The 71,343-nt window shown below is 34.5% G+C and overlaps 6 protein-coding genes, 1 long non-coding RNA gene and 1 pseudogene across 14 annotated transcripts; all 8 read right to left on the bottom strand.

Annotated features, from left to right (window-relative positions):
• Positions 1 to 1,897: 1,897 nt before the first annotated feature.
• On the bottom strand, positions 1,898 to 12,080 carry LOC147386190 (uncharacterized). 5 transcript variants are annotated; one of them, XM_086422463.1, is made up of 5 exons: positions 9,205 to 12,075; positions 7,806 to 8,570; positions 7,623 to 7,675; positions 7,206 to 7,295; positions 2,851 to 4,755 (listed from the first exon to the last, which is right to left on the bottom strand). In XM_086422463.1, the coding sequence occupies exons 1-2, from the start codon at positions 11,891 to 11,893 to the stop codon at positions 8,182 to 8,184; spliced, it is 3,078 nt and encodes a 1,025-aa protein (XP_086278589.1). In that variant the 5' UTR covers positions 11,894 to 12,075; the 3' UTR covers positions 2,851 to 4,755; positions 7,206 to 7,295; positions 7,623 to 7,675; positions 7,806 to 8,181. The 5 variants fall into 5 exon arrangements, with proteins under 5 accessions (XP_086278590.1, XP_086278592.1, XP_086278589.1 ...); XM_086422464.1 differs by lacking the exons at positions 7,206 to 7,295; positions 7,623 to 7,675; positions 7,806 to 8,570 and adding exons at positions 1,898 to 2,029; positions 2,133 to 2,390 and having other exon boundaries at positions 4,621 to 4,755; positions 9,205 to 12,080; XM_086422462.1 differs by lacking the exon at positions 7,206 to 7,295.
• Positions 12,081 to 29,605: 17,525 nt separating this feature from the next.
• LOC147386189 (F-box protein At1g30790-like) lies at positions 29,606 to 30,697 on the bottom strand. The gene has a single exon (XM_086424517.1). The coding sequence runs from the start codon at positions 30,695 to 30,697 to the stop codon at positions 29,606 to 29,608; it is 1,092 nt and encodes a 363-aa protein (XP_086280643.1).
• A 5,930-nt stretch (positions 30,698 to 36,627) lies between these two features.
• LOC147386188 (DExH-box ATP-dependent RNA helicase DExH11-like) lies at positions 36,628 to 39,281 on the bottom strand. The gene is made up of 4 exons (XM_086424516.1): positions 39,047 to 39,281; positions 37,719 to 37,809; positions 36,961 to 36,982; positions 36,628 to 36,793 (listed from the first exon to the last, which is right to left on the bottom strand). Exons 1-4 carry the CDS (start codon positions 39,230 to 39,232, stop codon positions 36,628 to 36,630), a joined length of 465 nt encoding a protein of 154 aa, XP_086280642.1. The 5' UTR covers positions 39,233 to 39,281.
• Positions 39,282 to 40,230: 949 nt separating this feature from the next.
• On the bottom strand, positions 40,231 to 41,668 carry LOC147386187 (peter Pan-like protein). 2 transcript variants are annotated; one of them, XM_086423810.1, is made up of 4 exons: positions 41,529 to 41,668; positions 41,241 to 41,368; positions 40,943 to 41,136; positions 40,231 to 40,739 (listed from the first exon to the last, which is right to left on the bottom strand). In XM_086423810.1, the coding sequence occupies exons 2-4, from the start codon at positions 41,315 to 41,317 to the stop codon at positions 40,675 to 40,677; spliced, it is 336 nt and encodes a 111-aa protein (XP_086279936.1). In that variant the 5' UTR covers positions 41,318 to 41,368; positions 41,529 to 41,668; the 3' UTR covers positions 40,231 to 40,674. The 2 variants fall into 2 exon arrangements, 1 of the variants encoding a protein (XP_086279936.1); XR_015172112.1 differs by lacking the exon at positions 40,231 to 40,739 and having other exon boundaries at positions 40,769 to 41,136; positions 41,241 to 41,296.
• Positions 41,669 to 42,978: 1,310 nt separating this feature from the next.
• Positions 42,979 to 45,938, bottom strand: LOC147386186 (uncharacterized; annotated as a pseudogene). The gene is made up of 4 exons (XR_015172332.1): positions 45,062 to 45,938; positions 44,541 to 44,605; positions 43,518 to 43,562; positions 42,979 to 43,327 (listed from the first exon to the last, which is right to left on the bottom strand). The product of XR_015172332.1 is annotated as an uncharacterized LOC147386186 (transcript).
• A 180-nt stretch (positions 45,939 to 46,118) lies between these two features.
• On the bottom strand, positions 46,119 to 48,983 carry LOC147386185 (uncharacterized). Its single transcript, XR_015172111.1, has 3 exons — positions 48,486 to 48,983; positions 47,250 to 47,321; positions 46,119 to 47,159 (listed from the first exon to the last, which is right to left on the bottom strand). It is a non-coding gene; the product is annotated as an uncharacterized LOC147386185 (long non-coding RNA).
• A 4,419-nt stretch (positions 48,984 to 53,402) lies between these two features.
• LOC147386184 (Reticulon family protein) lies at positions 53,403 to 59,660 on the bottom strand. Of its 2 annotated transcripts, none has more exons than XM_086423370.1 (4): positions 59,341 to 59,660; positions 58,946 to 59,120; positions 54,722 to 54,933; positions 53,403 to 53,816 (listed from the first exon to the last, which is right to left on the bottom strand). In XM_086423370.1, exons 1-4 carry the CDS (start codon positions 59,408 to 59,410, stop codon positions 53,647 to 53,649), a joined length of 627 nt encoding a protein of 208 aa, XP_086279496.1. In that variant the 5' UTR covers positions 59,411 to 59,660; the 3' UTR covers positions 53,403 to 53,646. The 2 variants fall into 2 exon arrangements, with proteins under 2 accessions (XP_086279496.1, XP_086279495.1); XM_086423369.1 differs by having other exon boundaries at positions 58,946 to 59,126; positions 59,341 to 59,651.
• A 2,745-nt stretch (positions 59,661 to 62,405) lies between these two features.
• On the bottom strand, positions 62,406 to 67,573 carry LOC147386183 (Cysteine proteinases superfamily protein). The gene is made up of 8 exons (XM_086424361.1): positions 67,420 to 67,573; positions 67,172 to 67,325; positions 66,566 to 66,656; positions 66,356 to 66,419; positions 64,630 to 64,735; positions 64,467 to 64,521; positions 63,767 to 63,820; positions 62,406 to 63,105 (listed from the first exon to the last, which is right to left on the bottom strand). Exons 1-8 carry the CDS (start codon positions 67,439 to 67,441, stop codon positions 62,962 to 62,964), a joined length of 690 nt encoding a protein of 229 aa, XP_086280487.1. The 5' UTR covers positions 67,442 to 67,573; the 3' UTR covers positions 62,406 to 62,961.
• Between the last annotated feature and the right edge of the window lie 3,770 nt (positions 67,574 to 71,343).

Genomic DNA, 71,343 nt, shown 5'->3' with positions numbered 1-71,343 from the left:
ACTTTTGTAGAAATAGAAAACTGAAATTTTGGACAAAAAAATCAAAGGTTTTCTGAAAATGTTAAGGTGAGGTATAAAATGGTGGATTGAAAATGAGCTTAAGTAGATAAAAAATAATTTACCATATAAGCTGTGTGTTTTCACATGCCAACTTGATAAACCCTTTTGATACAATTTATTGGAGGAGGATTGGATGGTCAAACATGAAAAAATAATTTACCATTTTTACCAGATTGTCTTCAATTTATGTACAATTCATTGGAGGGGGATTGGATGGTCAAACATGAAACTGATGGGGAATTTCTAGACATGGCATGGGATTTGATTAATTTTTCATCATGCATTGTTGTGAGGAAAATTTATTGGCTACAAATCACTCATTAGTCTATACTGAAATTTCTTAGTGAAGTAAATTGGCTGAATATCTTTAGGAAGATAAGGCACCACCTTTTTCCTCTTCTCATCACATTCTTCGTACTTTGCCTATACTTCTCTAACCATAACGAATTAGTTACTGCTTGATTGACCCGAATTGGATTGGAATCAAGAAACACAAATATAAAAAGAGTGATGCTAAATGCACGTTGTTTTTGGGCAACACCTCTGACGCCCTTTTCTCTTTGCCGTAGTGAAAAAAAAAAAAAGCAATCTTTTTTATTTGATCACCTTGTGACATTCAAAACATGATCCGATGCAATGGAATTGTTGTAGAGGATAAATTTATATGAACTTTAAAAAAAATAATTATTTTTCACCGTTGAATTTTTTTTATCATAATTTAAGTGCTCGGTAGTCATCCACTTTCAACACATTGGATCATGTTCAAAAAATAATATTTTTTTAATTTCTTTCTTTGAATATGAATATTTTTGTGAAACTAAAAGACTCGAAAAACACAAATATATGAGCAATGGGCAAGGGAGAGAAACAGCGTCCATTTAACATTTCTCATATAAGAACATTAGAGAAGGTTGTATTGCTCGTGTAGCCGCAGGGATCATTTACAACAAAGCATTAGAAAGGTTTTCTATTTCAAATTAGTAATAATAGTTAGAGAAGTATGGGGATTTGGGATATGTGAAGTCGGTTCCCCTGTTCTCTCTCCCCCTTCTCTAAAACTCTTACTCCGATTTAAGTAAGACAAAAACTGATTCTAAACATTGGATTTTCGGAAAATATGATTTTCAGACATCTATTGATTCAAATCAATTTGTAGAAAAATTGAAAATTTTCGAAATCGGTAATTTGTACATAATCAATTTATTTACATCTGACATCTTTGGTTTTCAAAAACATTCTTATACCTATATCACCCGAGAGGCACAACAGCAACAGCGCACACTACAAAATTTTAGGTTTTTAGTGGGGGTCAAAAATCGCCGCTATTAGTAATAGTGATGGCCACGTGTAACGCAACTATAGGTGGTGTCGCTAAAGGCCATATGAGCCCTATAGTGGCGGTCAAAAACCGCCGCTAATAGATTTTATTACTGTTGCTATAGTTATGATAGTTATGAGTGGAACTTACAGTGACGATCAAAAACCGCCGCTAATATATTGTATTACCGTCGCTAAGTGAGTCCTATAGTGACAGTCAGAAACCGCCGCTAATAGTGTATTACTGTCGCTATAAATATGAGTGAGATCTATGGTAATGGTTAAAAACCTCCACTAATTAGTTTTTTACCATATTTATAAATACAATTTTGAATGCTTATAGTGGCGGTAATGGCCACCGCTAATAAGATTTATTTATTTATATTTTTTTAATTTCTTTTATTTTAAAATTATTTGTAATTAAATACCTATTTTTATACAACCTGTCAATCAAACTCAATTACTTAGTAAATCAAATTAGTTAAGAGACAAGTACAACAAAATAATAAGTCGATTGAATTAAGAGCCAATGCTTATAAATCCATTGTGATGCTTATAAATCCATGTTTATCATTCAAAAAACAAAAGCTATCTATCATGGTTTTTATTGTGGACACTGATCATTATCGACTTGATTGTGCTGCTCATCAACCTACAATTCATATACATTAATCAAATTAGTCATATAAATAAATATTTATTTATTAATAAAATATTTTAAAACACAACATATTCTATTATCGGTGAGAATTTACCTTTCTCATTAGAGTAATGATCAATTCCTTGAGTCTCTCCACGTCAGCATCTCTCACAATTTGTTGTTGCTCTAAAGCCAATATATCCAAGTATCTTTGGAGTTTAGCCACATGCTTCCCCACAGGTTGTCCATGGCTATCTTGCATTATTTCAAACCTTTCTCCTGACTTTAGATTCTGTAATGAGAGGCATCGAGTGCGGCCTCTTTTTCTTTTCGACTTTGTCCTCTCACCAGATGAACTTTGTCCAGGTTCCATCTGCAAATGTAAAGTGCAACAGAAAAATGAATTATTTATTCAGATAATTATGTTTTATGCACTAATTGTGGAAAAGCATATACAACAAGTTATGCTTTATTTACTACGAACGTACTTCAATCGACAGAAGCCATGGCTCTGTTGAAGGATCATCAATAGACAAGTTTCTATTCATAAGAAAAAGATATAGCAGTCAGAGTTGCATTCTATGAATCAGCTTCATAGAAAAGCTCTGAACTGAATTTAGATCCTTGCATAAATATACACCACTTCCTGCCTTATCATTCATGGGGAGACCCACAAATCTAGTGTTTGGCAGCATGAATCATATTTACCACTCAACTCTATCTTAAATCTTCAATCATGGCATGTCCTATTATCTTACTACATCTCTATTTAACCACCCACCTTGCCTTCCTCTTGCTTTGGTTCTGTTTTTGATATTTGTAAACCTGCACATATATTCCAACGTTCCAATTTTACAATGTCCTCGTACAAGCCAATGGTTTGCAGCTCTATGCATCATGATTTGTGTAAGCTAGTCAAATATCAATCCTTGCACCTCAGTGTTACATCCAATTCTGCCACAAATCTGGTGTGATCAAGCCTGCCTTCTGTGAACACAAAGGTCCAGGGGCGACCAATTGTCAGGTTAGGCTGCTACAGAATGGGATGTCTACATCTGATATTACTTTGGTGCTGGAAAATCAGTTAGTGAGAAGAAACTCCTAAGGCAAGAAAATAAAATTATATAAGTTGACCAAAAAGACGACTCTTTAGTTTGCATGATGTCAACAATGCTATATACACTCTTTAAGGCCACAAATACCTCCTGCACACTGTCGCTCCATGGTATGGATCAAGTAAACTAGAAGCATTGTGCTACTAAAAACATTTAGTGTTGCAAAAACTTTTGGCAAGATCAATATAAAGACCTCTACAACAACTGAAGATCTTGTAGATTTTCTTTGGACTCTTCCCTTTCTCTTCAGCATAGATGCTTCATCACTAAATTCACATTTCATTTGGTTGTTGCCTATGATTATTTTTGAGAATCTAGACTAAAGTTTATAATTAGCTCAAGAAAACCAACTGAAGTTTACTACATATTGCTGAAATTTTCAAGTTTTTTCCTGATCCATTATTGATGATCCCCCTTACTATTGACGTGTGTATTTTACTGCAGTCGACGCTCCACTTCTTTCACAATGGGAAAAAGGCCACTGAAGCCTTTTATCAATTTCTAAATAAAGCCTAAATATAGATTGGAATACTAGTAACTTAAATTGATTCCAAAGAGAACATGAGAGCATGAACATAGAACAAGCCATGGGAAGATGCATAAACCCCTAAATCATAAGATTACCATAATGAAATCTAGATTTTAAAAAAATATATTTTATTTTTAATGTTAAGAGTGCAACCATCAACTAATGGTGTGCAACTATTCAATCCCTAAATAAAAGAGAATAATCTAACGCATTCATTCAAGTCTCATGGCCTAGACTTGAATGCTGCATTAAAATTTTACAATTATATAGCAGAGAAGATGTTGTAACAAAGACTACGTAATGTGCAGCAAAGACTAGTACTAGAAGGAATGTGTAAGTCAAAGGGTCTAATAGAGCAAGAACAAGAAGAATGTAGATTGATGTAATAAGAAAAATACGAACGTACTTCAACCAACAGAAGCCATGGCTCTGTTGAAGGATCATCAATAGACAAGTTTCTATTCATAAGAAAAAGATATAGCAGTCAGAGTTGCATTCTATGAATCAGCTTCATAGAAAAGCTCTGAACTGAATTTAGATCCTTGCATAAATATACACCACTTCCTGCCTTAACATTCATGGGGAGACCCACAAACATGACACGTCAATTTATCTCTACCCTTAGCATTTATATTAATTCCGCCTGTGTATTGTCCCCTTTGCACTACATTGCCAGTCCCAAGCCCAGATTAAAGGGCAGTTGCAAACAGGGACACTTTCATTTTCATATTAATGGTAAGGACACAGGTAAGCTTTCCTGACCGGTACCATCTAGTATTTGAAAATGCTCCCATTAGCAGCAAATATAAATCCATAAGAAAGTATGTGTGACACATCTAGATGTCCAGATGCATTAGCATTTGTACATTTTGCATACAGTTAGTGTGGTAAATGCTAGAATAATATTCATAGATGGTAGAATTTTCAGTTAATAGACTTTCAATGATTGAGAGATATACCCTTCAAGACCAAGGTTAGAGGGGTAGTATACATTCTTCAAGCCATATCTTTTTGTAGTCAAAGCAGTTGTCTCACCAATGCAGGCTACAGCATTGTCCCACCGTTCTGATTCTGAAACAAGATTGACCCAAGCCCTGTTGCAATAGGGTAAATTGAATAAAAAACAAAAGAAATACCTTGTTAGAAAGGGAAGAAACCATATGATAGTATTTAGGAAAAAGAGAAGGTGAGATCCATGAAACAAGATTGACCCAAGCCCAACTTCAATTGCATAAAAAATATTCAACCATCATCTATTTAAATAGTAATTAGTACCTGGTATGGCATGAGCAAACACACATGCATTAACAAAACTTTGATTAATACAAGATTCTGTATACCCTCATCTTTGTCTTTAAGATCCTTCAACCTTCAAAGCTCAATGAACGCCTCGAGACAATGTCAGTACAACAGCTGCACTGTAGCACCCATAGGGCCTCAAGGCTCGATCAATATCATCTGTATACCCCTGCTTATAGTCCATACGTGGGTCATATGCATGGTATCGTTGGGGACTCCCTATGGGGGACATTGGCTATCATGTACCCACGTGAGACAAGTGTGTCTTGAGACCCTTGGCCCAAATTGAGTATAAGTGTGAAATAATAGTTTTCTAGTGTGCAATACATCCCTCATAATCAATCACTAATTAAATTTAAAACATTCATCACTAGAAGATAAGGTGTGGGTCTTGATGGACCCGTGAAATCGCCCCTGATGTACAGTCCATTCTGCCTATAGGACACCACCAACAGAATACAAGGCACAACAAACATTTCTTGATTCTCCTTGTGTACCTCTTTTAGACCTCTAGCTTTCATGTTTAATTTCACTCTTCCCTAACCCCCAAATTGAATATAAGTGTGTAATAATAGTTATCTAGTGTGCAATACATCCCTCATAATCAATCACTTTGTGTGGTGGAGAGAACTTAAAAATCTGCAAAGTTAATTCTGTTTTTTTAGTGAAGATGCTCTGAGACAAATGGAAGGAAAGCAGCTTTGGATTATACTTTTGGTTCTAAAGCACAAACCACAATAACAGAATCTCTAATTAAAGATGATGGACTTTTTGACCATTGTTTTGTTCTAAGCAATGTATGGGTCTTGATTGGAAAAAAGGTAAAAAAAAATAATGAAAAAAAGACTAACTTAGGCACTCTAAAATAAAGCACTACTTATTGATCAGAAACATGTATATATTATACATGATATTATGTAATATGTTATATATATTATACATTAGATCAGAAACATTTTTTGAGCGTCAAAAGTGCTCCCCAAACACTACTTATTGATCATGTTGTGATTTTAGGTTTATTGATATTAGAACTTAATTGTTTCTTGTAAAACTACAGGCAGGTTGCATTCAGGACCAAAGTCTTCCATCCAAATATAAACAATAGTGGGAATATCTGTTTGGACATATTGAAGGAGCAATGGAGTCTTGCACTCACCATTTCCAAGGCCCCCATATCTCAAATTCCTTTTAGAGAGTGTTTGGGTGCAATCATAATATACAAAAGCAGCCAAACTTGATGGTTTAACTGTATTCTCCGAAAAGATCGACATGGTTCACACTTGACAAACTCTATCAGAATGGAGTTATGATTGCAGCCAAACACACCTACTTACAGTCTTACACTCTTACCATGGACATTTCAATCTCATTTTAAATGTCACATTGGTTATATAATGCAGGTTTTGTTGTCCATATGTTCTCTGCTGACTGACCCAAACCCAGATGATCCCTTGGTACCTGAGATTGCACATATGTACAAGACCGATAAAGCCAAGTACGAATGGACGGCTCGCAGCTGGACCCAGAAATATGCTATGGGCTGAGCCCTTATCATCCAATGATGCACCACTCTTGTCTACTTAAAACTTGTGTTTAATTTCTACATGAACTATAGAGAAAGATTGTACTTATTTTTGCTATTTAATAACATCATAGCTTCCAAGTTGTATGTTGTCTCATATCTAAAGCTACGCGCATTTTGTCAATGATGTCATGATCACCATCGAAGAGTTATCACAAATATTTGGGGTCGGCCATTTTTTATAATAATGTCCAAAACAATAATATAATATTTCGGTTTCTTTTTTCTGTAGTTAAAGAATCTTTTTTCGGATGACTACAATGGGGGATTTAATTTATTCCGTTGTTGGGCTGTCCTTGAGACATTAGTGATCCAAGTTGTAGTTGAATGGTGTGAAAATACATCCATCAACGTATAATAGAACAGATCATAAGAAAAGATATGAAGATTGACTAAGTATATAACTATAGTTGGAGAATTATGTTGCTGTTGTGGCTGACCATGTCACTCAAGATCTAGAATGTTAGACGATTCTTGAGATAGACAACACATGACACGTGAGAACCATCTAATGGTCTAGACCTTGACACGAAGATCTGGCTTTTGGGGTTGAAGATAAACTACAGCAACCAACAACCATTCTATATAAAGAAATGTTTCATAAATAATGTGAAACTGAACTTAAAAGGATTCAGCAATGAAAGAAATGTTTCATAAACTCACCAAAGTGGAATAACTACAAGAAAGTGAACAACTCTGTACTTGAAATTTTTTTTTCACTATGTGAGGCTCTATTTGGGAACAGAGAATCATCTGTAAATTGATACCAAAATGTCTCAACAAAAACATTCTAAAATGGAATGAAACTTCAAACCATGGGCTACGACCAACCCAAAATAAGAACAATTTAGATCTACGAAGGTGGGATAAGTGTAAGGTATAACTTGATCTCAAATCTAAAACCGATTTAAGCATTTCGATCTTTAAATCAATCAGTAAAATGGAATAATTGAGATCGATTTGATCTCCAACCAAACCAAAGTGGAAATCGCCATTTGATCTCAAATCTATCTAAAGTCTTAACCATTTGATTAAATCAAAAGAGAAGATGCATAAAGAAAGAGACGAAGAAGAAGATACCTGTTAGAAAGAGCAGATTTCCACCATTAATTCCGAAAATCCTAGAATCGTAGCTGGAAAGGAGAGGAGAAGATACAGAGAGCAGAGAGAGTGAGATAATTTCGGCCATTTTGTTTAAACCATTTGATTAAGTCGAATGAGAAGATACAGAGAGAGAGAGAGAGAGAGAGAGAGAGATAATACCTCTTCTATCAAATTTCCGCCATTAGCAATGGAGAAGAGGAGATACAGAGAGAGCAGCGAGAGAGAGATGTTTCGATTTGGTAAATTCGCGCGAAGAAGAATTTTGTGAATAGTTGTATGGAGAAGTGATTTGGTAGATGGGGAGCAGCGGTGGTAAGTATAAGACAAGCTCTATAGCGACAGGAATTTTTTGGCCGCCACAATGATAGTGTTGCTAAAAACTAATAATTTTGTAGTGGCAGAGTGATTAATAAGTTGTTAAAGTAAACATTATTTTAGCCCAAATTCCAAAGTACATATTTATGCTTACTTGGATTGATTTATTTATCTAAGACAACAAACATAGTTCACCAATACATCTTGCTTATCTCAAAGACTAATTCTTGAATTCAATGGTAGGCTTGAGGAGATTCTCTCTTACTCCCTTGAGTTTGTGGAGAACGTCTCTCATGCTAATGCGGTCATCAGGTGAATCAACGGTACAAGATAGCCCAATGGAGATGATCGAGATCAAGCATTCTTGTTCAATTCTTGGGGAAATGGACCAATCTATGTGGAGAACACCACCACCCATCAATAGCACAAGTTCAGGATCCAAAACTTGAATAATTTTGTTGGGAAAGGCTGATTCCACCCATTTCACTAAGTTCAATCCTCCTACAAAAGACTCATGGGTTGGTCTCCTCCCCGTAAAGAGCTCTAGCAACATTACTCCGTAGCTGTACACATCCCCTCTAGTTGACAGTTTCCCGCCTAATCCATATTCTACATTCAAATCCAATACATAAGTTAACATTTTAGTCGAACAAACTTTTATTTTTTAAAAAGTACTTTTCCCAAAGTTACTTTGTATCCAAACACCTTAGTCTTTTGGGATAAACAAGATATATGGAGGAATTGTGTTAGTTGTCAAGTCTCGAATAACAAAAAGTAGATAAATGAGTTTTTTCTTTTCAAAAATTACTTTTTCCAAAATTACTTTGTACTTCATATCTAAATGCCTTAGTCTTTAGGGATAAACAAGATTTATGGAGGAATTGTGTTTGTTGTCATGTCTCAAATAACAAAAAGTATATAAACAAAGTCAACCAAGTAAATATTTTAACAACTTATTTATTAAATACTTTAATAATGTGCTCTTGCTTATAGGGTATTCATTTGGAATAAGGGAAATGATATTATTACACCATAAATGATTTATTATATGTTGTGATTTTATAATAAAATCACTTATGATGTTTATTAATAATAACAAAATGGTGTGATAATAAAAAGGGCAAAAATAATGTATCTTAATAATAATAATACTAACTATTTAATGAAGAATCCATATTATAACTTTTTTTTAATGGATTGCAAAGAATTCAAATTTGAAACAAAATGAAATGAGTAAACTCACCTGGAGGAATGTATCCTATCGACCCCTTGAGGCCATATGTAGAGGTAGCTCTCTCATCCATCAACACCCTTGCTAGCCCGAAGTCTCCTACTTTTGCGATCATATCTTCATCTAATAGTATATTGCTGGGCTTAAGGTCACAATGCACGACTGGAGTTTCACAGTCATGGTGCAAGTAGTCCATGGCACATGCAACATCAATGGCCACGTTCAACCGTTCAACAAAACTCAACCCATCTACGTCCGCGTCAAACCTTCTTCCCCTTCCATGAACCCTATCTTCCAAGTTCCCATTACCCATGAAATCGTAAACAAGAGCCAGGAAATCCGTGTTTCCAAAATCAACACTAGAGCATGAGGTAATCAATTTAACCAGATTTCGATGCCTTATGTTCTTCAAGGCTTCGCATTCAGCCAAAAAACTTTTGGAAGCTCCAGTTTGGTTGAGGTCGAGGACTTTGACTGCAATGGATATTCCTTCTCTTAGAATTCCTTTGTAGACACACCCAAAGCTCCCGGTCCCAATCAAGTTTGCTCCATTGAAATTATTCGTCGCAACGCGAAGCTCTTCATAGGAAATCATTTGATGATGATTTCTAATCCCCACCTTTAACAATTCTTTTTCTTCTTCTTTTGCTTTCACATTAGTGGGTTTTCTTCCATACATGAATGCACCCACCAAGATACATAATAATAATAATGCAATCATCATCGCACCACCGGCTTTCATGATTATAGTTTTAGATGATCTTCTTCTACCATTATCATTCTCACAAGCTGAGGCAGGTGACCAACAAAGTAATTGTGAGTTCCCTTCAAGATGTACATTCGACGAATTTCTAAAGACCCCCTCTTTTGGTACTTCTCCTTGGAGGTTATTGAATGAGAGATTCAAGAACTGTAGGGCTTTAAGTTGTTGAAGATTGTCTGGAATGGGACCAGAAAGTTTGTTTGACGAAAGGTCTAGACTCTCCAATCCCTTCACTTCTCCTAATGCATCAGGAATACGGCCCGAAAATAAATTATGAGCCATGAATAGGACTTGCAAGCTTCTACAATTTCCAATTGTGTCTGGGATTCTTCCAGATAAGTTGTTATTGGAGAGATCAATTTGGACTACGCCTTTCAACATCTCTATTTCTTGAGGCAAAGGTCCATTTAGAGAGTTCTTTGACAAGTTTAAAAGAAGACTCAAACTAGACAACATGAAAACTTCTCTAGGTATGCTTCCATTGAGCCTATTATCAGATAGATCCAATGAAACCAACTGTTTGAATTTCCCAAAACTGGTTGGAATTCTTCCCACCAATTCATTCCCAAACAATTTAAGTTCCCTCAATTTGTTAAGATTTGCAATGGATTTCGGAATTTCACCAGATATTTTGTTGCCAGCCAAAACCAACGTATTCAATTCTTTCAGCTGTCCGATTTCAGATGGAATTTCACCAGTAATTGAATTATAGCTTAAATTCAGCAAAGCCAAGCTTTTAAGATTACCGATGGATGCAGGTATGTTCCCGTAAATACGATTCCCACCCATATATAGTTTGAAGAGAAGCGTCGAGAGATTGCCAATGGATTCTGGAATCACGCCTTCAAGAAGATTGCCATCAATCGCGAGGCTTTGAAGATGGGTGCTATTTGTCAAGGAAGTGATGATACTGAGTCCAGAATCATCGCCCGAGCTTATGATCTGATTGTACCCAATATTATACATTTGGAGGTCATGAAGATTGCCAAGTCCCGGTGGAACAGGACCGTCAAGAAAATTCCACGACATCCGAATCCTTTGAATTTTAGTGAGGTTGTGTAGCGATCCTGGAATTCCACCGGTGAAGCTATTCAAGCAATTATGGAAGTCTAGAAGATTGGGGAGCTTATCCCCAAGATCGCTGGGAATATCACCCCATAGTCGGTTTGAAGCCAAATCGAAGAAGACAAGTGAAGAAATGTTGTACATGGATGGAGGAACAATTCCAGTGAGATTGTTAACGGATAGTTTCAATATTTGTAACTTTTGAAGATGACGAGCAATGTCGATGGGAATCGTTCCACCGAGAGAATTTGTACTTAAGTCCAGAGTGGTCAGTGAGGACAAGTTTCCAATGGACGGCGGTATAGAACCCGAAAAATGGTTTTTGCTCAATTGTAAGACTTGGAGCTTGGAAAGGTGCCCGAGGTCTGAAGGAATTTTCCCCGAAATCTCATTTCCCATCAAGTCAAGTACCGTGAGCTCCGAGCATTTGCTTATGTTTGGTGGGATTTCACCTCCAATGTCGTTGGAGCTCACGTTCAATACTTGTAAGCGAGAAAGATCACCGATGGTATCGGGTAGAGTTCCAGTGATTTGATTGTCTTGTAGGTGAAGATAACGAAGGTAAGAGAGATTTCCAATATGTGGGGTTATAGTGCCTGATAATCCAAGGCCCCGAAGATCAAGGCCAATGATTCTTTTGGTGATGAATTCGTCGCAGATGACCCCAGTCCAATTGCAAATTGTGGTGGTGGTGGTGGTGGTATTCCAGGAGTTTAGGGGGTGATGGGAAGGATCCTTAACCAATATTAAGGACTTAAATGAGAGCAAGGCCTTCTTGTCTAAAAGGGCTGATGAGTCTGCAAAAAGAGATGGGATTTGAGAGGAAAGAAGAACAGCAATAACAGCTAAGGATAACTCTAAGTGGAAACCCATATTTGGTAGACAGACCTTCACCTTATTTAAAGAAATATATCTATAAATAATGAGAAAGAATTCAGAATACACTTAGATCATTCATCAAATTAAAGGAGAAAGGAGAAGGTGTTGTGATGAGTTGCAAAGCTAGATGAGGCTTCAAATGGTTTTTATAGATATTTTGGCAATGGAGGAGTACTTGTAAGTGGGACCTTGATTAATTTGTTGTTTGGTTTCAATTAATAATTTTCAAGTGTATTTGTAGAAATTTTTGTGGAGGGGGAGGTCCAAGTGCATTCCCTTGAATAATGTCGACTTAGGAACATAAGGCCTTGATTCATCCCATTTACTCCTCAAATGCCAAGAAATTAAACTTCGTTTTGTACTTATCTCATCTGTCTAGACTTTTCTCCTTTTCCGTTTTGTACTTATCTCATCTGTCTAGACTTTTCTCCTTCAACATTAAAGATTACTACCTAATTTTGAAGAAGTCAGATTCATGCATATCATTAGAGAGATTAATAGAACTGTTGATCATTTAGCCTCCTTGACCACTTCAAACGGTTATATAGTGTTTGATAGGAGTTCTCTCTCTAATGAATTGCATTTCATCTTAGGTTAACTGGTTTGGGTTTCCCTTATCCTGGATAATCTTGAGAAAACAAACCTTTTTCCTTCTATTGAAAAAGATTTCGTTAATGTGTGCCTAAGACCACATATTAAGTTGCATTTAAAGCACTTTGAAAGTAAGTATTTGAGGGTATTTTTGATAACAAACAATATTTTTTAGGATATTTTAAGAAGTAAAATAAATTTTGGCGGTGTATTTAATGCATGTTTACGCGTGCCCTTGAGTTGACTTCACCCTAAAAAAAAGAATTGAATACCAAGTACCATAAATTTCTCTCTCTCTACTTCTTTGTGTCCGAACCTATGTTATCAGGTTCGTTGGTTTGCTCCGTTTGAATTTGGGTTTGGGGGGTTTGCCACTCTTAAATGAACCCGGTTCATAATGATAGTTCGTGACATTTGTATATAAGTCATTTATGTTAATCTCATAAAAGACTCTAGTCAAGAGGGTGTATCATCAGCTTAAAAACAAAGGATTATCTTTAATATTGACTAAATCTTGAGATTTTTAATATAAAGATTATCTCTAATAAAAATATAAAAATATCTATAAAAATTATTTAAAATATTCAAATTTCTAACAGTTTTAAAAGAAATTGAGCACGAAAAAATAGATTAAAAAATGGTTTTACTTGGAAAATGAAATTTTTAGAAATTTAATCAAGTATTTTTCAAGAAAATCATTTTCCATCTTTCAAGGGAAAATGGATTTCATTCCATTTACTGGGACGGCTATATCTCACATTTAGCCTAACCTGGAAAAATAAATAAGTCATAGTTTTCAAACTTGACTCGATCTATTTTGAGTTGACTCAAATAAACCCTTGATTTTTTTTTTTTTCTCAAATTCAATTTACTACAATCTTCAAAAAAACATAAAAAGATATTATCCTCTTCAATTTAAAGAATTTATCAATTTTAATCTTCAAACCTCAAGAACAATATAGGATTTATGAGGCAAACTATGATATAAAAAACATTTTATAGAAATATTAAGAGCCTTCTATAACTTTTTGGTGTTTTTTCTTCTCTAACTTTGGGAAGAAAGAGATTGAGAGACGTAATTTTCAACTCAAAATTAGTCATTTTCAAGGGTAATTTTTTTTATCATACTCTTCAAGGGAATTCAACCTACTTCAACTTTCAAAAAATAATTTAAAAACATCTTAAGATTTTGTTATAAAAAACAAAAAAACAAAAAAACAAAAAAAAAAACAATCGAAGTTTTCTATAACTTATAAGTAGAGATGGGATGTAATTTTGCAATCTGAAGCGTCCTTCACAAAAACTCGTCCGAGATACAAGATGATTCATCCAGTAATTTTGATAAATTAATTGATTTTTTATCATTTAAAATTTTGTTCTCTAAATAAAATTTTGTTTCTGTGACTAAATATTTCAATTTAACTTATTTGAAAAAATGTTGCACAGATTGACGTGGTCACTCACCAATTTTTCAAGAATTATTATCGTTTTTTTTTTCTCCACTTTAAGAGAGCTTCTATTGCCACACCAACTTTTGCTAATGCCACCCAATGATGTGTGCTATGTCATTGGTGATTTACATATGAATTGGGGTGGCAATAGAATCTCTTTAAATAAATTACTCTTACTTAATTTTAATTTAATAATTAAATAGTCAAATTTCCATGAATAAGGAATTTTAATAGTTTTTATTTTTTATTTTTTATTATGATTTTTAGTACTATTTTATTTAAATTATGGCCATGCTTGGTCGTGTGCAAATTATTTGTAAATGCAAATAATTTTTTGAAATCCATTTTACTCGTGCTTGGTTACACAATGCAAATGATTTGTTGGATCACCTAAATTCTTAAGAAATTTCAACAAATGATTTGTAACACAATAAGTATAACAATCATTTGCAAAAAATCACAATGAAAATTTTTATTGCAAAGATTAGCCAATCATAAAAAATATTCGCAAGAGATTTCTCAATGGCTACCAAGCAATGGTAAATCGTTTGCAAACACAAATGATTTGCAGTATACCAAACACGGTCATTAAAATATAAAATTAGGTTGGATATAATCATGTTGGAACCTTATCTGTGATTTTAGAGTTAGATCTCACCAAGGGAACCATCTTTGCTTTTTCAAGTTTCTAATATACCGAAAAAATAATAATAATCATAAGAGTTGTGATAATTTGACGCCCCCCTCTGACATACACCCCACTACGCCCCCAACAAAGAACCGTAGATTAGTTGCCTCGAGATGGATAAGAAAAATATAATTGTAATGCATATCCCGAGGCAAATGAGACCTCTTACAATAGAAGATATATTTATACTTTAAAATAAGTAATATTTTAATAGTGTTGGTCCAACTGGGATTTGCACGTGCCCTGGGACTAGTCCTTGGACAAGACCATGGTCTATGGACTGGGCAAAGCCTAGATACGAGACCTGGATCGGTATTTACAAGGATACCCAGTTATCAAAAAAGAAAAACATCATTAGATGATTCAGTATCCTTCACAAAATTGTACCTGATCATTGTTGTAATTGAGGGTTAATCTAATCATTAAAAGTAAATGCTTTGTGGAGGGAGACATTATAACAAAGTTGATAAAACAAGATTTGAAAGAATTTGTTTCAACTTTAGGAAGTATTTGTAAATAATACTTGGGTTTGTGGTCTACTTGTTAGAAGATTTGTGACCCTACCATACAACTCTTACTATTGAATCAACCCAAAATTCAATCAAATCAAGTTGATTATAACTGATCAGAAGTTTTGTTATGAGATGATCAACCTATAAAAAAAAACCACGTTGAATTTGTTATTTTTTTTAGTAATTAAAATAACATAGATTTTGGGCCAACTGTTTGGTAGACCTGAGGGTGTATCAAGTGGGCATTTTATCCTTCAATAATCACTTTTCGGTCCTACTCTTTGGTACACTGTTTTGAAACTCATGAGACATACATCCATAGGTCTAATACAAGAGACTAATGTAAAATGACTTAAAGGCCCTACTCTTAAACCTCTATAGCCATAAACCCTTGAACTTTCTCCTCAAAAATTCATCATTTCCAAGCTCTTCAACCTTTACGGTTATCAATTTTCAACATAAAAAAATAATACTTCCAGAACCAACAGTTTATTAGTCGAATCAATTTTATTACAAAATCTATTGAACCTGGTCAGACCACTCATTGGATTTGATTTTAACACTTTCTTTGGATTAAGAGAAAAGAATCAATTTTCTCTCCATTTCTCTTATTTAGGAAGTGTGAAGAGAAGAGAAAGTAGGAGAGAAAATTGTTCAATTTTGTTCTCCCTCGAATCGGAGAGATTTGGTGAGAAAGTGAGAAAATAGAATAAATTACTTTTTCTTCTATTATTTTCTCTCCTATCTATCCAAACAGGATAGAGAGACAGATGCTTTTTGTTCTCTTCTCTTCTCTTCTCTCCCTTTCTCTCAATCCAAACAGATTGTATGACATTGCTTAAGTTCTACCTTCAAATTGTAGAAAAGAGGGGTGTGAAACAATAAAAAATTAAGAGAGAGCACAAAGCAAAGAATCAATGTTGTTCGATAAGATAGCCTATGTCCATGAATGATGATGAGATCCTTTCACTATTATATGTAAAAAATTCGGATTACAATGGCTCAATCTCCTTTACTTTTTTTTTTTTTTTTTCTTTAAAAAAAGATAAAAGACCCTTATATATAGTCACCCTAAAACGAGTTGGCCATTAATTTATAATTCATATAAAGGTGAAACTATCCCGAGGACAAATGTTATTAAATTGCGAAAAATGTTACCTCAGTGAAATCGCTTCTTGATGGACAACGCATTTTATGGATACTCAAAGAATATGTATATTTTTAATGGTTGCAGATTGTTCTATCTACTTTTCCTGGTCGCCCTAGATTTCCCAATTTAAATTGATACATTTAGATTCTTTACCATGTAGCCCTTTTGCCTAGTAGAGAATGTGGCAGTAAAGCCGCTTTTTGGTCAAAGCCCAAGTGTATTAGACAAGAAGCAAATTGCTTCTTGATTAAGCCTTTGAATTAGTCAGGGCAGTGGAAATATTTTACAGAGCATATATCAAGTTGTTTTACAGATTGAATCATATTGGCAGTTAGAGTCAAACTGTCACAGCCAACCGCCTTCCTCCTTTTATATATACATGCCTCAACTTCTTTAAAGATCATCCCATTTTGGATGTAAAAATGTAGAGAAAGAAAGAGAGTTTTAGAGAGAAAATTTTTTTTCTGATTTTTACCCGACAGAACTTATCAGTTATGAGCCAGGTTCCCATCCTAAGTAATATTTCTAAGCCAGATACGTTGGGTGGGGTGGGGTTCGTTATAGCCAATTATCCGTTATCTGGTACGTGGGGGTCTCTCCCCACATGGCCACATGGTGCACCCAAAGTGTTGGTCAGGTGGGAACATGACTAGCATAATTGGCTCAGAGTTTTTAATTATGTACCTATCAATCCCTCTGCGGATTTATTATTTTTAGTTGGGCATATACTTCCACGACCAAAACTTCTAGGTCATTTTCTGATGGCCAAGGCCATTAAATGGGTTTTAGGGCTTAAATAAAAATAAATATCCATGCATTGGAAGTGTTACTAGCCCTTCCATGCATTGAAGAAATGATTGATGAGTAAGTTAAAATACTTCATCTTAGAGGTTGAAGGGGAGTCTTTCTGAGTAGATCGGGATCGAGATGAAAGTAGTATTTATTGTTGTTTTGAAAATATAAGGGGTATCTTAAAATTCATCAAAACTATGAGGGTTATGTCAAAAATCTCTATACATTTAGTACAATTTTGATGCTGAATATGATCATATCTTTATTTGAACTTTAGAGTTCAGATTAGCAATTAAAAGTGAAAGCAGTAAAGCTCAATGACTTATAAAAATCCTAGATTTGATTGTAACCAACCCAAAATAAAAATAGTCAATTCCTACCAGTATTTGGGCAATAAAAATAACAACAATTCTATTTGGGTGGGGCCAAACCTATGTCACCTGGTTCATTAGTTCGCTCAGTTCGAATTTGGGTTCATAGTTCGTGACTCTAGAACAAACCTAGTTTGTAGAGATAATCTCATAAAGGGTATTTATGTCATATAAATTATTTAGAGACATGGTTTCAAAACTTGTCCGAGACACTACTCGGCATCAGGCATGGACAGAAGAGTTAATGTGTCAAATGAGATTTAAAATCCCACACATATTTTTCTCATTGTTAAACGAGATGTTTCAAACATATCAGAAAACTCATCCGAGACGACTCAGTATCTAGCATCGATGAGACAAAACATGAAACAATATTTTAGAACTATGTTTTGAGAAGATGACCAAGTTCAAAGGGATTTCTCTAAATTTGAGATATGGTGGAGGAAATTATTATTTCCCGAAAAGATAGCTCTATAATGACTAAAGAAGTTATAAAAGTGAGAAAACAAGGGAGGGGCATCTCTAATATCAACCAAAATAAAGGCGTTCCTTGGTTCGTTGCTTGCACGATCAATGAGTGAATTGAACCGCAAACCGGTTTGCTTTGTACCGGTTGGTTGTTTGGGATGTTTAGAGCGAACCTGGTAACATAGGGCCTAACAATTCCTACTATTTTTCACAGCAAAAATTATACTATATGAATCACTAATTATTATTATTATTATTTGTTATAAACCATAGTCATAAAGATAAGCATATATCGATTGTATTTAGGTAAAACAAACTTATAGCTCTGTGAGAGCCATTGATTCCAATTCTCGAGAATTGGAACAAACTGAATTTTAATAGTTTTTATTTTTATTTTTATGATTTTTAGTGCTATTTTATTTGAAGTATGGCCATGTTTGGTATTGTACAAATCATTTGTAAATGCAAATAAATTTTTGAAATCAATTTTATTAGTGCTTAGTTACACAATGCAAATGATTTTGTCTAGATCATCTCAACTCTTAAGAAATCTCAACAAATGATTTGCGGCACAAAAAGTGCACAATCATCGCAAGTAATGGTAAATCATTGGCAAATGCAAACAATTTGTAGTATACTAAACAAGGTCATTAAAATGTAAAATTAGGTTGAATATAATCATGTTGGAATCTTATCTGTGATTTTAGAGTTAGATCTCACCAAGGGAACCATCTTTGCTTTTTCAACATTATAATATACGGAAAAAATAATAATAATAAGAGTTGTGATAATTTGATGCCCCCTCTAACATACGCCTCCATCACAGAACCGTAGATCAATTGCCTCGGGATAGATAAGAAAAATATTATGCTTATGCTTATCCCGAGGCAAATGAGACCTCTTACAATAGAAGATATATTTATACTTTAAAATAAGTAATATTTTAATAGTGTTGGTCCAACCGGACGTTGCACGTGCTTTGAGACTAGTCCTTGGACAAGACCATGGTCTATGGATTGGGCAAAGCCTAGATACAGGACCTGGGTCGCTATTTATAGGGATACCCAGTTATTAAAAAAGAAAAACATCATTAGATGATTCAGTATCCTTCACAAAATTGTACCCGATCATTGTTATAATTGAGGGCAAATCTAATCAATAAAAATAAATGCTTTTGTGAAGGGAGAAATTATAACAAAGTTTATAAAACAAGATTTGAAAGAAGTTGTTTCCATTTTAGGAACTATTTGTAAATAATACTTGGGTTTGTGGTCTACTTGTTATAAGATTTGTGACCCTACCATACAACTCTTACTATTGAGTCAACCCAAAATTCAATCAAATCAAATTGATTAAAACTGATCAGAAGTTTTGTTATGGGATGATCAACCTATAATATAATTTTTTAAAAAGCCACGTGGAATATATATTTTTTTACTAATTAAAATAACATAGATGTTGGGCCAAATGTTTGGTGGGCCTGAGGGTGTATCAAGTGGGCTTTTTATATGTCAACAATCACTTTTCGGTCCTGCTCTTTGGTACACTTTGTTCAGACTCATGAGACATACATCCTTTAACATAGGTCTAATACAAAAGACTAACGTAAAATGACTTAAATGCCCTACTCTTAAACCTCTATAACCATAAACCCTTAACTTTCTCCCCAAAATTCATCATTTCTAAGCTCTTCAACCTTTACAGTTATCAATTTTCAACATAAAAAAAATAATACTTCCAAAACCAACAGTTCATTAGTCGAATCTATACAAAATCTATCGAACCTGGTCAGACCACTCGTTGGATTTGATTTTAAAACTTTGTTTGGATTAAGAGAAAAGAATCAATTTTCTCTCCATTTTTCTTGTTTAGGAAGTTTGAAGAAAAGAGAAAGTAGGAGAGAAAATTGTTCAATTTTATTCTCCCTCAAATCGGAGAGATTTGGAGAGAAACAAAATAGAATAAATTACTTTTTATTCGATTATTTTCTCTCAAATCTATCCAAGTAGGATGGACAGAAAGATGCCTTTTGTTCTCTTCTCTTCTCTCCGTTTCTCTCAATCCAAACAGATTGTAAGACATTGCTTAAGTTCTACCTTCAAATTGTAGAAAAGAGGTGCTTGAAACAATGATAACAAATCAAATTAAACCTTCGTATATAGACAAAGTATCAATTTAAACACATATACATACACACACACACAAATAAAAAATTAAGAGAGAGCACGCGACAAAGCATCAATGTTGTTCAATAAGAAAGCCTACATCCGCGGATGATGATGAGATCCTTTCACTATTATCTGTGAAAAAATTTGGGTTACAATGGCTCAATCTGCTTTCCTATTTTTATTTTTATTTTTATTTTTTTAAAAGAACATTATATGTAGACACCCTAAAACGAGTTGACCGTAAATTTATAATTCATATAAAGGTGAAACCATCCCGAAGACAAATGTTATTAAATTGCGAAAAATGTTACCTCGGTGAAATCAGTTCTTGATGGACAATGCATTTTATGGATACAAAGCTACTTCAAAGAATATGTGTATTTTTAATGGTTGCAGATTGCTCTATCTACTTTTCCTGGTGGCCCTAGATTTCCCAATTTAAATTGATACATTTATTCTTGGTGTGCTGTTTACCATGTAGCCCCTTTGCCTGATAGAGAATAGAGAATTTCTTGTTGTTAGTCTCTTCATGATGAAAATTAATGGCTAAAAATCACTGATCAGTCTGATTTCAGTGTTAAGGGAATTTTGGGCATTACTCAACAAAGTTATTTGTTACCAATTGGGTTAGAAGGAGAGAATAAGAAAATACAGACATTGGGTTTTTGAGTCCGAGGCTTAAAGCTAAGATTTCTTTATCTGAGGACTATCAACTCGATTGATGACTCACGAGTTTACTCGACCCAATCAACTTCTCAATAATATGAAATTTCAGATTTTAACTTATTGAATATATTGGCACATAAGAAGCAAGAGAATAAAAAACAAAATTCCTTTTCAATTTTCCCATGTTAAATCAACTTGAATCCAATAAGTGGTAAGAGTCTGTAGGTTGTGTTCGAAACCCAATATGAGCAATATTTACTAGGGGCCACCTGCAAGGGCATTCATTGCCTCACTTACATGGTTTGTGTGATGTGCAGGTGTTGCACATGCCCGGGTGAGGGTCCCATATGCCTAGGTTCCAGCCCTGGCTCATCTGATCCCCCTCTAGTCGGACGTTAGTCCAAACACCCCATTATCAAAAAAAAAAAAAAAAAAAAAATTACATCTAACAAATAGTTGAGAAGGTTAAAAAAAAGTATAAAATATTTTTACAACATAAAATTGTATCACAAAAAAATTACGATTTATGCATGATTAAATTTTTATATTATGTTATCTCCAAAATCGGCTTAGTTGATATTTTAAATTATTTAAAAAAAAAACCTTTACAACATAAAATTGTATGACCTTGTAACCAAGGGTGCAACTTGGTTCAGTTTGGGTCCAAAGTGGACCAAACTAACATAACCATTTTCATTAAATAAGAATTAGACGCGAACCAAAATACCATAAAACCGAGCCAAACGAAACGACTGGTTTGGTTCTGTTCTCAATTTAAACCTGACCAAATTGCACCCTTACTTGTAACTACTTTAGTTCATTTTTTTCTTGAGATGAGTGACTTAAAACGAGTCAATTTGGGTGACATAGGTCTGATCATATATTGGTTTAGTACTATGCAACAACAACAAAACATCAATTCATGGATATTGTTCTTAATAACCCATTTTTCTATTTTATTATCTTCAAATTCGTGCTTTAAATGTATGTTTTCTAATGGATCATGTCCATTTTCCCTCGATGTCACCAAAAAAAAAAAAATTATGAATTTTGGGTGACATAGGTCCGAACATATATTGGTTTAGTACTATGCAACAACAACAAAACATCAATTCATGGATATTGTTCTTAATAACCCATTTTTCTATTTTATTATCTTCAAATTCGTGCTTTAAATGTATGTTTTCTAATGGATCATGTCCATTTTCCCTCGATGTCACCAAAAAAAAATAAATTATGAATTTAGATTGAAAAGTCATTACTATAGAAAGCAAGAGAGGTTAGATGAGAAGAATAAAGAGAGTGGGTTTTTTAGATTTAAAGTTTTGACAATATAAAATATCAATATATACATGAGAAGAAAGAATATAACCCCAAAATCCATAACTTTACCCACTCTCCCTTGTTGAAATCTTTTAAAATCCATATATCATATTTATGAAAACAATTCCGATCGATAAAGGATAACGATCCTTTTATTTATGTTAGGAAGTTGTGGTACGAGGCATACAATTATAATTGAAGTAGAAAAGAAAGAAAAATGAAAATGATGAACACCAAAATTTAATGTGAAAAACTTCAAAAAATTGGAGTAAAAACCACGGGCAAACTGTAGAAGGATTTCACTATTGCAAAAGAAATACAACTCTTTCTCTATATAAATAAGGAGGGCACAATTGACAATACCCTCTCTCTTATCATATGAGAAAATACACTCACTCTCTAACAAAGGAAAGGCTATGAAGATTAGGTGAAACCTAACATTTTTCTCTCTAAACTTTCTTTCCCTCTCTCTTAGTTAGGATGAGATTCTAACACAAGACTGGGATAATCTCAGAAGAAGAGGAGTCATGTATTTATAGAGGGAGATAGGTGGTTATCTAGTTGTCAAGTTTGACTCATCCAGTTGTCAAATTTGACTTATCCAGTCATCAAGTTTGACTTATCCAGTCGTCATATTTGACTTATCCAGTTGTCAAGTTTGACCTATCCAGACGTCATATTTGACTTATCCAGTCGTCAAATTTGACTTTTTTTAATCGCCTTCAGACAACAAAAGTGACTTTATTATCTGACAATCTCCCACTTAAAGTCACTTTTGCAATTCTTCTATCATTTCTACTTGTCATTTTCATGCTACTTACGTTTCTGCTAGGCCAATAGAGGATCAACACCAACTAAATTTATCATTGTTGATCGGCTTTGTTAACATATCAGCTAGGTTGTCTTTAGTATGGATTTTATATATATCCACACTTCTTTCTTCCACCTTCTCACAAACGAAGTAATACTGAACTCGTATGTGCTTTGTCTTTGAATGAAATGCTGGATTCTTTATTAGATGCAAAGCGCTCTGACTATCACAAAATAGAGCAATCTTCTCATGTTTGTATCCGAGCTCCTCCAATAGCATTTGCAACCATATTGCCTCTTTGCTAGTTTGTGTAGCTGTGACGTATTCTGCCTTTGTTGCAGAAGTAGCCACAATAGACTGCAGTTTTGAAACCCAGCTTACAGCTCTTCCAGCAAGAGTAAACACATAACCTGAGGTGGACTAGCTATTGTCAAGATCACTTGCATAATCTGAATCAACATAGCCTCTAACAATAAAGTATGATCCTCCATAACATAATGCAGCATTTGAGGTACCATTAACATATCTCAGGATCCTCTTTACAGCACTCCAATGCTCTTTACCAGGATTCGCCATGTATTGACTAACCACTCCCACTGCTTGTGCAATGTCTGGTCTTGTGTAAACCATAGCGAACATTAAACTTCCTACTGCTGATGCGTACGGTACTCGAGACATTTTCATCCTCTCTGTTTCGTTGCTAGGGCTCATCTTTGAGGATAACTTGAAATTAATAGGAAGAGGGGTAGAAACTGGCTTACAATCTTGTATATTGAAGCGTCGCAAGATTTTCTTCAGATAGTTTTTTTAAGAAAGCCATACCTTCCTATTATTTCTGTCTCGGTAAATTTGCATCCCTAGAATCTTGTTTGCTGGTCCCAAGTCCTTCATTTCAAACTCCCTAGCCAACTGTGCCTTCAACTCTTTAATACGATCTTTGTTGGGACCTGCTACCGACATGTCGTCTACATACAACAACAGAATAATGAACTCATTATCACTAAATCTCTTGTAGAAAGCACAAGGATTTGAACTAAGTCTGTTGTATCCAAGGCTTATAATGAAGGAATCAAATCTCTTATACCAACATCTCAACGCCTGTTTGAGATTGTATAGAGATTTGTTCAACCTACAAACCAAGTTCTCTTTTCCTTTTTCAAAACCTCCTGGTTGGAGCATGTAAATCTTTTCTTCAAGTTCTTCATGAAGAAATGCAGTTTTCACATCTCTGCTGATTATCACCTTGCGGCAGTGGGATCCCACAGGCAGTACCCCTTAACTCCATCAGCATACCCTAAGAAAATACATTTTCTGGATTTTGGATCCAGCTTTGATGTTTCTTGGGCATTGTACATAACGTACACAGGACTTCCGAATGTATGTAAGCGAGAATAATCAGTTGGTTTACCAGTCCACATTTCCATTGGCGTCTTCTGATCAATTGCGATTGATGGTGACTGATTGATCACATAACAGGCGGTCTTGACTGCTTCTGCCCAAAATGACTTGGCCATCCCCGCAGTTCTCAACATCGTTCTTGTCCATTCTAACAAGGTTCTGTTCATCTGCTCTGCTACTCCATTTTGCTGTGGAATGTATGCCAATGTGAACTGCCTCTTGATACCTTCTTGTTGACAGAAGTTATCAAATTCATCACTGGTATATTCTCCTCCATTGTCTGTCCTCAAACACTTGATCTTCTTCTCAAATTCAAGTTTCACTTGCGCTTTGAACATTTTGAAAATTGGAAATACGTCTGCCTTTCTTTTGATTGGATACACCCAACATCTCCTAGAGTAATCATCAATAAAATATACGTAGTATCTTGTCCCTCCTAAGGATAGAACTGGTGCTTGCCAAACATTGGAATGGATCAGTTCTAAGATAGCTTTGCTTCTAGCATTAGAACTGCTGAACTTTAATCTGTGCTGCTTACTAGTAACACAATGCTCACAAAAGGGTAATGAAACCTTTTTGAGCCTTGGAAGAAGCCTTTGTTCAATAGAATCTCCAAGCCTCGTTTCGACATGTGGCCAAGTTTATGGTGCCACATCATCGTTAGTTCTTTTGCCGAACTTGACGATGCAGAAGATACTTCTCCTTCTTGTTGTGTTTCTCCTTTAAGCATGTACAAATTCGTAACTATCTTTTCTGCTTTCATCACTACAAATGCACCTTTGACTATTGTCATGATCTCATCTTGAACATGGGTTTTGCATCCACTATTATCTAATTGTCCTAAAGACAATAGATTTTTCTTCAGGCCCTGCACGTGCCGTACCTCCTAGATGGTGCGAACTATACCATCATACATCTTTATTTTGATGGTACCAATACCAGTAATCTCCAAGGCATGATCATCTCCCATGAACACAGATCCTCCTGAGATAAGTTCATATTGGTGGAACCATTCTCTCTGGGAAGTCATATGCCATGTTGCTCATGAGTTCATAAGCCAGACATCAACGAATTTTCTTCTATCTCTAGCAACTATTGTTGCCTCGCTGTATAAGACTTCGCCATCATCGAAGGTGCTTGCTACACAACCCTGAGCTTTTGACAACTTAGAACCTTTTCCTTTGGCTTCTTCGATCTTCTTGAGATACCAACACTTCTTTTTCTAGTGCCCTTTCTTGCCACAGTGATGACACTTGACATTTTTCTTACTTCTAGATTTTGATCTACTCTGATCTTGACTCCCACTGGGACCACATTCCGTTGATCTCCCTCTCGTCATCATTAAAGCTTCAGCCTAGTGTGAGCTTCCCAGTCTATCTTTTTTGTTCTTGCGCCAACTTTCTTCTTCAAGAACCGCAGCTGCAATATTATCGAAGACTAGAACTTTTATGTTGTTAGTTAAGTTGATGATGAGTTGATCATACGAATCAAGTAGACTTTGAAGTAGAATTTCAGTACGTTCACCCGTTTCTATGTTATGTCCCATTATTGTGAGTTGTGAATATAAAGTGTTAAGGGTGTTGATGCGGTTGGTCACCGAAGTTGACTCCATCATCTGAAGGGTGTAAAGCCTTCTCTTCAAGAAGAATTTGTTGTGCAGTGATTTGGCCTCGTACAATTTTGTTAGTGTATCCCACATTTCTTTTGCTGTCTTTTTCTTTGCCACACTTGACAATACTTTATCGGCTAGTGCTAAGTACAGATTAGCAATAGCATTGCCATCCATCTCGTTCCACTTACCATCGTCAGTGATTTCCGCGGGCCTATCTCCAATTGCCTCCAAATAGTTATCTTTTCTCGAAACTGCTTTTATTCTCATTTTTCACAATGAGAAATTATTCCAATTGATTATATTTCGTACTTCGTCGCCATTATTGAAAATACCTCTTTTCCACTAACTGGATCTGACTGTAGCACGAAAATCGACTATAAACCTGGTGCTCTGATACCACTGTTATGAAGTTGTGGTACGACGCATACAATTACAACTGAAGTAGAAAAGAAAGAAAAATGAAAATGTTGAACACCAAAATTTAATGTGAAAAACTTTAAAAAATTGGAGTAAAAACTACGGGCAAACTGTAGAAGGATTTCACTATTACAAAAGAAATACATTTCATCTCTATATAAATAAGAATAGCACAATTGACAATTGAAAGCGCCCTCGATACGCGGGGTGTGCGGATCCGCTTTTGACCCTTGAGGTTTGGGAGTCGCCACCTAGTTATTAGGGTCTAGGAACCGAATACTGACTCTAAATGGATAAAGAAATTAATCTATTAAAGAATAACTGAATCTGGGGATCATATTACGGGGTTAGAAGGTGTTAGACACCAACCCCGCCCGGCCAATGCCGGTCTCTACTTATCCCAAATAAGATTACATTGCTAACAACAAAACCTAGATAGAAAATTAACATAAATTTTACCTTCGATACGCAAAAATCTTATTCCCTCAGATCTGACAAAAACTGATCCTTGTACCGTATTCCTTGCTTCGTTCTGTCTCCGGATCTGATTTTTGATCTCCGAGACAAGGTATTTTTTTCTTGGATCTGGATTCTTCGAATTTGTTATGGATTTTGGGGTGTTTTTGGAGAACTTCTACGCTTTTTTCAAGCTAAAATTGAAGTATAGATGTTAGGTAAGAAGTTGAGACTCCAAAACTAGGATTTATGGGAGGCTAGGGAGACTTTTTGACTTGCTTCTCTTAGGGTTTATGATTTTATCCGAAAATAGGGTGTGAGGACCTCTATTTATAGATTTTTTTAAGGGTTGATTTAGATAGAATTAGTATTTGATTATAATTCTTTTAGTTAGAGTTGTATTTTAGTTAGAACTGTTTTAGATAGAATTGTATTTTAATTAGAATTGTTTTAGGTAGAGTTATTATTTAATTAGAATTCTATTAGGATTTTAACTTTTGGTCTTCTTTGATTGACTTTAAGATTTTGACTTTAGTCTTAATTGATTGATTTTAATATCTTGACCTTAGTCTTACTTAATTGACTTTAATTTTGACTTTAGTCTTACTTGATTGACTTTAACACCTTGACTTTAGTCTTTCTTGATTGACTTTAACTTTTTGGAGAAGCCCCCTTTATTATATCTTTAATTCTTTGGACCCCCAAATGGAGGGGTCCTTGAAGAAATATCTTGACAACCCTCAATAATTTTTCCTGAGAGCCTAATTGATCGATTTTTTTGGTTTAAAATTTTAAATTAATTTCATTAATGTTTCACTTTAATTATTTAATATTTTATTTATTAATTTCGAAAATTTTAATTATAAAAATTGTGAAATTACCGTTTTGCCCTCGGAGAGGAATTTTCGCATTTTAAGTCGATTTTTTATATTCTAGGATGTTTTAGAATCGATTTCTCATAAGGAATTTAATGGGAATGTTGGTTTTTGTCATTTATGAAATCTTTTGTATGAAATGGTCGTGAACTTTATAAGTGGCATTTTTGTAATTTTGTCGAATTCTGTGAAAATTGGCGAAATGATTTATTTGGTTTCGATTTGTGATTTTATGTATTTGAATGAATTTTCTTAATCATAACGTAGGCTCTAGGGTTGTTTTGATGTTAGGGGTATTTTGATAATTTGGTTAATTTTTAGTGATTTTTATCATGAAGCTTCTTTTTATTTAAAAAATGATGATTTCTATGTTTCTGATGTCATATTTTCCTAACGTAGCGTGGTTTCTAAGATTTTGTCAGTTCGAGATACCTCATTCAGATTTCTGAAACATATCTGGTAACAAAATAAAGCATTGGAATAACATCCATCATTGAGAACCGTTGCGATCGGGTTGACGAGTTGATTAATCAGGCGGATGCAAAAATGGGGTGTCTACAACAATACCCTCTCTCTTATCATATGAGAAAATACATTTTCTCTATAACGAAGGAAAAGCTATGAAGATTAGGAGAAACCTAACATTTTTCTCTCTAAACCTTCTTTCCCTCTCTCTTAGTAAGGATGAGATTCTAACACAAGACTAGGATAATCTCAAAAAAAGAAGAGTCATGTATTTATAGAGGGAGATAGGTGGTTATCCAGTCGTCAAATCTGACTAATCTAGTCGTCATATTTGGCTTATTTAGTCGTCAAATTTGATTTTTCTTAACCGCCTTCAGACAACAAAAGTGATTTTATTATCTAACAATTTCTTGAAGCTCCACACCCTTGCCTTACAAAGACTTTGGATAGGGAGTTGCAAAACACGAAACTTTTCATTACTCACATCCATAGAAATTATATGCTCCCGCACATTCATGTACGATACCTCATCCTTTCTTTCAAGGATTTAACCTGTTAGTTTGGTAGGAAATTCACCTATTTTCCTCCACGAATCACCTAAATTACCACCTAAGGTTAACATGCTACATCCAAAAATTCCTTCTTCCCAATCATGAAATAAATGTATCACTTTATACTCCTTTGTAGAAGGAACAAATACCAACTCAAAATTAGCGGCCGAAATAATTAATGGTTGGTTGAAGTAAAATCCTTTCCTTTGTAATGGGATTCATAACAAAGATTAATGTAGCTATTTCTATAACTTCATGTAACAAAACTAAACCATTGCAAGAAGATGATATATGCCATCTTATGTCACACCAATTAAAATGTAAGCGGATATTCTTCTTAGTAACCCATTTTTCTATTTTATTCTCTTCAAATTCATGCTTCAAATATATGTTTTTAATGGATTGTGTCCATTTTCCCTTTGATTGGTTGCATATTTTTCACTTTCCCTCAGTATCACAAAAAATTTATGAATTTAGATAGAAAACTCATGACTCTAGAAAGCAACAGAGGTGGTCAGGCTTTAGAAGAATAAAGAGAATGGATTTTGGGGATTTAATTTTTTAACTTACATAAAATATCAATATATACATGAGAAGAAAGACTAGAACCCAAAAATCCATAACTAACTAAAAAAACACTCATTCACATAAATAAATAAATAAGGTAGCGTTATTTGGCCAACAGTTTGGCAAACACATTTTTCAAAACATGGGTTAGAGGTCTTGGAATGGGCTGATTTTTGGTGAGGATGATCTCTACAGTGAGGAGATCATCATCACCAAAAATCAGCCATTCCAAAACTTCTAACCCCATAAAAAGGTTTACAAAAAATGGACGGTTCATGTTTTGAAAAAGTGTTTGCCAAACTGTTGGCCAAATAACGGGACCCAATAAATAAATAAGTAAACAAAACTTAGTAAGTTGGTTATAGAGAACAGTTTCAGTTTTTCAACGAAAGAAGGCTATTAACGTGCATACAAGAACGACAGGAGTATGCTAAGCCTCCATTTTCTTTGATCTCGTGCTTCACCGTTATCCACTCTTTCGTCTTCACATTATAAGCATTTAACTCTTTATAATTTTCAAAAACGATTAATTCTCCCTTATTCAAACTCCCAACGACATTACTCAAATTTCCCAACATCTGATTTCTATGGTAGATACTAAATTCTTTTACCCACTCTCCCTTGTTCAAATCCTTCAAAATCCATATATCATATGACCAACAAGTGTGATCAATAAACGATAATGATCCTTTTATTTCTAGTAGTTCCACACCGTAACAAAGATGTCTGATTGGGAGTTGCAAAACACGAAACTTTTCATTACTCACATCTATAGAAATTATATGCTCCCGCACATTCAAGTACAATACTTCATTAATTGAAATCCTGCCTTTCAAGGATTTACCTGTTAGTTCGGTAGGTAATTCGCCTATTTTCCTCCACGAATCACCTGAATTAATACCACCTAAGTTTAACATGCTACATCCAATTATTCCTTCATCCCAATCCTGTAATAAATGTATTACTTTATACTCCTTTGTAGAAGGAACAAATACCAATTCATACTTAACGCCGAAATTATTCGTGGATGGTGGAAGTGAAATCGTTTCCTTTGTAATAGGATTTATAACATGAAGATTAGTGCAAATAATTCCTCCACCTTCACGCAGTAAAACTAAACCATTGCAAGAAGATAATATATCCCATCTTATATCACACCAATTAAAATATTGTACCTCGACTTCCATTTCTTTGAACTCTATGAAGCTCCAGGGGGAGATACCAATCTTTGAGAAGATTTCGTTTTGAATGAGTATACCTGATTTGGATTGAAGGAGGTGTAAGTCGATGAAAATAGGATCTGAGATTATGTTCGACCATTCTTTACAAAGGTATCTAAACTTGTTGTGAAGCAAATTGGCTGGAACTCTAATTAAAATATCAAAGATGATGTCTTTTGAAAGATATGACACCTCCTTCTTATTCTTCTTCTTCTCCTCATGTTCTTCGTATTTTTCTTTAGCCATGGTTATTTCTTCTATGCGAATAAAAGTTGATTAACAAAACTGTAATTAGCGCGCTCTTTTAAAAGAAATTAATATTAGATAGTTTTTCTGATTTCAATTACTATTTATAATGATAGAAGTATTAGAAAGAATTATTCTAGTTCTCAAATTCTAATTAGAGAATAACTGGGATTTGAGAAGCGGGTTTCATTGTGGTCTTCAAATCGGATTCAATATAAAGACCATCGTATAAAAAATAAAAATAAAAGAACTTTACTACTAGTCGACCAAGAACTTTACTAATAGTCGACTTGTCTTATTTGGATGAGAGATATGAAATATATTTGGGTCTCTACATTTTACTAGTAGTCTAGGAGTCGGCTTGTCTTATTTGGATGAGAGAGACGAAATATACTTGGGTCTCTACGTTAATTAAGGATGGGATATATGTTTAAATCACCAAAGAATTAGTACACATTATGGGATGGCGTTAGCAAAAGTTGGTTTGGCAATAAAAGCACTCTTATGTAACAGTAGATTTTTATATGCAAATAATTATATATAGATTGTTTGTAATAAAAAAGATGGATTAGAAATTACTTAGTCCCAAGGTCTTATTTTTAGTTAAATTTAATTTTTTAATTCAAAATAAAAAATTGTGATGGACTAGACTTAGTTTTAATAATTCGATAGAGATTTTCAAAATATCATGTGAGTCATCTGGGTTGTAACATGATACATGTGCATATGATTCACGTTGGACATCTGCATTGTTTGTGGTCATGGTATTGATATGACTCGATTGAGCCATCTCAAACTCTGATGAGATTTAGAAGTATGAACTGATCTTGTTCTTGAGGTATAAAAAAAAAAAGGATACAAATATCCTTCACACAAATTGGATTCAAATATGGATACAAATCATCTTTAGCTTCTTGGATATAAGCAATGAGAATTTTTATTATTATTATTTATATTTTATTTATTTTTTGAAAAAATCTATAATTTTTTATTAGAGGTTGAAGATGAAGGCATCTAGATCATTTTATTAATGTATAAGAGAAGACTTGGGCTTGAGGCATATCAATTTTGAAAAAGTTAAGGTATCTCCAATATTTACTAAAACTAGAAGTGGGGTATATCCTTACATTAAAAGGAGAGAAGGCAGGACACCAAATTTTAGATCCCACAAATGCCCTCTTCTTTACTTTTTAATTTAATATAATTAAAGTCATTTTGATTAAAATTGTAGTCAATGACTCTAGAATCATGTTGGTTAGTTTCAAACTTACAAAACTGTTCCTTTTACTGTATGATATAATATTTAAAAACCCTTTAATCACATTTTAGCTTACGATAAACCCTTTTGATACATATGTGTTTTCACATGCTAACTTCTAATATTAATTTTTAAAAAAATTGCCAAAAATAAATGGCATTTTTATCAAATTGTCTCCATTTTATGTACAATTCACTAGAGGATGATTGGATGATCAAACATGAAATTGATTGGAAATTTCAAGCCATGGCATGGGATTTGATTATTTTTCAATCAGGCCTCGTCGTGAGGAAAATCTATTGGCTAGAAGTCACACATTAGTTTTATTTTCAGTGTAAAAATAATTGTAAGAGTTGAGACAAGAAAGTGTTGACTGCACAAGAGATTTCAAGTTATAACTTAGGTGGTGTTTGTTTCGGCTTCAAAACGCGGATTTCAGTGTATTTGTGTTGAAAATCTGCGTTTCAGTCTGAAATCACCATTTGGTAACGAATAGTGTAGGAATTTGTGAGCTTTTCTAAATTGCGTTTGCGAGAGACGCGAATTACCGAAAAACGGCTTATGTGAAAAGACTATTTTGCCCATCGTTTTTAACCTCATTTCTTTTCTTCTCTTCTGTCAACAGATAACTGCACACAATACCTCATCGTGCTCTTCTTCTCGTAAAAGCCTCACACAACTCTCTCTCTCTCTCTCTCTCTCTCTCTCTCTCTCTGCTTCTCGACAGCTATTCTTGTAGATCTTCATCAACAACCCTGTAGATGTTCATCTCGACTAAAGATCTACTATTGATTTTTACATAAGAATTGGTGAGGCATTAGTAAAAGTTCGTGTGTCAATAATAACTCTCAAGTTAAAACCTTTAACCCTCTTCTTCACTTCACTTCACATCACATCTCCTCCTCTCTTGCATACGATTTAAGGTGACTCTCTCTCTCTCTCTCTCTCTCTCTCTCTCTCTCTCACACACAAATATCTTCAATTTTGAGCCAAGAAACTCTCGTTTTTTCTCTTAAAATGCATCTTTTAAGACATCAACCCCTTACGTGATTCAATCCAATGTTTTAAACCTTTTATTTTCACTATTCAATAAAAACCATTGATTTTTCTTACCAAAATTCCATCTATCTTTCTTTGAGTTTTGAAGTAAATGGAATAATAAGGTTGAAGATTGGTTTGAAAGATGAAAAATCAAGGATTGAAGATGGTTTTTTTAGAATAAAAAAAAATTAGGTTTTTGGTATAGATTTCATAGAGACTTGTATGCTCTGATTAGGATTTTTTTAGCTAATTTATATTGCCACACCAACTTTTACTAATGCCACACCAATTTCTTTGTAAATTACCAAAGAATTACACACAGTTAATAGGATTTTTCAAGCCCAATTTACCTTCCAAACGAATCAGATATCTGATAAGTTAATTTGATTTGAATTCAGATGTTAAGATATAATATATTTTTTGAATTCGGATAACAGATTGTTTTTTTTTTTCTTTTGGATTTGGATTCAAATATGGGTATATTTGATTCGACTAACATCAGTTTATAAGTCAGTTTCGCAGACATGACTCTTTACCTTTTTAATCTCTCACTCATTCGAACCAACAACTCTTCGTGTTGTTAGAATTTGGTTTCCTGTAATCAGATTTAGTAATTTCTTTTAATTCCTTTCGTTTTAAATTTCAATTAATGTTTTATTAGGTCGAAGTTGCAATTTGAAGATTGTTTTATAAGGTATATTTTCCAAGTGGAGTTTCAATTTTCTAAGGTCTAGTTTGTATTCAGGATCTGTTAATTTGTTAAAAGAAACGAGGATGCTTTAGACTCAGTGTTGCTCCCACCCTCATACTTAGGGCACATTAGCTCTTTCATCACTCGCGCATGAGGGTGTCTGGCCATTGTTCCTTTTTCACCCGCTCATGCAAATGCTCTAGACCTTCTATTGCTGGTACTTGTTCACAAGATGCCATGGCCTTGTTTCTACCATCACTTCTTCGTAAGGGGCCTATGGCATCATTGTTGCAAGTGGTATGTTTATGATTGTGGTCTCTAACCAACATTGCTAAGTTCTTATGTGCTTTTTCTGTGAACTATCACCATGTTGTTGTTTCACGTACGTTATCTAGTGTCCTGGTCTAATGTAGGACAACCTAAATTTTTATGATTCTAAGGTTGTTCTACTTTGAGAAGGGTGGTGGAAAGGGTTAATTAGGTGGTGATGAAGGTCAGAGACAAATTATTGAAAGTATTTTTTTTTTTCACATTATTGTAGCAAAAATAAAAAATTTAAAATCCCAATTAGCTATATGTTGAAAGAATAAATGTAAAATTTTGCAATTTTTGTTAGAATCCGTTACTGTTGGCTTGATTTGAGAGTTACTATTTATATATATTTAATGTAATTATATATTTGTAAGTGTATTCTGATAATGTTTTATGCATTCTGGGTGCATTATGTTGGATTACATATTTTGCAGGTATTTTATTTATCAAAAAAATTTCAAATGTCGATTTTTAAGAGGAAATACTGTCGAAATTTCTATAGAATTATAAAAATTTTATAATTTTTTAAAGAATTATAAATTTTTTTAAATTAAAATAATTGTTTTTATAAATTTTTAATATAAATTTGTTATATTTATATATATTTAATGTAATTATATAATTATAAGGGTAATTTTTTATGCATTCTGTATGCACTATAACCTTTAAGGGTATTCTGGTCATTTTATCCTAATACAGCAGATTCCAGAAGTTGTATCAAACAATAATTACCAGATTCTGGTAATAGCACATCACTTTTATAAAACTCTATCAAACAAACTTTTCAATGTTTCAACTTCTGACAGTAGATTCAGGCAACTGTATCAAACGAGACCTTAATATTAATACATCAGAAGTCTTGATATTTTTTTCATAAAAAATTATCAACACGTGAGAAGATAGAGAATAAAATTCTTCTAACTTTGAAGGTTTTTTTTTCTTTACATCGAGAGAAAGTAGGAGAGAAAATTATTCAATTTTGTTCTCCCCTAAATCGAAGATATTTGGAGAGAGAGAGTGAGAAAATAGAAAAAATTACTTCTTATTCTATTATTTTCTCTCCTATTTATCTAAACATGGTAAAGAGAGTTACTTTTAGTTCTTTTTTTTTTTTTTTTTTTTTTGTTTATTTTAATGAGATTCTCCTCCTCTCTGCGACTGTAAAACACAACTTAAACTCTACCTTCAAATTGTAGAAACAACGTGCTTAAAATAATGATTACAAATCAAATTGAACCCTTATAAATAGACAAAGAATCAATTTAAACGAGCATATTAAGAGAGAGCTCGAGACAAAGAATAAATGTTGTTCAATAAGATAGCCTTGTTGAAGTTAGACACTGTAGAAGAGCCCAAACTTATTTAAGACTTTCTTATTGTTGCTCAATAAGATAGCCATGTTGAAGTTATATGTTGTAGAAGAGCCAAAACTTGTTTGATACTTTCTTATTACTAGCATGTGTATACGATGAACATCTCAATACTAACAAAGCCATAAGAGAATATATGAGGTATTTAGAGGCGGTTTTAAACCGCCACCAATTTCGATTAAACCACCTCCAATATATTTAAGGGCGGTTTAGTCAAACCGCCCACTATAGTGGCGTCGCTGATTCCTTTTAGTGGCCGACTAAGGGCGGTTCTAAAACCGCCTCTAAATAATGATTTAAGAGCGTTTTTTATATTTTTAGAGGCTATTTGAAAACCGCCTCTAATAATAATAATTTAATGGCGGTTTAAAAACCACCTATAAAGAATATGATTTAAGGGTGGTTATTATATTTTAGAGGCTATTTGAGAACCGCCTCTAATAATAATAATTTAATGACGGTTTAAAAACCGTCTCAAAAGAATATGATTTAAGGGTGGTTATTATATTTTAACGGCTATTTGAAAACCGCCTCTAATAATAATGATTTAAGGGCAATTTTATAACCGTCTCTAAAGACTATGATTTAAGGGCGGTTCTTATACTTTAGAGGCAGTTTAAAAACCGCCCCTAATAATAAATTTAGTTTTTAAAAAAAATAACATTAGAGGCAGTTCAAAACCGCCTCTAATGTTGTAATAAAAATTTAATAAAATATTAATTCCAAAATAAAATCTGCAATTATATTTTTTTTTTTTAAAGCTACTATTAACACCACACATTTCACTTATCACATGTTTATAAAACGATGCCAAAACCTGTAAATATGTTGTGTGGAGGTCTCCACCACATAAACTACAATCTAACAAACATGCATTTGCGAAATTAAAAAATAAAGTACGCATTCACGAATATTTTCACTATAGAAAAGGAGGCAACTCTATGAATTATAAACCAAATAAGTAACTCAAACATTGATTAATAGTATTTTAAAACCTAATAATTTGTACATGAATATCATCTCTTCTAGTCCATATTTTCTACCTTAGCTGCATTTCAAGTTGTTAAGTGGATTGTTCATGCATTAAAGAGTACTCAATGAAAATTCATTAATACACTACCTATAGTTATAAAAAAAATAAAAAAAATATTGGTAATGGTAATTTAATTTTTTTTAAGGAAAAAAAAAAAAAACAAATTGCAGGGTCACCTTGTAGATTTAATTAGAAGTGCAACAAGAACTTGGCGGAGCTACTCTCTTAACTGCTCGAAGCTTGAACCACCTGGGAAACACAGCGACAGAGCCTTATAATCCTTAAATGTCCAGCTTTGAGAACCCCAATGGCTGCTGCAATTTCAGCTGAGAGCGATTCTGGTGTTTGTGACACATAGGTCCGAGGGATGATCATAGATAGATAGACCCCACTGTTCCAGAAAAAGTAATTCAAGTCAGAATAATTGGATAATAGATAGCTTCGGATGTTCATTCACAGATTGAACCAACACCGACATGAGAGCAATGGTTGTCGGATCAATTGGAGCAAAATCCAGGCCAACCATCCTGACCTACACCATTATTTTAATTGCCCAACAGTAAAGGCCCTGCTTGGTACACTGCAAATGCTTTGCAATGAAAATTATATGGTAAACACAGCTAAATCTCTTGAAAAACCATTTTTCATGTTTGGTTGATATTTGAAATGCAAAAATTTGCAGTGATTTCTTATTGAAATAAAACTTGGAAACAATTTTAACTTAATCAACCTCGTCAAAAAATTATTCAAATTACAAAAATACCCAACATTAACATAGAATTTACACAAATATATCCCTATCAAAAGTATATTAACCTACATATTGGAATTTCAAAAGTACTCGATCATCAAATAACTATTAAAATTACCAAAAATACCTTCCATACTCAGTACAATAGCATGGAAGTGAATTTACAAAATGCAGTATATATGTAATGAGAGAACGAAGTTTCAGGTGAGCTTTGTTTGTTTCTCAGGTGTTGATTGGTGTTTGGTTTTGTGAGATAGGTCTTCTTGACCTCTATTATATTCATAAAAATAAAAAAAATTGAAAATGCATATAAGATGGAATTGAATGGCAGTTTGTGACTAATCAAAACAAAGGTCGAACATGAGACAATGGGGATGTCGAGGTGAAGATCAAGGATGATTAATAAATGTGTAGGCTCTAACCAAGCACCTCAATCAACAAGGAGGCATTTGAGGAAAGAGAATCACCGACAATAGTTTGATACAATAAAATTGAATTACTAATTCTAAAATGAAGAATTATGAATCTAATTGGGGAAAATTTGAGAAACTCACTCAATAGTTACTGTAAAGCTTCAGCATGAGTTTTTGTTGTTGTTCTGGAAGTTTCTTTTGAGCATGGAATTCAGCAAAGCTTCTCTTCAACATGTCCTCCACCTGCAATGACGATTATCTATCAGAAAGCATTTTAACCAACTTGATCATCCAGCTTCAAAAGTGTGTCATTCTTATTAATAACTTTTTCACCTAAAAAAAATTCAGTGCAAGTACAGGGACATAAAAATCCATCCATGGACAAAAAGATTACAGCTTCAATTACTAACAATCTTAACTTCCAACACAAGATGAGAGAATGGTCACTAAGCATGACGTGTTCATAATTTGGAGAAATATGAGATAACTTACGAAACTAATTTTTAATTATAGGTTCCACAAGTTGCATTCAGTGGCTAACACTGCACAGGCTACAGAAAATGAGTCAAATGCATTAATGTTCTTTATAATCCAAAACTGCTCTTTGTCCAGCATCAAAACCAAGGGGGGTTCCATGAGCAGATAAAGTGGAATAGATATTTAAATTAGTTCCAAAATCATTATATAAAGGATCTCTCTGGTACAATCATTTCATATTGGAATGTAGAAAAGGCAACATATATATGACCCATAGCAACCAACACTAAGACCCTTGATCATGACCCTATAGACTACAGTTGATAGAACAAATGGATATAACATTGCATGTCTTACAATAAATAAAAAATCTATATCGTAGACTACATTTAAGCTACTAAGAAAGAACTACAAGATCATTGTTAAATTGCACATAAATATTTGATGCTAAGTCATTTATAGAAATGGATTACAACAAACATTAAAAAAAAACCTTCTTCCTCAATTACTCATCAAAAGCATAAATGTAAAATCAATATATGTCCGCAGTCAGCTTTGTGATGATACGTTAAGAAAAGGAGGTCCACTTGGTTAAATTGAACCCATCATGAAATCAGTTTCTACCATAACCGTAAGAAATCCAGCCTGACATTTTAGAAATTGATTACAACTGAACCTGAATGATCTAACTTGTATTGACATTGAATAAAGCTGATGCATGAGCCCTTGGACCCCTTGAAAGACGATGATTACATAGACATGCATTTGTAACCATGGAGCAATCACAATTACTAAAATCAAGGAAACCACAGTGAAACTCATTTGTACACAAAGTACAATATAGAGAATGAAGAAGCCAAGAATATGCCACTTGATTTATGATTATGAATCACAACACAAACACTAGATAACTAATTTTAGACAGTAGGAGATGCATCAATTTTTAAGAATAAAATTACAGGTAGCATAACTTTTATGCAAACATAACTGAGTTTTGAAGTACCTTCAACTCTTCGACACGAAGGAGATGGAGGATCATGATATAGGTCAATCGAAATTGAGATTCAAGCTTCGTTGCACTACCAACCATGACATGTTTCAAATCAGTCTCGCCTAAGATTTCATCACGATACATGACAACTACTGTACCAATCTTATCAAGTCCCCGCCTGCCAGCACGACCAGCCATTTGAGTGTATTCTCCAGGGAGTAATTGTCTAAATGGTGAGAAGCAAGTTGGTTTATTTAGCACAATTTCATTTGAAGCAAATGATGCCAAATGGACTTGTTAAACAGGTGTCACTGTTTGTCATTCAGATTCCGAGACACGAGTTTTATAGAATTTAGCAATGAAGGCCGAGGCTTTCTTGTCTATATTTGGTTCAGCTACCCATCTCCCTCTATCTTCGTCACTAGGACATACTTTTCGCACACTAATTGCTTCATCCAACCCCACATCATCCTTGTTGTGTGGCCTCCTAGACTTGAAGACCTTGAGAATAAAATTAAAGTTCACCTAGGTGCCAAGGCACCATTGCCTTGATCACCAGGCAAGCACCTTTGAGCATTTGCATTGGGAAACAATTCTTATTTTGTTTTAGTATTGGAATCAATGGTCTACTAATCTAGTTACTAGTATCTATCACCTGAGGCATCTGCCATGCACCAGGGACATTAAATCTTGAAGCCACAAAAACTAGTAGGAAAATAACAGAAAGTTATCAATTTTGCATCAGCTTATTGTTTTATATAAATAATAATGACTTTTCAGGGATGATCCATGTTCTTCGTGCTCTTGAACCTCTGTTATTAATTATTCTTAATCTGTCCAAGTTTTCAATTCAACTTAATCCCTCTAGAAAACCCTTGATATTGTATACACACTACGTCATAATGCGTCAAAAACGACTGTCCAAGACAGTCGTTTTTTGAAAAAACGACTGCCCCTATAGTCGCAAAAAGAGTCGTTTTAAAAGGAGTGGTTTTTAAAAAGTGATAGACCAAAACAGTCGGAAAAAACGACTGTCCACAGCAGCCGGAAAAAAACGACTGTCCATGACTGTCGGAAAAAAACGACAGTAAAATTGGATTTAGCGACGGTCAGCATTAGGATATAGCGAGGGTCACCGACCGTCGCTATAGGATATTTTGTTATAAAAAAATTTATTTTACACCTGCCCCCTCACATATTGCTGAATATTGAAAATACCCCTATATGTTGACATTGACGACCTAAACCTCAACTAACAACATGAAAAGACTCAACTACCCCTCGTTACTCTCCAACCCAATCCAATTTATGTCGATTTAAATTGTTAACACTACATAATCATGTAGAATTATTTGAAAACATACACTGATGTTCGCTTAAGCTCCTCAAATAATTATAAAGATGCACTCAGATGCATCCTATATCAAGCCGATTAACTGAATCAATCCTTCATTAAAGGTACAAAATCAAAAGCTAGTATTTCCTTGATGGACTATGAAACTCTCATACTCCATAAATCATCCCTTGGCGAAGACAGTTATCAATGATGCATGAACATGAACATTCTTTGGAAGTTCGATGTGCATCATAACAATGGCGGGGCAGTCTTGTCACTTGGTCTCTAGAGTTGCCAACTGGAACTAATCTTCCTTGCCTGGTTCCCCATTTTCCTGATTTTCCTGCTTGTTTGTCCCATCTTCGTTTCTTGGAGAAGAAAATAAAAAAGTAAATACATGGAAAAGAACTCTTCAGAGGAGAAAGACAGCAACGTGTGTGTCGAGGAAAAGCTTTCATCCTATTTAATCGGATTTGTAACTAGAAGCCCAACAAAACAACAAAGCATCATTGGGTAGTTTACAATTGCTTGTGACAAGCATCGATAGCAGGAGTCATGCAAATTTGACTTACCATATTCACTGAATATGATTCCACCAGAACACAAGCCTTCTTCAACTTTAATGAGTTGAAGAGTCATCCTCGGTCCAATCTCTTGAAGCTTGACAGCATTTTTTGTAGAAGCCCGGTTTACTCTACCAAGATCATTTGCAAGACTCACTGTTGCTGCTTCATCATCCACTTCACTTTCTGATCCATAACCAGCCCTTCATAGAAAATAATAGACATAGAAATCACTACATAGTGCAAGACAAGACAGATGGATGTTATAAAGGGGGGGGGAGAGTGAAAGAGAGAGAGAGAACCTTACCTAGTAACAAAGTCACTCACATCTTGAAGAGTCCTCAAGTCCGGTACTTGATGGTTCTGCACAAAATAGAATGACATCAAAGGTGGTTATGATCTTTGCTCATAAAGACAAATGGTGATGGAAGACAACTGATCCAAAGGTTCCAACAACAGTTTTTCAATAAATGTTTTTTTTATAAATATTATTAACTGCATTTAATCTCTCTTTTGTTCTTCTAGACTAGATAGATTACAAATCTCCACAGAATTACCACATAAAATACATATAGAGTGGTTGTGAGAAACATACACTCAATGGAGACGGTGAAAAAAACTAAAGGGAATGGTGATAGAGGTGATTGCCAAGTTCATTATTAGGCTTTAGCTGCTTCCAATGGAGCTGCTTCCCTGCTCGCAATAGTATGCTCGTACAGGTCTCGAAGATGACAAATTCTATCCGATTCCGATTTTTAAAACACTAATAATATAAATTCCATTAAGGTTTATGTAATAATATCATCCACAATCCATATTAATCAGACACATGAAATCCAGTACACAGAGATACATATATAGATAGATACCAATTAAAGAAATTAAACTAAACTAAACATTCTCCAAAGGTAAAAAGTAGTGGAAAGACTTGATTTTCTGATCTTGTGGACTTTCTTGTGGGTACATAAAGAACACATAGAAGCCACAAGCACTAGTTGAAAACGATTGAGATGGGAAGACATCCTGTGATCTTAAATTAAATAAATGGAGTAAAGTACATGGTAATATTATGCACCAAAAACCATGCATGTGAACCAGAGACACTGATAAAGTATCTAGGTATCATAGGTGGCGAGCTAAACCTATGAGCATGAGCAGCATAACTAAGCATAGAGTCTTAAAAAAGGAATTCCATGGCTGCTGACAACTTGTATTTGTGCTCCTTGCATGCCTTTAATGATGTTGGAATCTAAAAGAGAGCTTGAGAATTAATAGGATATGCAAACAAAGTTCCCTGGTTTGAAAGTGTAACCAAACAATTTGGTAATCTCTAGAAGCAGTGTAACCATTTTTGTTTATCTTCTAGATTATGCTTCACATGATCAAGAAGTAACCAAGGTGGACATGCAAACTTGTACTAAGTTATCATATATACTTCAATGCAAATTGGATCACATTTATGTAATACATAAGAAGGCCTGTACTATGCAAGCCTAGATATTGTTCAAGGAATAAATTGGTTGGAGAAAAATATGCATTGGTATGAAGGGATAAAACATGAAGTGTAATGAATCATATACTTTTATAAGGTTCATAAGCTGACATTTATTCAGAGGTGGCTGAAAGTTATAATGCAGCTCGAAACTTTTATTAGAGGACTTGTAAACCAACATGAAGTTTATGGTTCCAAAGGTCCAGATTCTTGATCTTTTGTTCAAGGGAAGTACTATTTGTTCAAGGGAGGAAAAATAGAGAGAATGGTAACTAATATAAAATAGAATCTAACCATATTGGGATGGTTGGATGGTTCAAGGATCTGTGGTTCATAATCTCTCTCTGCACATTTTCATCAATCTATGACACAAATAACCTCTCAATCAACCTAACATCTTATTAGTCAATCACTTCAACAATTGCAACAAAGAGTCTAAATTTCACGAACCTCACCTCGATTTCCTATATTATTGGTAAGAGAAAGAAGCATAACAAAGAGGTTTGTGTGAAAAATAAATAATCCAACTAAAAGAATGACATGGAGCCAACACTTATTTTTTGGGGCATTCCCAACTTTGTGTAATATAAGAATAATAAATCATGCCGTAGTCCTACATCATGGATGCTATATGAACATAAGCTAGGTGACAATTTCCGTTTATTGGAAACTATGACCACTAAAAAAACAAATAATAAAGTTGCAGATGTTGGATATACATACAGCTCCCAATTTTCTGATTTTGGCATATGAAGGACATGAGAGTACAGTTCCAGCTTAGTGTTGGGTTCTGGAATAATTTTACGTACCATCAAGATTGTGCTTAAACTGGGAAAATTGCCCCTAATGACAGCTTGCACAGGTGGCTTCAAACTGTTCTTGCCTTGAAATCTTCAAGAGAGCTGCACAAGAAAGCAATGAAACTCGTTAAGACAGAAGGGTAAGGACAATATGATGAAAAACCAAATTATGGATACAACTATTTACAATCACAGTTTTATTTTTTTATTTTTTAATTCAGAAACATAATATAGCTATTGAAAGGAGGCTCAGTTGTCTGCTTTGTTAGTTAGTAGAAGGAATCTTCTATACCCAACATGATGCTCCTGCTCCGGAAATCCGCACCTACTCCCGCTTCTGATAATAAAAATAATTAGTTTCTAGTTTTAAATAATAAGATAAGCAACTATAAACTAGCAGTTATAGACCATGATCCTGTACAAGACCTAAAACAAAGACTAAAAGGTTTACCATTGCATTTGCAAGTCATTGTTTAAACAGACCCATCTCATCGAGCTATTTTATACCTCATTTAATACTAACTTAACAAATATTTACTTATGAAATCAAAGGAACTCCTTGGACTCTTGGGTGAGGCTATATTAAGGGATTAGCTTGAGTGCCACACATACTCTATGCGACAAGAGGCTAAGTTAATGCCAATGTGGAAAAGTATATCAAATCTTGAAGAGCATAATAAATCAGGTAAAATGGCTATTTCCTACCAACATTTTTCTTTATAAATGTGAACCAAACTTCCCACCCTCGCTGCCCAAACTTGAACCACAAGGTTTGGGAAAGAAGAAAAAGTGGAAAGTGAACCAAAAACCCCACTTTGCAAACACTACATTTGTTTCTATCCTCCTTTCTTTAACACCAACACCTTCTTCTGTTCCTTCTTTTCTTCTAATAAATCCCCTTAACCCCCTTCTTCTCCCCCTTACTCTTATAGATAGTACAAAACATAAAGAAACACAACTTTTGCCCACAAGAGCTAATTAATTTTATAAAAAAAAACAAAATTAACTTAACAATTAATAGTACTAGATATTTTTCTTTATTCATAAAATCATTAATGGTTGGAAGGTTCAACCATATGGATCCAAGACACTTGTCAAAAGTGAGAGGACTCAATTAGGTAAAACTATTGAAGTTCATGACAGTAATTGAAGCTTGGTGAATAGAAAGAGAAGACCACTAACTTTATTCTTAGGTTGAATTGAATAAATAAAACAACAACTCATCCAAAATACAGAGAAACAGAAATCAAAATCCTAAAAATTGGCAAATATAAATGCTGAGAAAAGGGACACAAAAACAATAATATGAACGCACCTTAGCTTGTGTACGTGTAATCTTGTTCGAGTGTCAATCAATATGTTCATCTTCACTGTCAGAATCTGTGTGACAAAGTCAAGCATTTCAAGATCAAATTAACAGAGAATAGAATAATTGTGTCAATAAAGCTAAGTGTAATGCATATCAGACACAAATCAGTAGGAGAGGCAGCTTGGACTTCTGTCCATTTGCAGAGGAATCATGTCAATAGAATATCAGACCAACCGAGAGAGAGAGAGAAAGAGAAAGATAAAAAAACTTTATTAAAATAGAACTAACAACTTAATTAAAATTAATTCCAACAACATGAGAACCAACCTGATTTATCAGCAACAGTTCTTTATTTTCAGGACATTTTGGAGGGAGAAAGATAAAACAACGATCAAAATGCATCAAATCGAAATCTTGACACTTAAAATTCTCGATTCACTTGAAATAGATGTTTATTCACTTTCAAAGGTTCCAAATCCAAAAATTATAACAAAAACATGAAGAAACAGAAAGAAACCCTAACTGACCTTGAGATCTGATTTCGGTCGATGGAGTTTCTGAAACCGAACTTGCAAGTAAAAACAGGCTGCCTTCTATTCCCTTGGATCTGGAAAACCTGAGGGCTGCACTCTGGTTCTCCATCAAACTGAAAGACGAATCTTGGATCGAGTTCTGTCCTCACATTCAAGTGCATCTACGTAGATGATGATGCTTTCCCACCTTATGAAAAACACGAGACTTAGTCTCTGTTCCCTCTAGATCTAACGGCACAGAAACCCTTCCCAACAGTCTCCCAGAATTTGCACCACAATTTGTCCCTCTTCGGCCTGTATAGATTGATATCTTTAAACAAGGTTTACCAGCAAAGATCGATTTCGCTACAAGCTTTTCCAAATTGGTTTTGCTTAATTGGAAACTTGCAAATAGGGTTTGAACTTGAACATCAAGGATCTGAGTCTTCGGATGAATTAGAGGGATTGTAACCGTTTGATGAGGAAAGTTCTTGAGCTTGATCTTGCAAAAACATGGAGAACTTGAAGGGTGAACGCCAGATCGAGCAGGTTTCGAAGCTATGGGGATCTTCAGAGCTAGATTTCCAACAAGGATTCGAAATAAAGGACAAGGATCCACAAACCCTAGATCTGGAATGCTGTGGAGAGAGAGTGCGTGCGAGAGACAGATACATACATAGAGAATGTGAGAGAACAAGAGAGCGAGGACGAGAGACAGAGAGTCGAGGACGAGAGAGAGAGAGAGAACGAGAGTCGTTTTTCTCTCTCTTAGACTGGGGAAGAAGAGTTTTTTTAGAATGGCTATTGGCACCCCCAATTTTTTACTTCTTTCGTAGAAGCGACGGTAAAACGACAGTTTAAAACTGTCGCAATTAACGACAGCCGTTGGCAGTCATTTTTAGCGTAATTACTGCGTCGCGAAAAATGCAATATGACGTAGTGACAAGGGATGCCATCAACCTCAAAAGTACTTCTCCAATGCAATAATTCATCCCAGATTGAATTACTATACATATTACCTAGTGTCTGTTATGTTTTAATCTAATTCCAAACCCAATACCTCCTTCCCAGCCCCAGCCCCAACCCCAACCATTTTCAAACAGAAGATAGATGATAAAAGCTTTAAGATATGGCCTACATACATCCACAATCCTAGTACCAAATAAGAAATCCTAACATATTTTTTTAGGAAAGAGAAAATGAAATTAGAGTTTTGGGTCATCCCTCAAGTTGGCTGGTCCAAGTTCCAAAGTGGATAGAATTAAAGAATATGTAAAATAAACATTTGATTATAGAAAAATATAAGAATCACCGCTTTTATACATGAAACTTTACTCTATCCTCTCAACACCTCCCAATCTCAAAAATCAGAATTTTCAGCCCATCGAGGTGATGAATCACAACAACAAAATGATGAATCTGAGATATAGAATGAACCAATAAAACAATAAAAATATTAACTAAAACATCTAACTAAAACATAAAATCAAATCTTAAGTTGAAATTTGGCCATGGTGCACTATAGCTATGATGTCCTCTCTCTCACACACAGAGAGAGATTGAAAAACAAAAAATAAAAAAAAAAAAAAAAAGTGAAGAATATATGAGAGGAAAGAAAAAGAAAAGAATTAAAAAACAAAATAGAAAGAGAGAAGGAAAAGGCATACCAAAGAGCTGAACAATGGTAAACTCAGCTCAAATTGGAAGGGGTGTTTATTGATCAAGAACTATTTGTTGGAACTAATTGGAGGTGATGAGTAGCATAGTAAGACTGGTGATACTAGTCAAGCTTTATAAATAATACAAAAAATGCAATCAAACTATGGTCATGGGGAGAATGAAATAACTTTAAAGCAAATACAGATTTTTAGTCTACTATGTATGATTATAAACTACAATTAGGTGACAATTGATCTATTAACGAGTACAAGTCACCTCATTCTCAGATCAGGCATCATAACATAGATTTATTTGGGTAAAAGATGGCTTACGGATCCTAATTGTTTGTGATATGGGAAAATTTTAAAATCAGAAGAGGAATTTGCAAAAGGGCCATATAAATGATATGTACGACAATAATTACCTCTAGCTTCCTTTTCTTCTTAGCTTCTTCCTGTTTCAGCTCAAGATGTAAAGCAACAATTCTATCAGTATCAGTAACAAAGAAAAGAAATTTAACAAGTCTTATTAAAATTTTGCTTACCAAAGTCTGCTTGAGGCGAGCATTCTCCTCTTGAAGCTGGTTCAGTGCTACTTCTAGCTCCACCATGTAAGCCTGTAGATGTGTGAGAGGAGATTCATTAAAGCATGAAGTAGACAACAGAATGTGAACTAAGAGCATAAATAAAATGAACTATGCCAATTGCCAGTAGACCTACAGTGCACGACTATCAGGCCAAGATTGGGTTGTATATGATAAATTCTTTTCAAAATTTCACAAACGGCGAGTGTGTCCCTGGGCACTCCATGATTAGGCCATTCAGGGTATTGTATATGGAGAACATAGGGCGGTTCCTCAGACTGAACGAACATAAACAAAAGTAAAGCAGAAAATACCAATCCATTACATCAAGGGTCTAGAATTATTGGTGTAAACTAAAACTATCCAAAATAACCAAATAAAGTACAAGTGACAAAAAACTGGAAAATTGTAAGTCCCATAGTTATGCATGACCATAGGAATTGATATCAGTTGAGCCAGAAGTTACAAAATCAGTAGTTGGGAAAAGTGATTTAGAACAACCATATCAAAAGACCATCTCTACATAAAAGCATGACAACAAGCTTGGAAAATCTACCATATAACATGTAATAATCAACATGTAACTCACAAACTCTTCTATCAGAATAACAATAATAAGATCCAATGGCGTTCAGTTACCTCAATTGCGTTGGGAGGAATTCTAGAAAATGTTCTTTTATTTTCTGAAACCAAGGGCAGTTTTCTACTACCAGGCCCCCAGTCTTCATCTTCACTGATTTGTTCATTTTCAGGCACATTCTTGCCAAACATTTCCTAGTAGGTGAACAATAGACAACACAAATACAGAATACCTAGCTATAAAAATGAGATATTAGGGTTTTGGTTTGAAACTGAACCAAAGATAGAATCAAAACTATAGAAAGTTGGATTTTGGTTTGAAATCGAATCAACACTACAGAAATTAGGATTTTGATTTGAAATTGAACCAAAAATAGATTAACAAACCTGATTAAAGTTTCGATAACAAGAAAAAAAACCAAAACCTGATGAACCTTAGTACCAAAACAACCAAAGATTATACAGAGAGAGAGAGAGATGGATAGAGATCAATAGCTAAAACGCACAGATCTGAAGAAATAATAAATTACAAACCCAATATCACTAAGTTAGATAGATAGGTCTAACACTATAACAGATCGAGAGCTCGAAAAAAGAACAAAAAGAAAAAAAACAAACCTGATGAACCTTCAGGTTGAACAGATCGAGAGAGGGCGCGATTTTGAGAGAGAGGACAGATTGAAAAGAATCGCGCCAAAACATTTCCTCAACAAATGCCCCGTTGATCTAGATTTTGAGGCGTTTTTCCAAAAATCGTCATCATGATCTGGTTTGTGCGGCGTTTTTCAAAAAACGACCTTGTTGGTCTGAAATTTGAGGCATTTTCCTAGAACCGTCGCTGTGTAAATGCCTCCAATCAATCTCTGTCGAAGCTGTTCTTCGTTCTTCCACGGCGTTTCCGATGAAATCGCCTCCAAAACCGCTTTCATTTGCTTATCTCGACGCTTCAACCAAACCGCCCAAAATAAGAGCCTCTAAAAGCCCTAATTTTTGTAGTGATAGTATAGCACGCACTATGTTACTAAGATAATGAAATATAATTAAAATCCTAATCTAAACAAATAGAATACTAATCGAACTTAAAGTCTTAATCTAACAGTTGTAGAGTTGGTGATGACGTCCATGGACGATGATGATCTTTTCACTAAGAAAAATTCAGGTTGCTCAATCTCTTGTCCTTCACAAAAAAACCTTACTGTGTAGCCACCCTAATAAAACGAGTCGGCTGTTAATTTATAATTCATATAAAGGCAAAATTATCCCTAGGACAAATGCTATTAAATTGCGAAAAATGTTTCCCCAGTGAAATCGGTTCTTGAGGGACAATGCATTTTATGGATACAAAGCTATTTCAAAGAATATGTATATTTTCAATGGTTGCAGATTTTTCTATCTACTTTTCCTGGTGGCCTTAGATTTCCCAATTTTAATTGATACATTTATTTTCTTGGTGTGCTGTTTACCATGTAGCCCTCTGCCTGATAAAGAATAAAGAATTTCTTGATGTTGGCCTCTTCATGATGAAAATTAATGGCTAAAAATCACTGATCAGTCTGATTTCAGTGTTAAGGGAACTTTGGGCACTACACAGCAAAGTTATTTGTTACCAATTGGGTTAGAAGGAGAGAATTAGAATATACCAAGACATTGGGCTTTTGAGTCTGATGCTTAAAGTCAAGATTTCTTTATCTGAGGACAATCAACACGATCGATGACTCACGAGTTTACTCAACCCATTCTACTTCTCAATAATATGAAATTTCAGATTTTAACTTATTGAATGTATTGGCACATAAGAAGCAAGAGAATATAAAAAAAAATCCCCACAACTATTAAAAAAAATATATCCTTTTCAACTTTCCAATGTTAAATCAACTTGAAGGGAAAAAAAATCGCATCAATCTAATAGTTGAGAAAGTTCTTTAAAAAAAAAAGTATAAAAAACTTAACAAGACGAACAGTGATGAATAGAATGCTTTCAATTTTTCAACGTTACGAGGCTGTTTACATGAATTAGTGGAAGATTATACAAGCCTCCATTTCTTCTCATCTCGTCCTTTAACTTCCTCCACTGTTTGGTCTTCACATCATAAGAATTGAACCCTCCATGGTCTCTAAAGACAATTACTTCTCCCTTATTCAAACTCCCAACAATATTACCTAAACCTTGCGTCGGAGAAGGCACATTGTAAATACTGAATTCTTTTACCCACTCTTCTTTGTAGAAATCTTTCAAAGTTCATATATCATATCGATCGCAACAACTTCGATCTATAAAAGATAAAAATCCCTTTATTTCTAAGACCATCCCGGTTTTTTCAAGACTTTCAACAGGGATTTGCAAAACACGAAACTTTTCGGTATTCATATCCATAGAAACAATGTGCTTCCACGAATTCACATTCCAATACATTACCCCATTAACCGAAACGCAATATTTCAAAATTTTACCTATTAGTTCTATAGGAATTTCTTCTATTTGCCTCCAAAAATTACTTGAACGACTTGCTATGGTTAATATACTACATCCAAAAGTTCCTTCCATGTGATCTCCAAAAAATTGTATCACCTTATATTCCTTTGTAGAAGGAACAAAGACCAATTCACACCAACTGCTAACGTGCTCGCACGTAGGAAGCGTGATTTTTTCCTTCGTGATAGGATTTAAAACATGGAGAACGTGAGGTTTTAGATAATATTCGCGAAACAAAAGTAAACCGTTGCGAGAAGACAATAAATTCCAACTTCCACAATACTTGATCAAATTCCATACCTTGACTTGATGCAATCCTCTGAACTCTATGAAACGCAAGACATGATTCTTAAAAGAGATTTGTTTTTGGGTGAGTATTCCTGATTTCGATTGAAGGAGATGGAAGTTAATGAAAATGGGATCTGAGATTATGTTGGACCATTCTTTACAAGAGTATCGGAACACTTCGTGAACCAAATTGATTGGAACTCTAGTAAAGATGTTGGAGATGATATATTTATCAAGATAAGGCACCACCACCTTATTATTCTTCTTTTCTTGGTCTTCTTCTTCCATTGTTATTTTTTCCGAGAAATAAAAGATGGAAACAAAATAAATAATCGGTAGATGAAGAGCGAAGTACGTAACTATTTAAGTCCTTCTCTAATTATAATTACTAATTATAGAAGGATTGGGATTTATTTTAGTAGAGAACCGAACTCAATCTCCTTATTAGGTTTAATGGTTGGCTTGTATTAGAGACTATTAGTGGTTCTGTGGTCGGGTTTCCAATTATTAAACCGGGTTCGGAAATTGGATTCTCTTTCTCTCTCTCCTCACGAAATTTGGTTGATTTTAGTTTGGAGTGCTGATTTAATTTTTTTACTCAACGGGAAACTCAAAAACTCACTTATGTCGCATGGGCAAAGAATCTACGCCAAAGATTCATAGATTATGTCCCTCGGGATACACAACTGACCAAACATCTGCAGTTGTATATTCTGAGGGTACAATTGTGTATCCCAAGGGAAAGAATTTATAGTTCTTTAAATATAACACGTCAATGAGTTTTGAGTCAAACTGTCTGATTGAGTTCAAAAATCATTAGTCTTTATTTTATTTTAGAGAGACCATGCACCTTCACCTTGGCCTTTTTTGATAAATAATATAAAATTATGGAAATTCCCCATCTTCAACTTTAACCATTATTTTAACCCAATCTCACTTTTTAAATTATGGGTGGTGTTCGGAGGCCCTAAAGAGTGCCAAACATTTTTTTCAATGTATGGGTCAGAGGTTTTAGAATGAGCTGATATTTTGTGAGAATGATCTCTATGATGAGGAGATCAACCTCACCAAAAATCAGCTCATGCTGAAACTTCTAACCTACTCAAAAGTGATTTATAAAAATCGGATGGTCCACGATTCTTCAACTTTTGTAAATTGGGGTTAGAAGTTTTGGAATTAGTTGATTTTTGGTGAGGATGATCTCTTCACCATAGAGATCATCCTCACAAAATATCAGCCCATTCTGGAACTTCTAACTCCTATTTTAAAAAATATTTGTCACAATGTTTGACTCTCTTTTAGGCCTCCAAACACTACCCTTAAATTATTCTTCTTTAATTACTCTCTTCATTTACCTATTACTAGTTCTTCACGTTTTTTACAATAATTCTCTTTCTTTTGAGAGATGATGACTACCATGAAGAGCCAGAGAAGAATAAATAATACAGAGATTTCAATGCTCATAGAGACATCGACGTTTATGATCATCATTTCATGTCAATACCCTTGTTTCACTGAAAAACTGAAAGTGTTGTATCTATCAGTGATCCATTGTTAATTACTCGCTTTTATTTAAACATTGTCAGTGACTTTCTTAAGAGTTTATCTCATCTTTATTAATTATTTATTTTCCTATACACTCGATCCACTTGCTTCATATCAACAGATTGATAATCTTCTTTATATCCCTAATAATTCATAATATTTGTAGACTTCGTGTTGCATGAGATCTGTTATAAAAAATAATAATTAAATAACTAAAAATGGGAAAATAAAAGGAAAGTTATTATTTTTCTTCTTTGGTGGAATCTTAGTTACAAATTAGACAAATACATCATTACAAGAGAAATATTTGAAGGACCACTCTCCAAAGTTAAAACATATGTCAAGACATACTTTTCTTTTCGAACTAGACTAGCCTGACTAATTTAATAAGATTCCAAATCTTACTTAGGATCATTGGGTCCACATGGATTACCCATTGGCAATCCAAGACCAGTCCTCTAGATTTCATTGAAAAAATCATATTCAAAAAGCATTTTTTTTTTTTTTTTTTTTGGGCCTTGATCCAAAGTTTTGAAAATGGACAGCCATAGAATTTCAAAGTTTAAAATTAAAATCAATGATGAAGAATAAATTTTTTTCTAAAAAAAATAATAAAAAATCTAAGTTCTTAGAATTTTGTCACCTAACAAATGTCAAGATAAACTTTTCATCTCTCTCTCTCTTATTATTTCTTTATGTTGGATTTACCATGTATTCGTTCTTGATGACTACGATAGTTGTTCTTGACATTTCATTAGCCTTAGGGTTCAGGGGAGCCTTACGCATGGCCATCCGCATGTATTGATCTTGGTGGACATAAAATGTGTGGTGTGCACTCTGGGGTTTTGTCATCCAAAACATCAACTTCTCTACCTGAGGAGAGAATCAAAGTACACAATCTTGGTCATGAGGCAATGTTTTGATTAGAAGAAAATCTGAAACTCACAGATTGAAACATTTAGATACATTTAAGAACATTCATTGACAAACCAAAAGATTTATGTCAATCTATCATTCCGATCTCTACAAAATGTCCAGGCCAGATTGTATAAATCATGAAACAAATTTCAATTATTTACATTGATCTCACAAAGAAGACTGATAAAGTGGTATGTCATCAGCTAAAAAACCTAGGGTTATCTCAAATATATACAAAAATCCGAAGGGGTGATGTCTAATTTCCCTCCATATAAAATTTTGAAGAAAAAAGAAACTTCCAACACCAGTGATTAAAAATCTCAAAGCACACAAAAAATTGTATCGCGTTTCTTTTTAAGACAATGTTTCACAACTGTTCACATTTGCAACCAAAAAAAGAAAGACCACCTTCACAATCTCCCTCAAACCCATGGTTCACAAATTGAAATCAAAGACCGACTCTTGCTGCACAGGCTCAACAGTCAAAACCTCTGAGCAGTGACAAAAGCTAAGGTAAAAAAAAAGTGGGGGGCAGACATGGGGAATGGACTCAGCTCAACTTAGTTTTTTCTTCTCCAAAATCCATTTTCTGATTTTGCTGAGACACTCCGTGTCAAATCTTACGTACAGTATTCGCAATTTTCTGTACGTCATCAACACATATTTGTCGATTTGATCTTCATACTTCTCATACAGTGCAGGAACTGTAAGAACAATTACAAGGCCTGCAAATGCCAAGATAAAGAATAAATCCCAGTAAATGATAAAAAGGAACAATCTGAAGCCTTGTTAGCAATTCAAAATAAGGCAAAATTTTGATACGTGAAAATTTCTAGTTCTATTCGATTTTGGGTTGCAAAATTTTGGCAAACAGAATATGCGACATATGCTTTATATGTGTATTGTATGCTCAATGTCAAATTGTGATGTTAATGGTGGTGGTGAAGGTGATGATATAGTGGTGATGGTAATAATGATAATGGTGATGATGGTAATAATGAGGGAAATTGAGGTTATTTTTCATGGATTTATAAAAAAAGACCAAAGTCAATGGGTAAATTATTAGTTTGAAAAATGAAGGTGGTATCTCAAATGAACATATGTCATAATTTTTTAAAAGACAAGAGATGTATCACCTAAAAGGATGGTTCCTAAAATATTTTGAAGCCTGGCCACTTCAAAGTCGAACTTGCATGACACGTTACAACTTACAAGTTTTACACTTCACTACATACAACACGCTACAATAGCATTTTTCCGATCGAATTTCATAAAAATTTGTAAAAATACATTCTATTCTTTTTTAACTTAAAATACTCAAATTATTTCGATTAATCTGGATGAATAATACTTTCTTTGAAAAAAAAAATGAGGCAAATTAAACAGGAGATTGCTAACAAGGATCTGTAGCAATGCAGAAGCATTTTAAACACCATGGGAAAATAGTTCAAACTAATGCCAATCTAATTTTCCCGGGGACATGGTTTACTTCCACAAGAGCCAGGGAAATGGGCATCACCCTGTTTTTTTACCTCAATTTTATGAAACATGATACATTATAAAATTGAAAAAAAGAACAGAAACCTTTTTTTTTATATAAGGAAAAAAAAAAAAAAAAACAGAAACCTACTTGTGTAACCCAAAGTAAGGAAATCAGTCCAACCACCAAAGACCGAGAAAAGCCAGAGACACACTGCTACTTTGAAAAACAGCTTCGAGTCCTTCCCTAGGGAAATGTCCCGAGAAACTAAGAGCAACGTGTTCACACGAGAACGGAATAAAGCTGCTGCATCATTTATCACTTCTTCGCTGAGATGCAAATCTGGTAGAGGTGGAGGCGGTCTGTATTCAAGACCAATTAGACAATAAGATTGATGTTCACAAGGGAAAAGCAATGAGATCTAGATTTTCCTGTTACTTAAAGAAACTAAAGTGACAAACAAACAACATTGAGCTTCTTTATGAAAAATTAAAAATTACTCCAATCAAAGCATGCTCCCCTCACTTTTCCTATTAGATTTATTTCTAAATTTCCTAAAATATGTTCATTTGTGATTTTGTTTCTATTAATCCTACCACCATCCATCTCAACAGTGTCATCTCTCCTAAAATCATACTATGAACATGTTTCTTTATAGCCCAACATTCAGCTCTACAAATATGCATTTTTTTTCTGATCACAACAAATATGCATGGTCTAGTTACCATCCTGTCAAATTTTACCCTCTAGTTTGGTTGTTACATGTCAACCAAGTAACATTCAAGAAGCGCTTCTCCACTTTATTCACCCATTAATAATTCTGTGGGTCACACCATCGCAGAATTATTGTTAAAACAGGCTTACCACTCTAAAGTTTGAGTGATGATACCATTGCCCTAGGAAAAATTCCCCCCAGCACTGAGTTACTGATCTCGTTAAAACAGGCTTACCACTAAAAAAACAAGTTGCACCGCATATAATCTTGCCTTGGTTCTACATTAAAAAAAAAACCCTTAGTTTATAATGTCTCCCTCTAAAGCTCTGTGCTAGTAAATTTACTGCTCTAATTTCTTCTCTCGATGCTAAATCATCTGTACTGTAACATACACCAGGGACCTTTCCTTGTGTAGGACCATAATCCATCCATAGCTAGTGCAAAAATGTATGGCCTTAGTGCATATTCCAAGTACAAACCCATTGTAACATACCAAGGATTTGCATCTCATGGTCAACAACGTTAATGTTTAAGTCATGTTAGGATTAGGGTCTAGCGTCTAAAATATGAAAACCTATATACAGATGCGGATTTACAGTGAGGGCAATTGCCCCCCACAAGAATTTTAAAAGTATAGGGATTAATGAGCTTTTGCCCCCACACAAAAAATTCCACTCTTAGTTGCCCCCTCAAAATATTTGTTTCATTCTAAGTTGTCCCACAAAAAAATTTCTACTCTTAGTTGCCCCCACATGGGCAAAATCTTAGCTCCACCCCTGGCTGTATATATGACTATTATAATTGATTTTTCTAAGTTCATGGAACAAAAAAAGTGTACAACTTCTCCAGTGATTGGACTTGATGTGATGCCATGAACCTGTGGAGTGATTTCAAGGTATTATCTTATTATATCTCCTCTTCTTCTTCATCTTCTCTATTTTTATATTATTTGTTTTGCTAGTTTAGATCAAATATCTGAAGCCTTCCCCCATTAGGCCAATTTAGTTTCTCATTGAAAAATTATCACTATTGGGTTGGTTAAATGATCACATCATATTCTTAATTGCATAACTTTTCATTTATGCATTTCACATATCCAATTGACCTTGTTGAAACCATTCACAATGGCCAACAAAATCTTTTGGGCTTAAACCCATTTTCTATCATTTTTCTTTCTTCTTCGTCACCATCTAATAAGTCTTTCCACCACCCTTCCCAAAGTATATCAACCTTAGAATCAAACAAATCTAGGTGGTTCTACATCAGCAAGTCTGTAAATATTTTTCTACTCTTCTATTTGTTGCCAAGTCTAACCAATTTTTCCAAAACAATTCTTTTACTAAAAACCTGAAGAAGAGAAAAAGAGACAGAGGTAGCACTCAATACAGAAGAAGAAAAATGAAAAAAGAAAAGAAAGACAATCAAAGGACCCAAGGCCAAACTAAAAACCCCAAGACCAACCACTAAGCACACACAGAATCCCACTGAAACACGAAATCTGCAAAAGAAAACCCTCGAAGTCCTTGGTTAATTTAGCCCAAAAGTAGCCCCAAGATCTCTGGAATTACCGCTTGAGAAGGATTCTCCTTTCCCTGAAACACCATATTATTCCTCTATTTCCAAAGACCGCAACAGATGACAAAAGGAAGGATAGCCCAAAGGTTTCTTTTTCTCTTGGAGAAGACATTCTTAGTCCACTCTATCAAAAGCAAGAAAATGGATCAAGGGAGAACCCAATCCACCTAGAGAAGAGAGAACAAGTGCATCCAAATCCCAAACAAGGAAGGACAATGTATAAGGATATGATCAACAGATTCCCCATCTCTTTTGCAAAGAATGCAGAAATTAGGAGCAAGCCAACCACGCAAAATCAGATTATTCAAGCCACTACCAAGATTCTTTTAGTAATCATTATTTTTTTGTTTAGAATTTAGATTTTCCAAGAACCACTTTCTCCACTCTTCTAGTGGAATTTGTGATATAATTGCATCAGTATGTTTCTACATATAAGTTCCATAGCCCTTCATCAATCAACATTTTCCAAGAATATATTATTAATTTTAACTAAGGACAGAGAGAATAAATTAAACTTTTTTAAGCTACTACAACTTGCCACCATTGGGATATGCACATAAGGTACACACTTTTGACACGGGCTATGAAATAAAGGTGTACATGGCATGAATCATCACCCTTTTTCAGTCTCAATGGACAAAATGTATATCCCACGAGCTTTTATTCCTTCTTAATAAAGTGCATAGCATTTCAGGAAACCATATCACAAGACAAGCTCAAGGAGTTAGGCTCAAAAGCCTTTTGAAACACCGACCAAGAAACAATTCCATGCTTAGAACCATCCACCATCGAATTGATGGGACTTACCCATCTATTTCTACCTTCCATTTAAAAGGCCAATTCTTGATTTGGTCACAACTTAAAATAAGACAGTCCCAAGTCTTAACCATCCAAAAAGGCACATTATTTGAATTGCCAAAATACTTGAGAATATCGTTCACAAGAGTCTGATAAAAGCATAATGTTTTCCCCTTTGTTCATTTATTTTTTAGACAAAATTCTACATCATTAATCAAAACAAATTACGTCTCTCTCCACAACTCCAAACCTATATTCACATAGACACCTTTTGCAACCATACTCTTTGATACATACATTTTACAAGTAACAAATTGAATATTTCAGGAGTGATTGTAGCCACCTGTTTTTTCTTTTGTTTTTTGGCAAGAGCAATACAAAAGTCAATGGAAAGAAAAAAAAAGACATTTCCCTACTTAGTTATATAAGTATGTTTGAACCTAACATGAGTCTAACCAGATCAAACCCCTAAAAGGGAATAATTACCCTGTTACATAGGGTTTATAACATGTTTGGCATCAAATCAACCATATTACACGTAATAAAACTCTTAATTATGCCCCTATCAAAATCTCACTGCACATAACCAAGAAATACTTAAACTAAAAGCATATGGCAAAGATTTACTAGATCAAACCAAACTTATAAATCCATTAGAAAATAGTGTAGGAAACCATAATCCTGAATCATAGCTAAAGTATACCTCACCTCTTGTATACCTACCCAATTAGACAAAATTAAAGAAAGAAAAACCTTAAATTACACAAAATACAACAAAGAACACCATAAAGTAATGATATGTATAGAACAATAGAAGTACAAAAAATATGATTTACAAGTTTTTATTCATTTATTTTGATACGTTCCTAGTTGAATCCAATCCTCATGGGGTGTGGGTTAATGTAGATAGACTTTCCATCTTTTGGTCATTCTCAAAGGAAAGATTCTACTTTTTACCAAACATATGTGAATCCAATCATGATCTGAATTGTATTACTTATAATGAATCTTATAACTTAAAATAAGAACAAGAGATCTTCCTCAATCAATACCTTTGCCCCCTCATTCTCGAGAATCAGAAAGATCCCTTTCAAGTTTTAATTTGTATATGTGGAATCTGGGTTCTTCTCTTCTACTTAATTTCCTATTTAATTTATTAATTTTTATTTACATTGTGTTTCTATTTTCTTTCCCATATGTTGTGTCATTGTCCAATATATCTACCAAATCCTATAAATTGCAATCTTGCATTGCTGACGAAGACATCATCGGATCAAATAGCTTACCTGTTGAGAACCGCTGCAGATTTTGCCCAAACGTAAAGAATGGCAAACAAGAGCAGAAGAACATTAGAAACAAGCGAAAGCAGAGTATAACCAGATTTCTCAAACACCACCCATGCAGCAAGTGTCACCAACAGTATCCCCATTGTTAAATTTTTCCTCCTCCACAGCATCACATCTGCAACTGTTAAACCAAATCCAATATAAACCTTAAAATCAAAATCCATATGTGTAAAAACTGCAAATCTTCCATGAATCTTCAATCAAAATATAAAGAAACCCAACCATCACCCCTAAAATCATAAATCAAATTGAAATTAGCATCTCTTCACCCAATTCTCCATTAGTTTGTTAAAGAAAATCACAATTTCGATTAAATAAGCGAAAATTTTATTTACCGAATTCTCCACCAAGGATCTCATGAACTGTTCTTTGTCTGTTAAACAAACGATCAGAAGAGGAGCCCATTTGCAGCAGAAGAAATTGAGAACCGAAACCGGATTTCTTCTTCTATTGGGGATCTGATGAACAGAATTGGTGGTGGTGGTTTTGATGGGACTGCGAAAAGTGGTTTTGAGCTTTTGTAGTCCCACTCTCACCTTTTTTGTCCACAATGGTAATAATTCCCCTGCTTTGGAAGGTGGGGTTGGTGGTTTTAGAATCCAGCCTAAAAGCTTGAAACCACTCGTCTTTTTTCTTCTTTTTTTTCCTTTGTTTTTAAGTAAAAAAAAAATTAGTAGTTTTAGGTTTAGAGAGAACGTCAAAACAGACTTTCCTTCCATAACCAACTTCACTGCATGTGGGCTGCTTTGTAGTTTGTTCTTCCTTACTTCAATCTGTTTCGGTGTTTGATGGTATTATGGATATTGATTGAGGGTATTATCGTAATGTAAACGAACGACTAAAACACGGTGGGGCCCACATTCTTGAAACGGTTTAGATTGTTTCTGGCAGAGCTCGTTAACGTGCACAGGTGAGTGGATTATCGTGGCATCGTGCAAGGGTGGTAAAAGTGGGGTATAAAATGGGTTGGATCCGGGTCGGATCTAAGTATATCCAGATTTAGATTTGGATATAAAAAAAAGTTGAATCTGGACCCGACTCGAATCATACCAGCCAAGGTCATGTTGGGTTGAATTGCATTTCACATTAGAAACATCCCCTAGGGTTCAGAGAAATTCTCCTTAGATTCGGGTCAGTCGAGTTGCATAATGTCAGGTCAAGAGACGTTGACCACTATTTGATCTGTTTTTACTTGGATCACTCATATTTAGGGTTAAGTCCAACCCATTTTACGCCTTATCAACAAGTTTGTTTTTAAAAAAATTGGACCAAACTAGTGGTTTGACTAATGAATCATTTTTGCATATATATAAATAAAGATGTTTAAAGAAAAATGTATACATATTTTAATAAATATATATAGTTCGATCGAATTGAACTATGATTTGACTACGATCTGTCCAATTTAACAAATATTCAATCCAATTATCGGTCGGATTTTTAAAAATTGCTATGAGTTAACTCGTGACGAGTCAATGTCAATTATCATTTTTAAGTTAAATGGTTCTTGTGCACAATAAAGTGACAACTCAATTGGAAACAACACCCTTGGTGGGATGTCCCAATGGAAAGGCAAGAAAAGCTATATATACCTTAGGTTATGGAAAAGGGCAGTCTGTTGGGGAAGTTAAAAGAGTTTTAATAATTCCTTGGCTTTATATATTAAATATTTGCCTGTTTTCTATGTTTTGTTTTGAAAAGTGTGTTTAGGGGAAAGTTGGGAGAGCTTGTTGTTTTAATGTTCTTTGTTAGCCTACATCTAGGCCAAGAGTGGGACACCCCTACACACACACGGGACCAAAGAAAAGAAAAGAGTAATGGGCTGAGGTGACATCAACCTGGAATCTTATACCTTACTTCATAACATGACAGTAGATAAGAATTATAGATGCTTTTTCACTTGTATCTATCAATTATGATTCCTATCTACTTTCATGTCGTGAAGTGCGATATGAGATTCCAACAGTTACATCAAATTAGAATCTCATATCGTACTTCATGACGTGAAAGTGGATAGAAATCATAGATACTTTTTCACTTGTATCTATCAACTTTGATTCCTATCCACTTTCATGTCATGAAGTGCGAAATGAGATTTCAGCTTGAGATCACTCCAGCACGACTCAAAAGAAAATTAGATTTGAGTTAGTTGAGCCTAACCTTTCAAGTGATCCCATGGGATTGAGGTCTTAGAGACCTTTACATATCGTAAATCTTTTTGGATGGTTTGTATTTTTTATTCGATTTTAATTCAAGTTGCTGAAATTTATGTGTTGATTTGGGGGGTTTGATCTTTTATTGAGGTTGTTGTTAGACCTATTGTGTTCTTCATTCATCTGAACAATTGTCTATGTCAACTCTTCTGTCTGCTTTGTGCCGCCTAATATTCTATACTATTTGGTAATTGATATCCTTCTATATAATAATGCAGATGGTGCCATCCCAATACTAAATTAGTAATTGTTATCATATTCATTCCATCACGAGAAAGTGATCATCTTAATTACAATTAAAATATACATCATATATGCTCGGACCATCTTCAAAAATCTAATTAATCCGCTCTGTTCATCAATGTGGAAGAATAATCTTATAGAGGCGATACTTTAATAAAACCCGGTGTGCCAATATTTCTTCTGTTTTTTTTTTTTAAAGCAAATCTCCTAAAAAGACCCACATTAAATCTCTCATGTCAGCTCCATTATTAACTATTTCTACCAAACAAAAAGATTTCATTTTACTTACCTTAACTATTAAGTATGAGGTAGGACAAGCTAATTATAGCATTTCTTAACAATTTCTCACATTTGTAATGTCTGAACTGAATCATTTGAACCAATTAATAAAGATTTAAAAAGGAGTAAATTACCATTTCGTGCGCTGAATTTGATGATTTTACGATTCCAACCAACTGCATTTTAATTACGGAAACATTAACGTGTGAAATTGCAGGATTTTCAAGTGAGGTTTAAAGTGACAAACTCGCTGATTTTTCCCCCTAACTGGTTTGTATAATGACAATTTCACTAAAAATAGCACACTCTGCAAAATAGTCCCTTGATAATTACAAGATTGTCACTTTAAACCTGTGAAATTGTCACTGGAAAACCTTCGATATCAGTACTGTTCATGTTTTGATAATTACAAAATGAACAGTGAGTCAGAATCATAAATTCTTCAAAAGTTGGTCACATTTTCGTAAATATCCCTCTGAAAAAAAATTTAAAAAAATAAAAATAGCAAGCTTATGAATTTTGCACACCCCCATCCTAGCAAGCGTGGAGTAAATCACATTGCTCATAGCCTCCATAAATAGAGACTTACCCGACAAAGAGCCAGTGGACCGAACTATTTGTTATGCAACGAATCACCTCTAGAAAAATGTTCAAGCTTTCAATACTAGATGGATTGCATCATGAGAGAAATTTGATCGGAATATTGAATTTTGCCGAAAGAAATTTTCTTCCATGCATAACATTTTAACTGCATTGCATCTTTATATGATCACATAGCAATTGCATCATGAGAGATTCGTTTCGAATGTTGAATTTCGTTGAAAGAAATCTTCGTCCATGCAGTGGCGTTTTGACTTCTTTGTATCCTTTTTTTTATGAGTATATATAACTTCTTTGTATCCTTCAGTGAGAAGCTCTATCGCTCCCACTTTACTATTTGCTTTGCTTTGCTTTCCTCTTAAGAGTCTCAAGGGAGAAATTGAATCTACTTCATCAATTGATGTTCGCAAGAAGAGACTCCGATTATAGGCATTGTTGTCTTAAGGGTTGCACAAAAAATTTGCACACCTTAGAAAATGTTCCATGTTCGGACTATGAATGTGTTAGTTAATTGATGATTTCCACATTGCGGCCAACGTTATAATATCCAAAGTCCTGGCACAGTAAAAGTTTAAACACAGTTTCCGCATTCTTGAATACAAAATACACTTAAGACTTATCTCAAATTAGTAGGTCATAATGATTATTACCACTGTATAAAAGCCTCACTGCCTTCCTCGGGTTTCCCTTCCTTGACGCCTTACCAAACTCAGCTCCATACTCTGCAATTGGAATGAAACCACTACCCCATCCTCCCCTTGTATGCTGTACATGGTCAGCAACATGAAACATCATAAATCTATCAAATGGAAATTGTCAATGATCTGCTTTAAGTGCATAAGTACTGTTTTTGTTTTATAAATCTCTTTGGGCCCCGTTCAGTGGTACAAGCATAATTCAACGTTCTATTCTGTTTCGTAATGTTTTGGCCAAGACAAGAACGAAATCAGATTTTCTCCTAAGTAAGACACTGCCTCAAGATGAGATTTTAAACCTTGGTTATAAGGGCGGGGAAGCCAGACTAATGACTTATCCTTACAAAACATGAAGATAGAAGAGAGAATATTTATCTTAAATGGGACGGGAGTGATTTTGGTACCTCCCGATTCTGGAAATTTCTAGTGCAATTCTTTAACAAGGGAAAAGAAAGATTGCCCCTCTAAAGTTAAAAGGGCACTCAAATTATTCTGTATATATTTTTCTATGTAACATAACATCTGTACAACTGCTGATGTGTGTTGTTTAGAGATATCCTTGGCCATTGACGAAGCTGTCTTATAGAAACACTTATTGGATTTACATGGGTTTTTACTATGTGTTTTAATCCACTTAGTCAATTTAGACTTCCATTTTATTTGATAAACAAACCAATATTAAATAAGTCAACGTCTGACTCCATAATATTTTGTTCAGGGAGAAAACATACCTCATGCTCTGGTATGTACACAACGATTGGCTGACGACACAACTTTGACAATACCTGAGGGAGGAATTAATATAATCAGTCCTTTGAAACAAAGCAATATGTATGTGTAATATGCATAGATATAGATTCATAATATGCCAAATAAAGAGACCCAACATTTAAGGCTAGTTAACCTTTGAACTCGTTCAAATAATCAAATATTGCTCACAGGCATCGTGCACTTAACGAGTGCTTCGTCTTTGATCATTTACTCACTCAAGTATAGGATTACAATTATATTTCATCGATTTTAAGCTGTTGGAGTGTTATGTGTACAACTTTATAAAACTCTTCAACAATAAAATCTCTGGTAGTCTCAGTAGTGGCTGGTTCAAATGAGTTAATTAGTGTGGTTTTGGGCTTCAAGCAATCAATTACAGTTTATATGAAGGATTTGGGATTGCCCAAGATGCTGAAATACTTATATTTATCATGAAACCTAATATGGAGGGAATGAGTAACAGTCCGCTTGTGTCTTTACCGTCCGCATTGAATGATTCATCCTGGGTCTAGTTCAGGTTGGCTTTCACCCACAGATTTGAAAGCGAACCTGACCCAACCCTAATTCTCTCGACAACATAAAAATAAACTAAAAATAAAAAGAAATAAGTGGAGTTCACAGATAGGGGCATTAGAAAGAATGTATCAATAGAAAACTCACCAACAATTCTGACTCTCCTCCCCAGAAATCAGATCGTTCAATGCGTTGGCAGTATCTACAGTAAGGCATTTAATTATTGTGTAAACACTGGTGAAATCCTAAAACAATAGCATGAGAAAACAAAAGGAATACTGTAGAACTTCTGAGATGTAGAGATACTAACCGGTTCAAAGACTCATCAACGGTAATTGCAACAAGTGCTTCTTCATACTGACGTCTTTCTTTATCACTTTCACATATTACCTCTTTTACAGCCATCCGCAGTTCATCTACATTAGTTATGAAACTATTTAAATTCTTGTACATGCAGGTACAATAATCTAAATCCAATGAACTTAGCTAAAAAATAAAAAATACAAATCCAGCCCTCCATGTACAGACCCGACAGTTTTCGATATCAAGTATCAACAAATGATATGTTGGACGTAGGGTAATGCAAGCCAAAGGTGGGAGTTGGTTTCAGAAGTGACTGATCTTCAAGATCTCAACATTGCCAAGTTACACCCCTACACCCCCATAACTTGTGAAATACCACATTGTGGAGATTGAATGCAAGGTTTCTGTTTTACTTTTCTCTCTTGGAAAGAGCAAGAGAGTGAGAGAGCTGAGGTTTGTGTAGAAAGTAGAGACCAGAAGAGAAAGTAGAAGCAATATTTAGTTCTTGAAGATCTTTAAGCACTTCCAACCCTAACTATGTCACCCTAGGCAGATAGGCATCAACGACTCCCATAGACCATGGAAGACAACCCATGCAGGGATTTTTCTAAAGGCTCCTTGAATGGTCATAGTTCATAGCTCTTCTTCAGGGACTTTCTTTTTTTTTTTTTATATGGGTAAGCTGGACTTGAACCCATGACCTCAAAGTTTCTTTGAAATGTGTCAAACCAAATGAGATATGGGTCTAAGCCTACTTCTAGGATATCCACACATAATTACCAGTTTTCTTTTCAAATTCCAAAAGGCACATATAGAAAGACTACTTTTTAAGATTAGAACTTCATACTTCTTTGCTCTCCTTCCACTTTCACAGATTGAAATATAGAGAGAGGTGTTAGATTAGAATTTCAGACTACTTTGCTCTCCTTCACCTTTCATAGATTGAAATATGGAGAGATGTATTTGATGTAAGATATCTACAATCCTAGTTAGAGTTTTAGTAGGATTTTTATTTCATAGTTATGTTAGGAGTACAACTCCTTGTTAGTTTCTAATTTGTTTTAAATTTGTTTTTATTATTTAGGCTATATTCAGAAATGCTTAAAAGTGTTCAATCTAAGTTCTAATAGGATTAGAAAGTTAGTACTATTTTATAAATAGGTTAGGAATGTTAATTTTTAGTATTTTAGTAGAATTCTAAATTGTTATGATGGAGTTATCTATATAAGGAGCTCCAAATCCAAAAATTAATAATCATCATCGATTCAATTATCTTTTCTCTCTTTATTACTTTTTAGCTTGATGTTTTATTTTCTTTCAAGTTATTGCTTGTTTATCAATAAAATCTATTGATTTTGAGTGTCTCATTGAACACAATATCTTAATTCCCATCAAATCTCTTGATTCACATGCTTCCGCTACGTCAGTATTGGATTAGAACTTTACAATAGAAAGCAATAAATAAACTTTAAGGTGTTGTCTGTTGATGGAAACACCAAAGGAAACATAGGCAACAAGAGTGAGGGAAACCCAGTAAGAAAAACGTGAATAAAAATGTCGTGGCTTTATTTCAACCAAACATCATATTTGTGGGCACGGCATTTTCAAAGTGGAGGTAGTACCAAGTTGAGAAACTTTAGAACTATCCCATTCCAAAGTCACATGAACAAACAAAACTAACTTTAATTACAAATTCACATCAACCAAGAATATAAATGGGTCAATCATATTACCAGCGTCATCTCTCTCAACCCGTGGAGTAATATTGATTCCCTTGTTGATAGCCATTCCTTTTACCTATGGATTACATCCGGGTTTTATAATAAGTCACAACAACTTAATCTTTAGTGGTAATGAAGCAATGCTATCGAAATGCAAATCTAAGATTTAGAAAAATTAAAAATAGCCAAAATAAGCAGCGTAGAATCGAAACGAGATGTTACCAGTGCACGAAACATACAGCGACCATCCCCGGTAACTTTCTGAACTGAATAACGCTCTAATTTCTTCATTGCCGGTGAAATTCCATCACCCCTTTAAATCCCAAAAATTGCATTAATGATTTTAAATTTTTAATTCTTTTTTTTTTCCAACCAAATAATATTTTTCGGAAATAAAAGTATTTCTGTTTGAAAAACACTTTCCTTATTAAGGGTCGTTGGGCCACATGGATTACCAGATTGGCAATCCAACATCACAGCCTACAAAAAACTAATATATATATATATATATATATAGATGTGTGTGTGTGTTTTGAGCTTTATCCAAGTTGTTGAAGGTACTGAAGTCCCAAAATTAAAATTAAACGGTGAAAATAACCTCTCTTTTTTTTTAAGAAAAAAACTCAAAGTTCTTAAAATTTTGTCCCCTACATCCCTGTGGCATCGGATGTCACAATGTGAGCGGCGACCCTTAGTAAGATTTAAAATCTTACTAAATCATTTAAGCTAGTCTGACACTTTTTGTTATGATTTAGGGTTTAAGGTTTTCACAATCTAAGAAAATCACTTGAGATTGAAATGATAAATACAGTGAAGAAAGTAACTTACAGAGAAGATCCAATTCTAGCGAAGAATCGATTACTGGACTCTCCGATAAATGAAGAAGAAAACCTCTGAAAGTTTGAGCTCGAAATTGGAGAAACAGGCGAAGATACGAGCTCGAACTCTGCAGTTCCCTCTCTTAGCTGCTCCAGAAGAAGCTCTGCAACAAGAGGAGAGTTAAAAGTGGCGGGAAATCGATTGATGGATAAAGAATTCAAATCTAGGGTTTTCAATAGAGGAGATGGGATTTGTACCGTTCGAAGGCTTGCCCGCCATATGAATGAGAAATGGCTTCGGAGATAGACTAGAACAACGAAGAAGTGAAGAATAGACTACTTGGTTCTCTTGGTGACACTCATCAAATTGCTTATATCATAAGGGCTTATTTGTAATTTAAAATATTAATTAAATGATTTTTGAAGATTATAAAGTTGAAAAAGAAAAAGAATAAGGGAAATTATTAAAAAAATAAAAAAAAAAATCAAAATTTTTTGAATTTATATATGAGAACCAAGTTCGACCCTTTAAGAGCTAAACTTTTCTCTCTCCTCCAAATTCTCTCTTTTCGAGTATTTACAAAAATTAAAGTTTCGACCTTTTAAGGGTCGAACTTTTCTCTCTCCTCCAAATTCTCTCTCTTCAAACATTTTTAAAAAAATTTTAAAAATTGGAGAGAGAAAATTTTGACTCTTAAAGGTCGAAGTTTTCTCTCACCAATCAAGATCAAGATCTCACGATCACGATCAAGATCTTGCTCACAATTTTGATATTGATATTGATATTGATCTTGATATTGATCACAATCTTGATCTTGATCTTGATCACGATCACAATCATGATTACATAATTGATCAAGATCTTGATTGGAGAGAGAAAAGTTCGGCCCTTAAAGGATAGAAACTTTTTTTTTATTTATAAATATTCGAAAAGAGAGAATTTGGAGGAGATAGAAAAGTTCGGCCCTTAAAGAATCGAATTTGGTTCCTACATATAAATTAGAAAAAATTTGATTTTTTTTACGAAATATATATATTTTTTTTTTTTTTTATAATTTCCCCAAAAAAATAATGATATTTTTATAATTTGAAAAACTAATAAAAGTGATTTTCTTGGTTTTTGATCAAAATGATCCAGAGTCTCTTCCTTGGCATGCAGTGTCTTGGTCCCTGGAATCAAAGCAGTTTCTTGGGGTCGAATCTCTTGTATCAACCACTGCAGGCATCATGTTGAAATGCCTGGCCTTAACCACAGTACAAAACAAAGTGAACGCAGAATGCCCATGACTGATTTCAGACTTTATCACACCTATTTCAGAGGATGGTCAACAGACTTGGGAAGTCACCTTCTTCTTTCTCATGTTATTCTATTACAATGTCTCAACTAATACCTATTGTCTTGCAGGAAGTCACCTAGGAAGAAAAGAAATAAGCAAGAACTGGAGGCCTATTATAAAATAAAGTGCATGAACCTATCAAGAAAACGGAATTCGATTATATTAAATTTATATGTAAAAGTGAGGGCATTTATGAGATTCAAAATTTGGTGTCGAAAGTACTTCAACTTCTTTCATTGTAAAATAATAGTAAAGATTAAATGGTAAAATGAGTAAAAATCTGTAATTTTGAACTTTTTAGCACTCAACTAATCTTTAAGACACATGCAGTCGCTCGTTTTTATTTCACGGAAGTCCCTAATAAAGGAAAGGGGTAGGTGATGACACGTTCTACTTTTTTTTTAGAAAGGGCGCAACAATTGTTCTTATTGGGTTGTGTGTAGCATCTATTATCTATTACTATATTAAAAGGAGATTGTTTCGTACGATTTTTTACTTTACAAAAATACCCTTATTTAGAAAATAAATTTCTTTTGTATCCAATAAGAAAAAAACTCATCTGTCTTCTTTGCCTATTCAATTTTTTTACAAACCTTATCCAAAAGAATTCATTTCTGCTAATGAAACGTTGAACCATTACAATATAATTGGAAGCCATTGAAAAAACACAAATAAAAGAAGATTGTTGAAATTCTTAATCGTAGCTGTAGACACCCAAATTTGACTGGGCCCTCGACGCAAAATGTCCAAAAAGATAGTAAAAAATGGGGTCCTCAAAGCCCATACCTCCAAAAGCCCTCTATTTCTTTCAATAAATGGCCTAAGGCTTCCCACGTGGCCCATGGACCTCAATTCCTCACCACCCTTCTACATTCTTCAACTCAATCCAACATAAGTCCAAACCCATTTTTATTCTACCCATTACCTAAGCACATTCAACTCAACCCAAACCCATTATTATTCAACCCCTCACCTAAGCCCATTCAACTCAACTCAAACCCATTATTATTCAACCCCTCACCTAAGCCCACTCAACTTAACCTCCAAACCCATTCTTATTCAACCCCTCACCTAAGCCCACTCAACTCAACCCCCAAACCTATTCTTATTCTACTAATTACCCAAGCCCATTCAACTCAAATCTATTCATATTCAACCCACAACCTAAGCCCAATCCAACACAATACCTACCTAACACTCTACCCAAGTCCAACTCATTACCCAAGTCCAATTCTCAACCCAACTCAACATCACAACCAATCACCACAATCATCAAAGTGGGACACATGTCACCACCCCAACTCACCTCCCTCATCCCCAACCTATCCCATCACCTTTTTTATAAAGATTATTTACCCACACCCCTAACATATACCTCCCCCTAATCTACCCACATCAACCCATCACTTTTTCTCTAAAAAAATTTAATATACCCACACCCCTAACCTATACCTCCCCTTAATCTACCATCATCATTCCCTACAAAACCTACATCTACAATCTAAACCCACACCCCTCCTCTCAAATCAAACACTCATACTCTCCCATCAATTCATTTCAACCCTTCATTTACACCCATTTTAACACATGGCATCATCTTCCACACCCTCCCAAAATATCATCAACCACCCTCTTACACCCCTCCTTCTCTCAAATCCAAACAATCAACCCATCCATTACTCTTACACCCAATCCTCACCATTTATTATCCTTCACCTAACACTCAACCCAAATGGGTTGAAAGATCCAACCCATTTGAGTTGTAAAATAACTCATTTAACCTTCTTATACAAGTACATTTCAAACACTTCTAATTTATCCCTACCTTTCTCTTAAACCCCACATCATTCTACCATTCCTTCTCATTTTATCCAATTTTACCCTTAAAAATAACTCCCAAACGCTATAAAATCCCCCATCATTCTCAACTCTCACTACCTAATGAAAATTTGAGAAAAATAATCTCTAAAAAAAAACTCTCTACTCACCTCACTACTCTCAACTCTCAACTCACCTCCATTACCCTCAACTCTCAACTTCTTCTCAAGTAAATCCGAGAAGGTCAAAGGGATTCATCAAGAAAAGTCAACAAATGAGCAATGTGGGTTTGGACAAAAGAACACCCCCTCCAACTCCCCTCTTCTACTTATCCCTTTCTTCACACCTTCACACATACCACCATTGTTTGAACCATCAAATGGCCCATTTTTCAATAAGGGTGCCCTCAATGGATTGAACCAACATCAAAGCCCCTCATACTTGAGGGCATATATCGGATTTTCCGATTCTTTTTCTTATTTTATTTTTATTTTTAAGATGGACCGAGTTCGAAATTATTACCAATGGTGGATGGAGTAAGGTGCTTAACACCTTTCCTACTCCATAAAATGGACCCCTTTACCTTGAATCAAAAGTTGGACCAAATGAGTCATATCCGTACGAGAGTCATCAAATGTCAAAAAAACATGATATTTCAAAAAAATACAATCCGGGTGACCTTTCACACCCATTTCAAATATGAATAGTGACGACTCCAAATCCCCCAAAGTGGATGATATATTTAAAATTGAATAAATCACGTGTCCACAGTAGCTAAGAGAAACTCTTTGAATCTGATCTCTGCATACTTAATCCAGACTGCTGGTTGCTTTTTTTGGGTAATTTTTTCTCCTAATAATCGAGGCCACCGTCTAGGGCTCAAGTCGATTACGATTACTTCATAACTCTTCTACAAATTGGAGAACCTAATCGAGACTACTGGTTATTTTTTTTGCTAATTTTTCCTCTTAATAATCGAGGTCACCTTCTAGGGCTCGAGTCGATTACGCTTACTTCATAACGCTTC

This window comes from Akebia trifoliata, chromosome 14 (genome assembly GCF_017979445.1).
Source record: "Akebia trifoliata isolate Shusen 1 chromosome 14, ASM1797944v1, whole genome shotgun sequence".
Classification (NCBI taxonomy): Eukaryota; Viridiplantae; Streptophyta; class Magnoliopsida; order Ranunculales; family Lardizabalaceae; genus Akebia; species Akebia trifoliata.
Note: the sequence above shows the minus strand (reverse complement) of the source record. Positions and strands in the feature narration are given on the sequence as shown.

Coding starts and splice junctions, on each gene's coding strand:
- LOC147386189 (XM_086424517.1), bottom strand. CDS start 30,697: ATGGCTAAAGAAAAATACGAAGAACATGAGGAGAAGAAGAAGAATAAG.
- LOC147386190 (XM_086422463.1), bottom strand. CDS start 11,893: ATGGGTTTCCACTTAGAGTTATCCTTAGCTGTTATTGCTGTTCTTCTT. Junction 8,571..9,204: donor GATAGGATACATTCCTCCAG/GTGAGTTTACTC, acceptor ATTTGAATGTAG/AATATGGATTAGGCGGGAAA.
- LOC147386183 (XM_086424361.1), bottom strand. CDS start 67,441: ATGGCGGGCAAGCCTTCGAACG. Junction 64,522..64,629: donor GTTGATGAGTCTTTGAACCG/GTTAGTATCTCT, acceptor GCCTTACTGTAG/ATACTGCCAACGCATTGAAC. Junction 63,821..64,466: donor GAGGAGAGTCAGAATTGTTG/GTGAGTTTTCTA, acceptor TTCCTCCCTCAG/GTATTGTCAAAGTTGTGTCG.
- LOC147386188 (XM_086424516.1), bottom strand. CDS start 39,232: ATGGCTGGTCGTGCTGGCAGGCGGGGACTTGATAAGATTGGTACAGTA. Junction 37,810..39,046: donor TTCGTGTCGAAGAGTTGAAG/GTACTTCAAAAC, acceptor TCGTCATTGCAG/GTGGAGGACATGTTGAAGAG. Junction 36,983..37,718: donor ACTCATGCTGAAGCTTTACA/GTAACTATTGAG, acceptor AAGCATTTGCAG/TGTACCAAGCAGGGCCTTTA.
- LOC147386184 (XM_086423369.1), bottom strand. CDS start 59,410: ATGGGCTCCTCTTCTGATCGTTTGTTTAACAGACAAAGAACAGTTCAT. Junction 54,934..58,945: donor TCTGCAGCGGTTCTCAACAG/GTAAGCTATTTG, acceptor TCTTGAATACAG/ACCGCCTCCACCTCTACCAG. Junction 53,817..54,721: donor CCTTACTTTGGGTTACACAA/GTAGGTTTCTGT, acceptor TGGCATTTGCAG/GCCTTGTAATTGTTCTTACA.
- LOC147386187 (XM_086423810.1), bottom strand. CDS start 41,317: ATGTCATTCTATTTTGTGCAGAACCATCAAGTACCGGACTTGAGGACT. Junction 41,137..41,240: donor GTGAGTGACTTTGTTACTAG/GTAAGGTTCTCT, acceptor TTTTCTATGAAG/GGCTGGTTATGGATCAGAAA. Junction 40,740..40,942: donor AATCATATTCAGTGAATATG/GTAAGTCAAATT, acceptor TTTCTTCTCCAA/GAAACGAAGATGGGACAAAC.